General features: G+C 44.1%; 3 protein-coding genes across 4 annotated transcripts in view; 1 reads left to right on the forward strand and 2 right to left on the reverse strand.

Annotated features, from left to right (window-relative positions):
• Positions 1-509, forward strand: part of SPX (spexin hormone) — a gene marked incomplete at both ends in the record, with an annotated part of 2,897 nt that extends 2,388 nt beyond the window's left edge. Inside the window, one exon of the mRNA XM_080705046.1 lies at positions 283-509. Within this exon, the coding sequence (XP_080561172.1) occupies positions 283-509 (227 nt within the window). The remainder of the gene's footprint in view (positions 1-282) is intronic.
• Positions 510-7,494: 6,985 nt separating this feature from the next.
• Positions 7,495-41,505, reverse strand: GYS2 (glycogen synthase 2; the record flags this gene model as incomplete). The annotated part of the gene is made up of 16 exons (XM_080706323.1): positions 7,495-7,716; positions 9,777-9,857; positions 11,140-11,303; positions 12,218-12,313; positions 13,372-13,498; positions 16,569-16,682; positions 17,376-17,454; positions 18,354-18,413; positions 19,058-19,164; positions 21,534-21,654; positions 22,095-22,212; positions 24,641-24,785; positions 28,167-28,349; positions 28,979-29,170; positions 33,545-33,726; positions 41,385-41,505. The coding sequence occupies 16 exons, from the start codon at positions 41,503-41,505 to the stop codon at positions 7,495-7,497; spliced, it is 2,112 nt and encodes a 703-aa protein (XP_080562449.1).
• An 11,876-nt stretch (positions 41,506-53,381) lies between these two features.
• The window catches only part of LDHB (lactate dehydrogenase B), a gene marked incomplete at both ends in the record, with an annotated part of 19,177 nt that continues 469 nt past the window's right edge, over positions 53,382-72,089 (reverse strand). The window contains 6 exons of one of the 2 annotated variants that reach the window (XM_080706446.1): positions 53,382-53,549; positions 55,011-55,134; positions 57,059-57,176; positions 59,324-59,497; positions 62,576-62,749; positions 65,009-65,126. In XM_080706446.1, the coding sequence (XP_080562572.1) occupies positions 53,382-53,549; positions 55,011-55,134; positions 57,059-57,176; positions 59,324-59,497; positions 62,576-62,749; positions 65,009-65,126 (876 nt within the window). The remainder of the gene's footprint in view (positions 53,550-55,010; positions 55,135-57,058; positions 57,177-59,323; positions 59,498-62,575; positions 62,750-65,008; positions 65,127-72,089) is intronic. The other variant, XM_080706447.1, reaches the window with a different exon arrangement.

Consider the following 72,089-nt stretch of genomic DNA (forward strand, 5'->3'; position numbering starts at 1 on the left):
GTCTCAACTTGTAAAAATTTACATCCTGGGGCTGTAGCTCAGCTGTATTGCTTGCCTAGGGTGAGGTGAGGAGGCCCTGGGTTCCATTCCCAAAACACACACACACACACACACACACACACACACACACACACACTCACACCAATGTTCTGTGCACTCTGCTTAGGAACCAAAAAAAACTATTTTATAGACGTTTTTCTAGTATTACAGCACGGAGGATAGGCTTTATTTGTATGAACACTGCAATGTTAATAGAATCTTTATACATTTCTGTTCCTCCAGAAAGACAAAGCCTGAATCCCCAGCGACTGACTCTTGCAGAGGCCACAGCCCGGCTCCTGGTCTCCTTACAGAAAGCACGCAAAGGTGCGGCGTGCCGGGCTCTTTCTACTGCAGGACGGGGCAGCTCTGCTCTCCGTGGGGCTTCTGGGTTGAGTGAAGCCCCCTCTCTCCAAAATCTTACAGACATGGAGAAGGCGCGGGCTCAGGGTGGCCATGACAGGCAGTGAAGACAGGCGCCCAAGCCGGTGGTCTTGGCCAGCCCTGGGTGCATCGCTGAAGAGCTTACTGGCGCACGCACGGTCTTCTTGGCCTGCGGCCCAGGGCTCCTGATTCTGTATTCCTTGAGTGAGGCTTCCTAAAGGAAACCCCCGCCATTGTCCTAATAGTGGCTCAGGTTCAGGAACATCTGGAAACCCAGAGGCAGTTAAGAAAGGCTAGATCATAGAACGCCTGTCCCCCGAGGGGCTTAGATTCCAGGGAGCACAGCAGCTAAAAAAGTCTGACCTTGGAAAACACTAAAAATCAAGAAATAAAACTCGTACAGAGAGAGGGAGCGTAAAAGGAGGAGGCAGAGATGTAAGAGGAGACTGAGAATCACCGAGTGTTCCAGAAGTCAAGGCGGAAGTGCGGACTCCCAATACAAGCATCCCATCTGGCGGGAAGTCAGGTCAGCCCAGGAAGGCAAGTCGGGGCCAGGGACGGACGCAGGGCATCCTGCTCAGCTCCTGGCCAGAGGCACAGTGTCCTGCTGCCGGACCCCACGAGGGACCTTTTTAGAGGGGTTCCGTGTAAGGAAAAGTATTTGACACAAGATAGTAAACTGCAGGAAATCAAACGCTCGGGATTGGAGAGCTGCCTGGGCTCAGTGTTCTTGGATCGGGAAAGTGGGGCGTGGTCAGAAGGGGAGAGAGGACACTGTGTCCCAGGTGATTTTTTTTCCAGTACTGAGGATGGAACCCAGGGGCGCTGTATCTTCGAGCTACACCCCCAGCCCTATTTTTTAGTCCTTTTATTTTTGAAAGGGTCTCACTGAGTTGCAAAGAGCCTCAGCTACTTAGCAAGTCTGTCCGCAAACCACAATCCTCCAGTCTCAGCCTCCCGAATGCTGGGATTACGAGCATGCGCCACCGCGATTGGCTTGAAGTCATTTTTGTTTTGGTTGTGTGTGTGTGTGTGTGCGTGTGTGCGTGTGTGCGTGTGTGTGTGTGTTTTCTTTCCTTTTAAATAGCAGCGCATAATCTGTGATATTTCAAAATGTAATAGCAACTTGGGGTAGGATGTATCCTGGAGACTGAAATTGGGTTGTATCTCACTTAGGAAATATGGCTTTATCTAGAGTTGATGCTAAGCGTATTAGAAGATGCATATGCCGCTGCTCACGCCTTCCTGCCCCACACCAGCTCATCCGTTTGCCTAGTCTCAGAGTCTCGGGAGCTGGCTACTCTCTGTGTCTTAGGTATCCCTGCCCGAGATGGGACCCTTGTGCTCCAAAGTTTTGCAACCCCATCTGGCTAACGTGTCCTGACCTTTTATCTCATCTTCTCCCCAGAAGGAAATGATTCCTCTATTCCGTGAATAAAGGAATATTTGAAAATGTATCCCAATGTCATCTTTCCCAAGTAAGATACTTTCAAACAGGAAACACAAAAACAATGGAGAGACAGTACTTTGGCTCAAGGAATGGTTGTAAAGATGGATATTTTAGAAAGGAGACACATTCATCAAGGAAGACGTGGTCCTTTGAGATTTCTACCAAACCTTCCATGTTGTAGTTTCATTTGTTAGAGATCCAAATGGAAAATATATACTCCCGAGTATGTTCCAAGCTGAATGGGAGATTTTAATATCAAATATCATTAAAAAACGTTTTTTCAGCTGGGCGTGGTGGCGCATGCTCGTAATCCCAGCATTTGGGAGGTTGAGACAGGAGGATCACAGTTCAAGAACAGCCTCAGCTACGGAAGGCCCTTTGCAACCCAGTGAGACTCTGTTTCAAAAATAAAGAATAAAAAATAGGACTGGGAGTGTAGCTCAGAGGTAGAATGTCCCTGGGTTTCATCCCCGGTACCGCAAAAAAAAAAAAAAAAGTAAGCTGCAGAGTGTAATAGTTGATATAATTTCAGATTTCAGAGGCCGAGAGCTTATTTCCCGAGGTTCTCTTCATTTACTCTGTTTCCTTTAAAAAATACAGAATGAATGTTTAACTTAGGTTTGTTTTCTTCTTATAGGTAGAGAGGAAAACTTTGATCAAAGCAGATTCCTGGGAGAAAACCTGCTAAATTGGTAAAAAAAAAATTTATATATATATATATATATATATATATATATATATATATATACCAGATTACATTGAAGGATAGTTCTGTTTTTGTTGAAAACATGAGTCATGTGAAGAAGGCCCTTGGCCCCTTCTGCCCCATTTGTAATATTAGAATCATGCTCCCTTGGCTGATTTTCAGAAGCAAAAGGCAGGTAGAACTAACTCTCAGCTGAGGCCCCTTAATCTGCCTTCATCGCTGCAAAACCTGCTTGGTTTCCTCGTGCAATTTTGGGGTCTGTGGAATGGTGAGGCTGCGCACCTGACGCCCCGCCAGTTTTGCTGTGGGTCCTCTCATCCTTTACCCACTTGGATTTTTCCGCGGCTCAGCAGTGACTCTCCCTGTCTCCCTTGTGTCATCCCCAAGGTGGGGCTCTGGCACGGCAGGATGGGAAGACGAGGGTCGGACTCTCCGTAGTGTATCCCGAGGAGGCGAGTTGTTACGAAGAGAACAGGACAGGGGGAGAAATTCTGTGCAAACGCTTCAGGGTGATGGTGAGAGGTGACCATGGGTGAGGCTGGAGTCCTTCAAAGGTTCTCTGAAGACCCACAGCCAAGGGCTTCCTCTGCTCTTAAGGATTTCCCTGAGTTTCTTATAGAAACTTGGATCTGAAAACGGCCAGGAAATAAGCAGATGGTGGCGCCCTCTGCTCGTGTCTCTTTCCTACCAACGAGTCATGTAGAGCTAATCATTTCTCCATGGCTAAGAAACTCAGCGGAGTCCGATGCAATGCTGCTCTAATAGCCCAGAGCTCCGGGCTTCACTGCACAGCACCACATGGGCACCTGACCACAAGCTCGTGTGGTATGCCTAACTCACTCCTGTCCAGAGTCAGCTTGGGTCCAGTCTCCTCTGTACACACACGCACGCGCACTCCCACCTCAAGCATAATTTCCTGGGAATTGCCACATGACCATCATGTTGATGTTTTAGCCTAGTTAATTCAGAGTTGTTACCGATGCATGTTGTAAGTGGAGACGTATTGTTCACTCTTGCCTGTCATCCATATGGAGCTGTATTTGAGTAGCCAAAGAAGAGCTGCACGTGAAAGTCTCCCAAGCTTGAAATGACAACTTCACTGTGCCCAAAAATAAAAACCATGCTTGTAAGATTTTTTTTCTGCATAATTCTTAGCTGAATGTATTCACAACTGAATAGGGAAACTATATTGAAGATAATGTGACATTTATCTCTGCCCAAAATTAATATGCAAGCATTAAAATTCTATGTGGCACTTTAACAGATACTTGTCATCAATTGTGATTAGATTTTATAGTGTATTTCAGAGGCAGTGCGCACATCCAATTTGTTGAGAAATATTCACTCATTGGGCATAACCTTGCACATATTGCCTACTTAAAGAGTATGCTCAATCCACCAACACTTTCAACATCTATTTCATGATGTAATTCTTCTTACTTTTTTTTTTTTTTTGCAATCCCAGGGATGGAACCCAGGGACATTCTACCTCCCAACTACACCCCAGTCCTATTTTTAGTCTTTTTTATTTTTTATTTTTATTTATATTTATTTATTTATTTATTGGTGGTACTGGGGTTTCTGGAAGCCCTTCTACCTCTGGGCTACACCCCCAGACCTATTTTATATTTTTGAAACAGGGTCTCTTACGCCAGCGCGGCTGGCTTCGGACCTGCGCGATCCTCCTGTCTCCGCCTCCCAAGCGCGGGGATTACAAGTGTGCGCCACCATGCCCGGCATCTTTTTTTATTTTTGAGACAGGGTCTCACTGAGTTGCGAAGGGCCTCGCTAAGTAGCTGAGGCTGTCCTCAAACCACAATCCTCCGGTCTCAGCCTCTCGATTGCTGGGATTACAAGTGTGTGCCACTGTGCCCGGCAATTCTTTTTACTTTTAACCAGAACAATCTTGATATTTTGTACTACAACAGCTTTAGAACACTTCCTAAAAATGGCTAACAGCTGTTAAAATATAACTCTAAGTACTGTCAGTACTCTGAATTCCTTGAGCGTTTTGGTATATAAATGTACAGATTAGTTACAAAGGTCTCTCTTCTCACTTTGCTAAAACTTTTTCTCAGGGGTGACTTATTCCTCTTTTTATTGCTACAGCAAAATATATGAAGCTGGATAATTTGTCTAAAAAAAAAAGGAGGCTTATGTTGGCTCACAATCTGTGGGCGGGGTGGTCCAAGATCATTGGTCCAGCATCTTCCTGGTTTCTGTTCCCCTTCACAGCACAGAAATCACGTGCTGAGGAGGCAGATCAGGGGCCTGCCTTGTTTCATAACAACATGTTCTTGTAGTAATTAATTCCATCCCCAGAGAAAATCATATGAATCGCTTTTGCCAAGCTACTCACCTTTGTAGCAGGGTGCTGGGAACTGAAGCCAGGACTGTGAGCATGCTGTGAACACACGTTCTACCAACAAGCTACACTCTCAACTCCCCCTCCCTGTGACCCCTAAAAGGCTCCACCTCCCAAAAACACCACTATACCCAAGAGCAAATTTCAACGTGAAAGGCAAATTTCAATATGGATCGAACCGTATTCAAGCCATAGCAAGGTATCTTTGCAATCCTTTTTACTTCCATCCTTTATAAACTGAAACGAACAAAAGTAATAATAGAGCAAAACCTTTAACATCATATGGTGTGTATTTGGGATTGGGGAATCACTGCCTTCCACACAGAGACATGCACTAGAGCATCTTGATGGGACTTTCATCCTCTCTGAGCACAGTCTCAAGGCCCCTGTCTTTGTCTCTGTGTCCTACCTCCAATCTAGGCTCTTAATTATTCCTTATTTCCCTGGATTTCCCAGCAGGTACCTCCTCCTCCCTCTACACCACCAGTGTAGTCCTGAGAGGGGACAGAAAAAGGCAAAAGGGCCCTGGCTTATTCAGATCAGGCTCCAGCTCTCCTTTCTTCTACAATAAGTAAAGATGTGCATGCTATCAACCTTGTGTTACTCTCTCTCTCTCTCTCTCTCTCTCTCTCTCTCTCTCTCTCTCTCTCTCTCTCTCTCCCTCCCCCCTCCCTTCCTTTCTTTCTTTTCTTTCTTTGTGGTACTGGGGATGGGAACCAGGGGCACTCCTCCACCAAGATATACCCCTAGTCCTCTTTTATTTTGTTTTGTTTTTTATTTTGAAACAGGGCATCACTAAGATGCAGAGGGCCTCACTGGGTACCTGAGACTAGCTTCGAGCCTGCGATCCTCCTATTTCAGCCTCCCAAGAACTGGGATTACAGGCACACACGAGTCACATTATTTTCTCTTGGCCTCAGGAGACAGGGAAGTTGGGGATGCAGCTTTACTGAGTTCCATCTCTTCTTGGTGACTACAGATTCCTTTAGGAAGAATCCATTTCTAATTAGATTGGACCCTCACGGCTGCCATGCAGGCAGTTACCACCCACATTCCTTCATGGACAGAGGGAAGACCACTCATCTCATTCAGAGCACCCTGCCCTCAAGGCTTAATCACTCCTGAGAGGCCCCACTTTCAGTGTCATAGTATTGGGGTACTAGTGTCATAGTCAGGGTCTCAACATAGAAATCTGGGGGGAGCACCAACATCTGGACCTTAGCAGGCGATTCCATGCATTTAGAGAAATCCATCAACCGATCGAGCAGCATACAGCGCTTTCCGCAGTTTCTGTCCTCCGGCCTATGAATGCATACATTCCTTCAAAGCATCAACTTTTGTGTCTCTTTCCCTTCCAATGGGGCCATTTACAGTCCTTGTGCGCACGCATTTTACTAGACGCAGCGTGAACGAGCCCAGCCGCTTCTGCTCACAAGCTTCGTCAATATTTGGAAAGTGTAAGTAAACGACTGAAGCTTTTAGTAACCATAGACCAACCAATTACTAGCCAAGAGGACCATTTAAATACACGCACCCCGTTGCTTCAGGAGCCTCTCTTCATGATCGTCCCCTCAGCGAGCCTCCCACTTTGACCCTGAGATCTTCCTGGCAATTCAGGATACAAGTCTAGGGCACAACTCCAGATCATATCCAGTGTGGAGTTTTTCAAAGTGCTCTGCAGAACCCTGTTTAACTGGCATCCAAAGAGCATTTTTTTCAAGAATTAAACTTTAGGTAATCGATTCTCCCTCTTCCTGGGCCTCTCTAAAAGATGCATTTGTAATCGCCTTCCACTTGGTCTTGGCGTGTTGCTCACAGCCATTCTTTCTCTTTTTATTTCCTAGCCAGTGGGGAAAGGGAAGAGCTGGATTACAGTTTCCTATTGTTTCTGAGCATCAGACACGCGTCTCTATGACTCTTCCATTATTGACCACCAGCGGCCCAGCACTGGTGAGACCAACACTTCCTTGAGAACCTCTACCAGACCAAGGTCACGTGATATATCTGTCCAGGTGTTCATTGCGCACTTGGTGGAGCTCAACACACACTACCCAGTTAGGAAAAGAGGATCCAGGAAGGAATGTGCTTTGCTTCCAGTGTTGACCATCTTAGATTTAATTACATTTTAAAACAGAAAGCTTAATTACAGTTACTCAGTGATACCTTTAGCACATCACAGAATATGGTAGAGATACTGTCCTTATTAGAGTTAAGTATCTACTCTATTTTTTTACTAATTTTTTAAAGATGGTTTTAAATATTATTATTAGACATTATTTATGACAGGTATTTTACATATGTTATTTTAGTGTCTAAAAGATTTTTTTTTTTTGCAGTACTGGGGATTGAACCCAGAGCAGAGAATAAATTCTACAGCAATTCAAAGAAGAAGAGGAAGGAGAAGGAGAAGGAGGAGGAGAAGGAGAAGAAGGAGAAGAGGAGAAGGAGGAGGAGGAGGAGGAGGAAGAGGTGACTTTTTTTCTTCTTTTCGAGAATAAGAAACTCTTGCCTTTCTCTTCCTACATCAGCTGTGCTCAGCAAGTGTGCAAATCAGTTCTTATATTCACCATGCAATTTTTTCTTCCCATGAGGAACGTGGCCCAGGGAAAATGGCGACTTAATATTCAGCCGGTCCCTTTCCGCCTCCTCATCCTCGTCATACCGCTCGTCCTCATCCTCGTCTTCCACGTCGCTGCTCTGAGGACTGGGGGTCTGAGACGCAGACGGAGACGGTGGTACCGAGGAAGGCCTGGGGTATTTAAATCCTTCTGTCTGCCAAAGGGAAAAATAAGGCACAGACAGTGCATGACTTCTTGGCTTCTAAGGGCATAAACATTAGGCATTCACATTTAAGTTTTTTTTTTTAATTAGCTCTCTTTGGTGAGGAATGTAGAAATTTCTACCTTACTGCACTTTGATTCTAGTACCACCAAACTCAAGAGAAATTCATTAACTATACCTATTCTTTATTAAGCATTACCACGTGCCACATGCATGTAATCTTATTTGTTTCTTTATTTGTGGTACTGGGGGTGGAATCCAGGGGCATTCTGCTTCCAAGCTACACCCCCTGCCCTATTTTTTATTCTTTATTTTGAAACAGGGTCTCACTGAGTTGCAGAGGGCCTCACTAAGTAGCTGAGGCTGTCCACGAACTGCAATCCTCCTGACTCAGCCTCCCAACTGCTGGAATTACAACTGTGTGCCGCCACGCCTGGCTTCCTTTAATTATTTTAACAATGCTCTGGTAGATTTGTTCTCCTTAACAAAAGAAGTTTGAGGTCAAAAGCCTTGCCCTAGGCCACACAGCACAGTCTGTGGTACAAGCAAGGCTGGGCACCAAGTCTGTGAGCAGTCTGCAGCATTTTGTCTCCACTGCGGATGCCGACAGTCTCTTTCACCTTCAGGATGTGGGCAACTGGACCTACGATGGGGAGCCGCCACCAGAAGCAATCCTGGAAGCCAGGCCACGGAGGCAACCCTGGAACTCCACCAGTGGCTGTCATTTTAGTTAAGGAGCAAATGTCCCCGGGATTTTATCTCGGTACCTAAGATTCCCTAAGAATACACATTCCATAAACAGGCACACATGTGTGTCAGGTGCACACTGGGTACCAGGATGCTACCAAGGCAATGAGCTAAAGCAGGATGCCCACCCCCGTAAGAGCTCACACTTGAGCCAGGAGGGAAGAGCATGGAAGTGTGGCCCTGCTCCTCACGCTGGACGGCAACTGCTTTGCACATTATCAAGTCATGAGCACAGGCTCATTTCAAGGCTCAGATATTTTTTTCCCCTAAAATTCATACCAAAAATAAATTAAAAAAATAAAAAGAGCTGCCAGTTCCTAAAGCTAAATTGAATCTTTTTATTTTGGGGGGAGGAGGAATGAGAAATGAATCTAGTAGTGCTCTACTATTGAGCTAATCTTTTTTATTTTATTTTATTTATTTAGAGACAGGATTTTACTAAGTTGCTTGGGCTGGCCTTAAACTTGCTATCCTCCTGCCTCAGCTTCCTGAGAAGCTGGTAATACAGGCATATGCCACCCTCCCTCACCAAGGTGGATGTTATATCTGCCACCTGGGGGACAGCGCCCTAAAGACAGCTAGTTCTCATATTACTGCGTAGATTTCTGCAAGGTCTAATGTCACTACAGAGAGATGCCTGCTTCAGACTGTTTCTTGTCCTGTCCCCTCCCTGTCTAAGTGAGGCTGGTGGGGGATGTGGCCCGAGGAAGTTCTTAGAATATAAATGTCTAATTGGTCTTTAGAAGAAGACTTCCTGGTGGGCACCACTGAATGGAAGAAAAAATGTTTATCTGGTCCAATTTCTCCTGACAAGCTTGAATTCACTCTTTTCATTCTTGCCAAGTGGTTACTCTACATTTAAATATCTCCTTGGACAGAAAACCCTGGTGAAGCCGCCCAGCTTATTCTTGAACAACTCCCAAGAGAATGGATGCCCTACAGAACCACTTCAAGCTTTAAGGCAGGGACAGGGCCTTACTAAGGGCATGAATTATGTGTCTACTCATTCCACGCACAAGGGTAACTCTGAATCAAGGGCTTTGAGATAGTCTGGTTTCTGAGTTCCTGGACTCTTTGCTCTAGCTCAGCACTTTGATATAATATATGATATGATATAATATCTATAATGATATGATGCATAATACTATATAATATAATGTATCAAATATATTGCATAGTATAATAGCACATGTGCTCAGCTACTTTCAAGTTAAAAAGTATGGTTAGAGCTTATCATAAGTAAAAAATTTGTCTTTCAGAACAAAACAACAACAACAACAAAACCCAATACATTAAATATTTACCGCTGGTGGTGAAGTGGGTTCCATGTGGAATTTATCTGGAAAAGCTTTGCTTAATGTCAGGTGTCTGGCATGCTGGTAATACTGTTGATAAAAAGCCGATTCATGGGTTAAGGAAAGATTGGATATATCAATTAACAACTTATTACATAAAGTCTTATTCTCCTAATTAAAAGATGCTTACACACACACACACACACACACACACTCATCATAAAGTGGCAGAATCCATGCATCCTGAGTTTGAGAATTAGGGGATAAATGACAATTTATAGTCTTATTACCTTTCAGTGCACAGACAATGGAATACTACAAACAGTTGGGGGGAAGAGCAAAGCCGGCCACACCAAGCCCCAAACTGAGCACTAAGAACACTGGCTTCATTCTATAGAGACGCACGTGGCATGGGAGAAAGATGAGGCATTAAGTTAGAAACAACTTCTGCCGGGCGTGGTGGCGCAGGCTTGCAATCCCCGCGCTGGGGAGGCTGAGACAGGAGGATTGTGCAGGTTTGAAGCCAGCCTCAGCTACTTAGTGAGGCTCTCAGCAACTTAGTGAGACCCTGTTTCCAAATAAAATATAAAATAGGTCTGGGAGTATAGCCTGGAGGTAGAAAGTCCCTGGTTCCATCCCTAGTACCACACACATACACACACACACACACACACACACACACAGAAACATAACTTCTAAGAGACTCGTCTTTCTGTTTTCATTAAAAAAAAAGATGAAAATAAAAATAAAGATAGTAAAATTAGCCTTCCACATTGAAATAAGCCTTGGTATTACAGCGTAATGCTCAGAAACTCAGTCAGTGGCAGCGCCTGTCACTTGGCTGGGAGGCTTCGGCTTCCCGGTATATTAGGCTGATACCTATGTGAAGGCAAGCCAATGTGTTTATTATTAAGTCTTTGGGCTGTAAGATAGTGAACATCTACGGTTAGACCCACTGACATTCCGAAGGAAACATTCCCGGCACTTGTTATTCTGGAAAGCGCTCTCACTTCCACCCGACTGCAGAGGAAGAAGGTACTCACACTGTGCCTTGAGGGACAGAGCGAGGGCTTCCCCTCTGTTCTGGGAACTGGTTCTGCACACTTGCGATGCATTAAGTCAATCACTGGCGATAGAATTGTCAGCTTTGTAGCTAGGCCAAGAAGACCTGCTGGTATAGATGGGCTCTAACTAATTCATGAGAAAATTGGGTTTGGAATTTTGAACATTCCCATAAAACATACAAGAGCACATTGCAATGTTAGTGATTATGATATCGAATTGACTTTCCAGATTATGACTAAAACCAGCACTTTAGTAGTCCCGTGGAATTCTTAAAGTGGCCCTCCATGTTTACCAAAAACCTGCTTACTCTGCCTAAGTATCTCCAGTCCAGAAGATCGGAGAGCCTCTCGGTGCGGTTCCTCTGGATGATTCTTTGGCGGCGTGACTGTTTGCAGAACCCGTAGAGAAACTGAGTCAGCTGATTGCAAGAATCGTCTGGAGAGCGGAACCGCCGGTCAACAATGTAAATACCTGAAGACCACAGAAGTCAAAAAACAGGTAAAAAACAAAACAAAACAGTGCTAATCTTAAAACAGTTCTCCTATTTATTATCTCTTACAGTCTACCAAAAACCTCATGTATCATCTATTTGCTGACTCCACGATTGCCTCCTTCAGGTTCCTTTACGAAGGCTCTCTTTCTTTGGTAATCGCCATAGAAAGGCTTAAAGCCATCACTGACACACAGCCAGCAGAGTGGACCTTACTGAGAAAAATACAGCCATCTAGGCAAAAGCTGGAGCACGGATTCTCCAGGGCTGCTCGCTAACCAGAACCTTGGGGTGAGACGAGTGTTTTGAGGGTTCCCTATTGTTCCCACTGTGCAGCCGTGATTGACCACTCTATCCTGGGGGAAAGCAGCCAGGTAAAGGGGGTATAAATGTGAGGACAAGAGAAGTGGCTGGGCATCTGCAGAGGACTCGCCCCATTCTAACTTTTCTTGGGGATGGGCAATACAAACAGACGATGGTACAGACTCTCCTGCTATCTTAAACAATTTAACTTCTAACTTGACATAGACCTGGAAGAACAATAGTACATGTGTTCTATGTATAATGACCATTATATGTACTCTAAGACCGTGACACTGGTAATATTCCTTCTAGGAAGAGATGGGCCAAACCCGGCTGCAGAGAAAAAACAATGACAAGCAAAAGAACGACGTCAAGTTTGTCCAGGTCTTGTTCTCCATCTGCACTTTGTTTTCTCACCCAATATATTGACCATTAATAGCGTTCTTATCTATGGACCCCATAATTAAATCAACTTTTAATTAAACGAGAAGGGTGCACATCAGGATGGCTTTAGACCTTGACTCTGTAAGACCTGGTGCCCTACGTGATTGGGGTCATTTGTCCGCACTAGGAAGATGATGAGAATCGTCACCATAAGCAGTAGGATCAGCCACGTGCTCCTGCATGAAACAACCAAAGCCAGAGAGGTTCGTTGTCACGCTGGGGATGCCCATGACGGTGCACTCAGCTGCCGGAGAAAGAGACAAAGGCCTGAGTTTCCACCAGCCCCTGCCTTCTCATATTCATGCAGAGGAGAAAAGAGCCCCAGCTGGCCTAGGAATCGCAGGGCCTGCTCCATGTCAGGGCAGTACTGAGCTCTATGCGTGCATTATTAACACACCCAGACTTCTTGCAAAACCTATGAAGAGATGCTTTCATTGTCCCCATCCTACAGGCGAAGATGTGGAAGCCCAGAGAGGCCAAGTAATCTGTCCCACTTCACAAGGGCAAAGGATGTGGGAGGGCTGGGACTCAAGCCCGGTGCCCCCTCCAGATCTCTTGCTCTGACCAGCGACCTACTGTGTCTTGGGTTCAAACTGGACCTTATCCATTGTTTTTGGGGGAGAGTTTATTGACCTTTCCATCTTGGATTGAGACTACCTTATCAGTTTTTCCTATTCTGAGACTCCAGCTCTTGGACCCCTGGACAAGCTCTCTGCATGCAGATGGCCACTTGGGACTGTACTGCTTTGGACTGTGAGCTTATTTGATAAATTCACCTTTAATATATATATTACACTACATGTTTCTTTAACCATGTTATTGTATTTCCTATTACAAATTAAATACATACATTCATTTTTAAAAAGTATTCTCCTGAAATATGTTTTAGAGAACTATGTTGTTAGAATACTGTTTTATTACTGTTTTGCTCTACTTTCAAACAATGTCTTATTTCTATTTACAGATCGGATTGGGTAGAGAAAAAACTTTTTTTCTTTGTATACAGTGATGCAATAACTCAAATACTCAATAAAATATGCCCAGTGATGTTATAATTCATGTAATCTTTGGCTTTCCTCTTAGGTTGGGATCTACAAAGCATAAAATTGACCCTTGAGAGAGATTCCAACCAAAACCCTTTCATAAAACAAACTTAAAAGAAAAGCAGCTTAGTAGAAAGCACATATGAACTTTATATATATATATATATATATATATATATATATATATATATATATGCTCATAAAATAATATACAGACACTAAAACCCAAGAGACTCCATGATCTGCGCATGTCACGTACCTGGAGTGTAACCCCAGGGCTCATAGTATGACGGGAACACTCCAAGATGGCAGCCACGGACAAACTCTCCATAATCCATGGGCAGTAAGGGACTCGTGGAAGAGAGAAATTCTGGGTGCAAAATCACCTAGAAAAGGAAAACTCCAATTTTTTTAAAAAATATGAAATATAGCAAAAATTTCCCTATGATTTGGTTATTTCAATACTATAGAACCCTATGTTCTGTATCTAATCTGTAGGCTCAGCTTTTCTTTAGGCTCCAAGTTTAGATTGCAGGACAGGGAATTTCCATGCCCAATTTTACTCTCACACCAAACTACATCTTCCAATCTGGCCTTGGTCAGCAAAGACGGTTATATTTGGTTCTGTAACAAACAACCCCTGTACTATTTATCACTTTGTTCACAGTTCAGGCAGGAAAGAGGGGAGCTATTTAGTGGACAATGGTGGCAGGACCCACACATGAATTAGCTGACTGAGATGAACTGAGAGACAGAGAGATGGTCTAAGAATTCCCTCTAGGTGAGATCATACCAGAAGACCCAACCCAAGCCACCATTCTCTCTCCTAGAGGCTACTGCCTCCTACCACATCTCCACCATTCTCTCTCTCTCCTAGAGGCTACTGCCTCCTACCACCTCTCCACCATTCTCTCTCTCTCCTACAGGCTACTGCCTCCTACCACATCTCCACCATTCTCTCTCTCTCCTACAGGCTACTGCCTCCTACCACCTCTCCACCATTCTCTCTCTCTCTCCTAGAGGCTACTGCCTCCTACCACCTCTCCACCATTCTCTCTCTCTCTCTCCTACAGGCTATTGCCTCCTACCACATCTCCACCATTCTCTCTCTCTCTCCTACAGGCTACTGCCTCCTACCACATCTCCACCATTCTCTCTCTCTCCTACAGGCTATTGCCTCCTACCACATCTCCACCATTCTCTCTCTCTCCTACAGGCTACTGCCTCCTACCACCTCTCCACCATTCTCTCTCTCTCTCTCCTACAGGCTATTGCCTCCTACCACATCTCCACCATTCTCTCTCTCTCTCCTACAGGCTACTGCCTCCTACCACATCTCCACCATTCTCTCTCTCTCCTACAGGCTATTGCCTCCTACCACATCTCCACCATTCTCTCTCTCTCCTACAGGCTACTGCCTCCTACCACATCTCCACCATTCTCTCTCTCTCCTACAGGCTACTGCCTCCTACCACCTCTCCACCATTCTCTCTCTCTCCTACAGGCTACTGCCTCCTACCACCTCTCTACCATTCTCTCTCCTAGAGGCTACTGCCTCCTACCACATCTCCACCATTCTCTCTCTCTCCTACAGGCTATTGCCTCCTACCACCTCTCCCTGCTTCCAGGCCATGAGTCTCTACTCAACACAGCAATGGCAGTGACCCATAAAAACGTCAGCCACTCCCCTGCTCAAAATCCTTTCCACTCAGAGTAAGAGGCAGCACATTTACCATGGCCAGTTGCCATGATGTGCTAGTGTTTTAAAACAGTATAAATAGCTATTTATAAATACAAATATCTCTTTCTATATATTTATTATAACTTCTTTTGCAGAACAGAGGATTGAACCCGGGGGCATTCTACCTTGGAGCCACACCCCAAGCTCTATTTTTTTTTAATTCTTTATTTTGAAACAGGGTCCCACTAAGTTGCAGAGGGCCTCACTAAGTAGCTGAGGCTGTCCGCAAACTTGGGATCCTCCTGTCTCAGTCTCCCAAGTGCTGGGATTACAAATGTGTACCACCATGTCCTGCTTATTATACCTTGTAATCACATCAGTGATATGCAAAATACAATTTCCAAATAAGAAAAGGTGTACATGAAAAACCAGCATACAGATGCTTATGTCAGCTTTATTCATAATTGCCAAAATTTAGATGCAACCAAAATGTCCTTCAGTAGGTGAATAGATAAATAAATCCCAGTACACACAAACAATGGACTATTGTGCTAAAATAAATAAGTTAGCAGGCTATGAAGAGGGGTAGGGGAGGCTTCGAGAGAGGGGGGGAGAGAAGAAGAAGAAGAAGAAGAAGAAGAAGAAGAAGAAGAAGGAGGAGGAGGAGGAGGAGGAGGAGGAGGAGGAGGAGGAGGAGGAGGAGGAGGAGGGAGAAGAAGGAGGAGGAGGAAGGAGGAGGAAGAGGATGGAGAAGAAGGAGGATGGTGAAGAAGGAGGATGAGGAGGATGGAGAAGAAGGAGGATGAGGAGGATGGAGAAGAAGGAGGATGGAGAAGGAGGATGAGGAAAGAGGAGGAAGAGGAGGAGGAGGAGGAGGAGGAGGAGGAGGAGGAGGAGGAGGAGGAGGGAGGGAGAAGGAAAGGAGGAAAGAAAAGCTTCCTAGGAATGGCAGGAACAAGAGCCCATACCAGTCTGCAGAGCCTAAAGGTAAACAGCAATCTCTATGTTCCAGGACAGCACAGAGGGTCAAAGAAGAAGTTCCTAACACGCTGAACTCCCAAGGAAGTCATCTGCTAAAAAGTGAGAGGAAAGAAAGGGGGACTGCGGAAGGTTGATAACAGCTGGGGATGATGGATTTCGGGCGCGGAGGGATGGAGCTGGGAGGAGTTAAGCAATTGTGTGTTCATCTCTGCGCTCTACACCCAGCCTAGACCCAGCAGACTCAGCAAACATCTCCAGGCTAAGCCCCACAGAACCAGAAAACAGGCCTTCTTGACATAAATACCCTCAGCAAGTCATCCCGTACCTGGTCATGGGAGCCACTCAAAGATCAAGGAAGGGTCTATAGAAGACTCCATAAGCATACATTTTCTAAAACCAAGAGCTTCTCAGATTTTACCCCTTGATATTAAACTTTATCAGGAATAAACACAATTCATGTTAATATTGGACTCCTCCATTCAAGTAATTCCTAGACTATATTTGCATCATTAAGATTAGATAATTTCTTACGCTTGTTGGTAGCGCTGTGCAATAAATTAGATGCTAGAATTGTAACTCCAAAGCGTGAGTGCGCTTCAGTTTTCAAGAATGGTGCCCAAATAGTTATCATTCTCTGCCAAAATGCTCCTCAAAGCGAGAAGCAGAACTGGTTTTCTTTCGGAAAGCTTAAGATATTTGTGATAGATGTTAACCTAAGAGACGTTTCCGGTCAAGGCTGCAAAATGGATTCTGTGACCGGGGCGGCCACAGAGCCCAGGCGGTGGGCAGAATACCTTGACTCTGTCTGTTCGGCTGTTGAAAAGCCCAATCCGTCGGATGGTGCTGAGGATAGGGTCCGTGGAGTCATCGATCATGTTGTGGGTGGTCACGGGAGGCAGAGATTGTCGCTGTGGTGACAGGGACCAAAGTCAGTTGAGGGAGGAAGTGGTACATGTGTGAGTGACTGAGCAATAGGCGCTGCTCCTGGACCTTTGAGGGGACACTGATGACGGCATTCTGTGAGTGCTTGGAGGACGAGAATGGGCCCAACAACTCTTTTCCCAGACTGGGAAGGACGGGGCCACTCACTGTACGAAAAGGTCTAGGCGTTGTGACTGCTTTGGGGACATGGTTGAAACCTGAGGGTGTCCGGGAATTTTAATTAAGACCAATCACTCTGGGATCTTCTGGCAGAGCTGGCTTCCTCTACCCAGCACCTGTTTGACAAGGGTTCAGGTGCATGCCCAGCACATCTGTTTTACCATTCTTGTGAAAATTCCATTCAACTAAGAAATGGCCACTTTTTTCTCTTCTGTGATGCAAATCTTATGCTTTTGGAAAATTTTAAGTTTTCTTTTTCCTTAGAGTAGTACACACAATTTTTAAACTGGATATATTAGTTCTAAATGGATTCTACAGGTAGATACAAAGATAAAAGAAGCCCTCAAAACTATTAAAAAATGAACATTTAAGTGATTGTGCAAGAATATCTTTTCTCTCAGATCTAAATATTTCCCCAGTCAGAACATCCCAACAAATTAAAACATTTGCCTAGATTGATTCAATAATTATAAAAATGGTGGGCAGTTTTTCCTTTTTACCTGAGTTGAAAAGATGGCTCTCTTCATAATTGTTAGGTCATCTCGGTCCAAAATATTATTCATGTCAGGAATTTCTCCTCTGTGAGAAAAGCAGTGTTAATAATAAAAGTAAAAACAGCTGCCAGGCATGGTGGCACACATCTGCAATCCCAGTTCTTGGGAAGCTGAGACAGGAGAATTACAGGTCTTAGGACGGCCTCAGCAAATAGTCAGACTCTCACCAACCTATGGAGACCCTGTTTCCGAATAAGAAATAGAACCAGGCTGGGGGTATAACTTGAAGGTAGAAGCCTGTGAGGTTCAGTCCCCAGAACCACACACAGCAAAAGAAATCTGGCACTAATTAAGTACTGTCTAAGTGTCAGGCATATACATCTATATTATATGTTTCATTTATATCACTATTTATTAAGTAAAGATGTTAACCTGGATTTAACCTATAAGTAAATGCGTGTGTGTGTGTGTGTGTGTGTGTGTGTGTGTGTGTGTGTATAGTATGGGGGATTAAACCCAGAGCAGTTCTATTTCTCAGACATACCTCCAGTCCTGTTTTATTTTGAGACAGGTCTCAGTAGGTTTCTGAGGCTGACTTTGAACCTGCTCTCCTTCTGTCTCAGCCTCTAAAGTACTGAAATCCAGGCGTGTGCCACCATGCCTGGCTAGTAAATGAGTACTGAATACAGAAGTTAAGTCAGTCTTTATTTTGACTTGACATCTCCCTCAGCCAGATTGAATATTAACTTGTAACGTGTCCCGCTGGTTTGAACCCAACCACATCAACGACAGACAGTGTTCTCACGAAAACAAACTGTGTTCTGCTGTTTGCAAGTGAAGGTAAAACACTGCTCGCCAGACATAACACATTTTCAAAGCCTATTAATTGCTTTATTTTTGGAAGAAAACCCATACATTAGAGTGTCTACACTGTTAAGTTTAAATAGTGAATCTCTAAATATGTGACATATTCCCAGCACCTACCTTAATAATCCATCATAGAGTTTCCTTCCAAACTTTTCCTTCATCGAATGGACAGTGTCCCTGTTTGAAATACAAGAGTCTCAACTTTAGACGGTGGCAGGGCTCTTGATCTCTGAGCGTCATGCTGATGCTGTGGTTTCAACAACGTTCTTTGAAATTACAGATCTCTTTTGGAGAGCCTCTTATTTGCCTATGTTCTAGCTGAGCTTGAATGAAAAACTTCCAGCTCTGGGACAACACAGCACCCCAACCAGCCCAGAAACTTTCAAATTCTCTGCCTGGTGATAGCCCGGGGCGACCGAGAGTCAGGAGGAGCACCGATGGAGGTAGAGCCAGAATGATTGGGGGAATCGATTGATAATCTGGGCTGAGGATGGAGGAAGGTATCACATGGATCTTACTACATTGATATATGCTCTCAAATTTCCCCAATAAAAAGTTAAGACATATTCAACCCATCTCTAAAGATTCCTGCAGGGGCCAGCTCCTCCCTCGGCTACTGGTTCCGGAGTTTCTAACAAGGCCTACGATGTTACGGGCGTCACGTAATCTAACACAGTAGCGCAAAGAGAAGAGAACCAAGCAACACGTATGCAGAGCGAGCCCAAGGAGGAAATGGCGATGGAGGAGCGCTCTCAGACACCACGCACAGGACGATTCCCTTTCCATTGATTGCTGGAGAATGTTCACAAGACGGAGATTACCAGAGCTGTTTTCTCACCGCCTGGCCTTTCAGTGTCTCCACATTGAAGTTGTTTGTCTTGGCAGGCATAATGAAAAACGCCACCACGGTGACGTGGCTTTTGTGCATCTGATGAGGGTTGGAAAACACAACGAAGTCAGCTCCCAAAGATAAAAGTCAACACACGTGACGGGCGTACCTTAAACCTTGAAGAAGACTGATTTTTTTAAATGCCACTAGACCAAAGAGAATATTTATTTATGATTCTCAAAGAAATTATTTTCATCCTCTGGAGACTGACTCAGAAGTTTCCATTTAAAGCTGGCTTGCAGTCGATATCTGCCGATTAAGAGTTTGAAGACTCATATTTTCATGACACTTGTCATCTAGAATAGGCAACAATTGCTATTGATAGCACTGTGATTTTCTAAGGCTAAAATATAACTTTACTGAAAACTAGTATGGCAAAGTAAAAATCGATTCTTTATAATGTTGGATTAGAAATATAATGAGAAAGCGGGGCGTGGTGGCACAGGCATATAAGCCCAGTTCTTCAGAGGCTGAGACCGGAGGATTGGAGTTCTCAGACAGCCTCAGCTACTTAGTGAGGCCCTCTGCAACTTAGTGAGACCCTGTTTTAAATTAAAGAATTAAAAAAAAAATAGGGCAGGGTTATAGCTCAGAGGTCGAATGCCCCTGGGTTCAATCCCAAGCAACAAAAAATAAAAGAACTATAATGAGGATTTTATTCTAGCTTGTCCTTTGTATTTTTTAGTGTGTCCATGTCAATTTATACACATAGATTATTTATATTTTTCCTGTTAACTTTCTTGATTGTTACCATGTGACATTTTGGTTGGGGGGGGGCCTTAAGTAAAGGAGCACGCGCAGGCTCAGCACTGTGTGAATCAGCGCTCTACTAGGACTGAGACCTTGTTTCAAAATAAGATAATATCAGGCAGCGGTGTAGCTTGGAGGTAGAATGCCCCTGGGTTCAATCCCTAGTACTACAAAAAATAGAAATAAAAAAGTAAGAAAATAATCATGTGCAATAGACATTCTCCTTGTTAATGCCAGAAGAAAGCTATGAGGGTTTAATGTTTTATCTAAGCTCCTATAACAGGTGTAGTAGTAAATATCAAACTAAAGCTGGTGTTTTTGTAACGTAAAGTCTATGCTTCCTTTTTCTCTTCCCACAAATATGATGATTGTCCTCACACCTCTGGCAGTTTTGGGCCTAGAAGCACCAACTTGAACTGTGAACACAAGTACACATGTACGTCCATATACGCCGGAGTGACTGTCTCCTGAGTGTGGGGCACTTTGCCATCAAGCATGTGACCTCTAGGGCCTGACACTCTGTTTAGAAACTCTACGAGACCCATGGGATAAGGAACTCACCCCTGGAGCAGCCAGTACACTCCCAAAGAATAAATGTGCTCCATGAAAAAAGAATGCCCCTTTTCACTTCTTCAAGTACTCTAATTACCTTATTGCCTAGTTTAATAGTAATAAGTTTTTATTGTCACATCTAAAAATAAATGGAGATTTAGTAATTGTCTAGAAAGATTCATTTTTTTTTAATTTTTGCAATACTGGGGATTGAATCCAGGGGCATTCTACCTCTGAGGTACACCTTTATCCCTATTTTATTTTTCTTTATTTTGAAACAGGGTCTCACTGAGTTGCAGAGGGCCTCACTAAGTAGCTGAGGCTGTCCATGAACGTGCGATCCTCCTGTCTCAGCCTCCCAAGTACTGGGATGACAAGTGTGCGCCACCACGCCCGGCTTTGGAACTTCTTCCAGTGCTCACTTCCCTGCATCTAAAACGATTCACATTGTTGGAAGTGAGAACTTCCTCCTCCCTCCTTAATGTTTCTGGGTGGTAGGATGCCTGCTGGATTAGCTTGAACATGGGGAGGAGGTGGGCCGGGAGGAGCCGAGTTGGCCTCTGTCTGTGCTGTTCTACTGAGTGTTCCTGTCTGTCCGTGTCACTCTGAAGGCTGCTTCAGTGGGGGAGGGGGCGGTGCCTGTGGTGAGATGGCTGGGGCCCGCCAAGGCTCAGTGTTAGGATCCCTGTGGTCGTAGGCTCAAGCCATATCTCTGTTGCTACGGAGACCTATCCAAGCCACATGTTCATGGAGCTAAAAAGAAAGAGTGATATTTTGCTTTTGATTTGCTTGACTTCTTCACACATCTTTCAAATGATTGCAAATTCCTGTGAGGGAAAAGGGATGTTCTAGGGATGGCTTAAACACAGCACGTACTACCTGAGGGTCTACGATACGGACTTGATAACACAGAGGTAAGTGTACAAGTGAGCAATGTGGTATCTCTAGTGTGTGAATTAAAGGGTGGAGCTGTCCTCAGAATAAGGGTCTCCCTTGAATTCCCCAGAAGCAGATAGCCTCTTGGAAACGAATGAGCCAGAGAGCCTGTGTCCTCTCACAGAAGGAAGCCCTCCCTACGAGGAGGTGCCGTGCTCAGAGCTCCTTACCCTCAGCAGGAAATTTAGCCTGGACAAGGATTCTAGGAAGATGTCCGCGCCCTTGTTTGAAAACTCATACCTCCCAGCGATGAAAAAAAATAGAGTCTTCTCTAGATCAAAGTCCAGATGACTAAAAGCAAAACAAAACAAAACAAATTTCCAATGAAGTAAAGCAACTGCAACAGAATATACTACGCGCGGATTCTGTTAAAACACATGGGGCTGGGAGCGAGACACCGATTGCGGCAACCCTGTTTTCTCCCTACTAAAGATCTGGAAAATCATATCCTACTGTATATATACACACACACATACATATATATTTACATATGTATATATACATGTATATATACATACATATATACATATATGTATGTATATGATTATATGTATATATAAAATATATATAAATAATATACAAAATATGTAAAAGCATATGCTACTGTATATATCCATATCTATCCCTAAATATTTCTCTATAGATATCTATCTATATAGAGAGATAGACACAGATAGAGATAGATATCTAGAGATAGATAGATGGAGAGATATAAAAGAAGGAATGCATACCCGTAGAAGTGACCTCGAACGAAATCTTGGATCCTGGCCTTGTACATGGCATGCAGATTTTGGAACTCATGCACCGCTGAGAACTTCTTAACACTCAAGCCGTTGGGAGTGATTACGTCTGGAAAAGCCAAACACAGTAATGAAATTCTCCATCGAGAGGCGGCACCATGACAGGAAAGAAGGTTTCAGCCCGTGCTCCTGCCTCGTGGGTAGATGTGGAATTGCAAAGCGCTCTTACTCGCCGACAGAGGTAAAAGTGTAGCGTTTGCTCTGCAGTAAGAATATTAAGATAGAATTTCACCACCCCACAGTGTTTAAGAGGATGCTCTTCAAGGGTACTATCCCAGCAAGGGCACCTTTCATGTGTGAATAGTCCCCCTCTCAATTTTGTTTCATCCTGTAGATTAACTGATTAAACTGTCACGAGTGTAGAGAATCAGTCAAGTGATGGCTTTGTTACTAGAAGCCGTTCGCTCACATCACTGGTCTTGGGACGGTTTATATGTTTAATGATCTACTCACACTGCACTGACTTCTTGCACCACAACACATCGGCAGGTTTCACAATTCCCATGAACGCCACCACGTGAGCCCAGCCCTCGTGGGAAAGGAGCTCGATCGAAGTGTTTATAGTTCTGTTGGAACTTCCAGGCAAAGCCAGCCCGTGGGCGGCCAGGAATACCAGCGAGAACACGGGAAATCCTAGACTGCAATCTGTACGGAAGAGTAACTGGGAACTCTTCCGAGCCTTACAATGAGCCAGGCACAAAAGCTGGGTTCCTCCTATGTACTAATTCTTTAAATTATTGCAGTGATTCTACATAAGAGGTGGGATTGCCATCCACAGTGTGCAGACAGGGCGCCAGGGCACGAAGTAGCTTTTAGAGTGTCGCACAGTATTGCATCCAGAGAACTTGGCACTAAGCCCTTGCTTTTCCTCACTACTCCGTAGCTGTTCCCCTAAGAAAATAAAACTTTAACCGCCAATTGAGTAAGCAAGACCAGAATAATCTTGGGGAATACCTATTTTTATAAGACAGAAGACAGTAGAAAAGCTCTTAGAGGCCCCGGAAAGGGCCATCCTGGAGATAAGTTACAACGCGTGGCCCCTGAAATCGAAGGCAAGACGGGGGTGCTCATCACTTTTGATACCAAGGGATGTTGCTGTTTTTTTTTATGAAAAGCAATTTTAAGTCAGTGTTGAAATTTAAAATCCAGAATTCTAGGGGCCAATAAAAATGAGCGGCAACTACAGTTTTATTCTTTAGATATCCCTGGCCGCAGGAGAAAGGAGGGGATTGTGTAAATTTTTGACAGGGTCATGACCTCAATAAAAATAATTTCATTTTAGAATAGAAAGAAAAAAAATACATTCTTGTAAGCTCACAAAGAAGATAGTGTCGAGAGAAAAAAATGGGGAGAGAGATGAGTATATTATTGGAATAAAATCCTGTAAAAAGCACAAGAGTGAGAATCCAAGAAAATCTTTGAAAAGAAAAATAATACCATCAATGATTATGCTGCTGCTATTGATTACGGGAATCCCTGGGGTCCTGTTGCTGTTGTATCCACTAACACCTAAAAAGCCCTCTTCTGGTTACTCAAGGGGATTTGAAAGTGAGACGGTGAGAGGGGAGACCAAAGGAATCGGGCGAGGGGAGTCCACTGTAAAGACCACCTGGTTGCAGAAAACAGAAACCTACTAACAACGGCTCAAGGGCAAAACGGGGAATTAATTCATAGGATGCTGGTGTGTCTCGTGGTGAGGATTCAGCTGGATTACGAGAATGCCTTCAAACCATACTGTGAAGCACTGTGCAGAAGCTAAGAAGGCCCTCTCCCTGTGTCTGCTTCTGCTTCATAAAGCATTTTGTTGTGTTTTATCTTCCTTTGTATCTGGCAGAACCAAATACAGAAATGGACACTCCCAACAAACAGACGATAAGCCATGCCGCAGTGGTGCACTCAAACCAAGGCATGTCCGTTCAGATTCCGGCCCCGGGGAGCATCCTGATCAGCCCTGCTGAAGCCAGGTGTCTACGCTGGGCCCAATCAGCTGTGGCCAGGAGTTAGGACCATGCGTCTTGAAAATGCTTCTCTGCAATGCACTCTGGGTGGGTTTCAAAATCGCTTCCAGAAAAAACTTTGCAAGGAGATCTGGAGGGACGTAAAATAGCAAGTTTCTACCCAACGGTACCAAGGAGGCAATATTATAAGAGGAGGGCTGAGATGATTACATAAATTTCTACGTTCCTTGCTTTCGTTTTCTTAAAAGAGCGATGTCCAGTCAGTTCCTTACAGGTACCGAGTCATTATGACAGCTTCATTCATACTGGAGCATAGCTCATTCATTCAATAAACACCTACTGGCCTCTTGCTACTCCCTATGCACCTACTGAAATCAAGAATTAAAATATGTATGAAGGTTTGATCATAGTGCATGCAGGGGTTTTTTTTCTGTTGTTATATGCTAGAGAAACAAAAATCCTCATTCTCCAGCGCCCTTTGGAACCGAAGGCACTGGCAGGCCAAGGCGTGGCCATTACCTGGCTTCCTCTTCAGCATGTGCTCCGCCTCGATGGCCGTTATCTCCGACACAGTGGTGAACACGTGTGCGCAGTGGACCGCGGCCCTCTCCATGCAGTAACGGTGGTAGATCTGCCTCTCCCCCGCCTCCTTGTCGATGTCGAACTGTGAAGACAAGCGAATAAAGCAGAACCTCAGATTTCACCAAGTGTTTTTTCCTTGAGGTTGCATGAAATGGTAAGGTCACCACCACCACCAAAAAAAAGTACCAATAAATTTTGGTTAAACCCACTGCAAAGCTGGACGTGGTAGGGTATGCTTGTAAGGCCAGCACTTGGGACGCTTAGATAGACAGGAGGATCCTAGATTCAAGAGCACCTTCTGCAATGAGTGAGACTCTCATAAAACTAGCAAGACCCTGTCTCAAAATAAAGAATAAAAAAGAGGGCTGGCATGTATCTCAGAGATAGAATGTCCCTGGGTTCAATCCCAGTACCCAAAACCAAACAAGCAAAAACCAGAGCTAAAAAAAAATGAGTAACTATTAATGTTTTAAAAATCACTTTTCGCCAGCTGTGGTGGTACACACCTATAATGCCAGTACTTGGGAGGCTGAGACAAGAGGATCACAGGTTGAAGGCCAGCTTCAGCTACTCACGGAGACCCTGCTGACCTCATAACAGGTCCTCATAAAGCCAGGAATGTACGCTGCTTCTGCCTCCCCCAGCCATGGGGATCCCTTATCTGGGGGATCTCCAGAGTCCTGAATGGCCACACCTCTGACCTTAGACCTCGGTCACCCATGTCTATTCCCCGCCATACATAGCCTGCAGAGTGAAATCTCTGGTCATTCCAACATCTAATACCTCTCTGGACCTGGATCTTCTGTCAGTGAGTCTTACTTTCTTGAGTTTTCATGTGTGCCCACAACAACTTTTTATTCAACCCTGGACAATATGTACAAAAGAGCAAAAGTCCATCAAACCGGTCCAGCAAAAGAGGAGGGTCACCCTGTAACCTGAAGCTAACTCAGAGGAAGGCGTTAAGAATCCATCAAACAATGTCCGAAGGCTTCCTCTTCATTTTCTAATCCCAAACAGAACTGTCCTCAGATTTCCATCCAGGAAATACTGTCAGTATTAAACAAAAAGAGTCCAAAATATAAGAAAATTAAAGATCTTTGCACGTTCTAGTCGGGGAGTAACTGATCACTGACTGGCCTTAATGCGAGTGAGTTTGGAAACAACTTCTTGAAAGTTCTCAAAAAATTAATAAGCTGATTGAAAGTAATTGCAAGACTTTTAGCTAATAAATTGTGCTTAAAAAAAAAACCCTGTAAGCCAAGCAGACTTAATATTAACAAAAAGTGCTTCCAGTCAGCAATTATTAGTTGAGTACAATAGTTTGAATCTTTCTGCTTTTGCAAGAATTGGATTTTTTTTTCTTGGTGGTCTGGTTTTCCCATGTTAATGTGCCTGAGTCAGAATTTGCTGAACCTGATCCTGAACTGATGCACAATTTCCCTCAAAGACTCAACCAGGATTTTTCCTTATGGTGAACTTCTAAAAATATTTCATGTGTATAAGTTGGTGTTTTCCTATATCACCCACATCTAACCTCCTTGTGAGTCTGGGGCCTTCTGTCGTGGAAGTAGATTTAGCTCAGAAGCTAACTGCTAACTTGTTATCTACTAGTTGCCGGACAGAAGAGTTCACTATGGAGATGCTCTAGGGTTTGCCTAAGCTTATGTACTCCAACCACATGGGCTCTATATTGTGTAGATATCTATGAATATAAGATATCTAATATACTTGAAGACAGTATGCTTCATAAAGACATAGGCTATATATTGTATACATATATATGTGTTATCTAATCATACTTGAAGACAATCTGCTATAAATACTAGCCTTTATATTAAAAATAAACTTATATAACTATGTACCATGATGCATTTGTTCCCTAAAAATAAAACTAGCTCAGTGTGCTGGCTCACACCTGGAATCAACAGGCTGAGACAGGAGGGTCACAGGTTCAAGGACAGGCTTGGCAATTTATCAAGGCCCTCAGCAACTTAGTGAGACCTTGTTTCAGAATAAAAAGTAAATGAAAAAGGCTCAGATTCAGAACATCCCTGGGTTCAGAATATAAATAAGTAAATAAGTAAATGAATAAATATATAAACCATTAATGTATGTTGCTAGTTGTTAGTTGATTCCTACTCTATAATATTCCTGAGCAATTCTGGCATTCAGTATCCCTCTCTTTCATACACTGTGAAGCATCTGCTCTTTATTATTTTTATTTTTTGGTGGTATTGGGGATAGAACCCAGAGGCTTTCTACCTCTGGGCTATACTCCCAGACCTTTTTTATAATTATTTGGAAACAGGGTCTCACTAAGTTTCTGAAAGCCTCACTAAGTAGCTGAGGCTGGCCTCGAACCTGTGCGATCCTCCTGTCTCAGCCTCCCGAGCGCGGGGATTACAAGCGTGCGCCGCCATGCATGGCCGCATCTTCTCTTTAATAATGATCCCAGTCTGCTTTGCTTCGCCACAGGATGGTGGTTGCCTGGCTCATCACAGACCCCGGGATTAGTCTGCAGTTCCCCTGCACAGTGAGACAATTCCTTGACCTCCTGGCTTTCTGCATTCCCTGGCAACTTGATTTTGAATGTCCTTCTGAGGCAGGTAAGTTGGCCTTATGTTTAGGGTAGCCTTTTATAGGGCACTTCTCACTAGGACCACTCACCCGCTGCTTTGCAAATGTTAGGGTTTTTTTTAAAAAGAACCTTCTCATTCTTCATCTCTTGTGTTTTAAATAGTATTATAAATTTCCAGTACCATAATTTGAGTATTATTCATGTAATACACACTGGTATGGATTCATGCATGCGCGTACACATGCATACACACACACACACACACACACACACACACACACTTTGTTTTACACAATATTAGAACCTTTCAAACTGGGAGAATATTTTATTTATTGTACTAGGGACTGAACTCAAGAGGGTTGTACTACCCTCAGGTCTATTTTATTCTTTTTGTAAATTCTGTCTCACTTGATCCCCATCCACTGCACGCAGCTCATAGTCACAGGAAAACCCAGACCTACCAACCTAGAATGTGCTTCCCAGAAGCCGCTCACTGGGAGGAGGATGTTGGGTTCAGAGTGTGCATCTATATGCTCAGAATCCCCACTCCCCACCTGAGCTCAGAGTTGGCTGTGGACCCAGGGTCTTCCCAGCAAGCTAGGGGTTTGGGGACGGTAGCCCAGCCTTGGGTCCACTGTCTCCTCTCACACCCCTCTGTGTACAATGGAAGGGAATCCACGCCACCAGCCTATAGGCTCCTTTGTATTCTGGGCACAGTTAGGCCACATCAGCTGCCTGACACCCCAGAGGAGCCTTTCATGAATATTCATGAGCTAAAAGGCCATGCCTGCCATCGGGTTGGCAGATAAAACGTGAAGATCCATACGTCATCCTTCAGCTTCCCGGATCTTCAGGGAAGGTGTGGCTGGGCGGGGCGCTATTTACCTTATCGAGATGGTTGTAGAAGTCAATATTCGCTGCACACAGATACCTCCCGAGCAGGGTGGCGTGGGTAGTAAATATCGTGGCGATGGGGAGTTTCCGGGCTCGAGAAAGGATGAGCCCGGTTCCGGCCTGCCACTCGTGGAAATGGGCAATGATCTGCTTGCCGTCGCTGTGATCTGTCACCTACAGGAGGGAATTTAGAGAAGTTACGGGTGCAGTCAGACTGTGATGGACCCTCAGCTGAGGGGGCGTGATAATGTCTTACATGTTATCAGGACTTAAAGGGGCCGAAAAATGAGGCTGGCAGACTTAGCAAGGGTGTTTTACAGGACATGTTTAAAGAGTCTCTATATTTCTATGTCTTAGTCCCCCCCTTTCAGTGATGGGTTAGATTTATTTTTGTATCCACAGAAGAATAAATACTAATGTTAATAATAAGTAATGCATCTTAGTGCTAGCATGAATAGCTTGGATAAATTCCCAGGAGCACTCAATAAATATTCATCGAGAGGATGAATTGAAGATGCGTACCCACTGAGTGCCATCTGAATAGCAGGCAATAGAGCTGGATATTTTATCCTATTACATTGAAATCTTGCACGAGATAAGTATTAATAAATATTATTATTACTCTGTTCCGAAGGCTGGCATTTAGTTGAGGAATGCTGGATATTTCCTTGGATTCCTTTAAATGTACTGTGATAATCAATCATAGACTTAGCTCAAAAATTGGCTTAGTTTCTGGGACCTTTGCTGGGCCCCGAATACAGTCAAGCCTTCCCTCTGTCAGACCACTGTACAGATGACCATACCTCCTTTAAGAACCAGGCAGTCAAGGATCCAAATATGAGCATGTCGTTGGCCTCTCGGTCTTGGTGTGGGATGCCCACGTTGCAGGCTTCCCAGAAGTCGCCCTTCCATCGGTCCAGATTCCACGCCGAGTAGCCGATGTCAAAGAGCACCACGTAGGGACTCCCTTCTATCAGCCACCTCCCGAAGTGCACCTGGCACGGAGAGAACACGCAGTGCTGGAGTCACAGTAGCGCAAGAGGGGGAAACACATCTGACAGGGAATGGGAACCTTAGACTCCAGCAGCGGATGATGGAAACAACCGAGAAAAGAAGGAGCGAGACCCCGTGAGGTTAGAGCCCGAGGCGGGCGGGGTCTCACGGCCATCGTTCTGCGGCCTCCACATTCTGCCCTCCTTCCATTTGGTCGTTTAAAAACAAAGCACTGGGTCACGTGACCTGAGTCCTTCTGCCCCTGTGCCATGAGCTCACACGCAGGGGACTTAACATCATAGTCCTTGTCTGATAGGCATAAAGTGAAAGGCTCTTCATCTTTAACAACCTGTAGCTGGATAGAACATTCACCGTTTCACTTATTTTCCTTTATACAACAAGATTTACCATGTTTCCTGCTATAAAAGAGGTTGTTTGTGTATACAAATGAGTGGGAATTATCTTCCGACTCCTATTTGAAAAGATGTGACCCAAAATGTTTTCTAATATGGCTGCTGCCAGAGATCTTAACCAAATATGTTGTCCAAGATGCTGTCTCCCATTAGTCTAGCATCTCAGGATAATCTTGCAATGTTCTTCTTCTTGATTTTATTTGGTTCCTCAATATTTTATCTCATGCGGGTTCTAATACCCTCATCATCTCAACTTTTCCCACTGTATCTATAAAGCCACGTGCATATCCGAATTTTAACCTCCTTCTCCATAGCTCCATTTCTACAGTGACTGGCTTTTTCTTTTGCCCCAATTTTTAATTCTATGTTTATTATTATATTACATTATATGCAACCTCATAAACTGCTTCAAATCCTTTCCAGAACTCAGAAAAGGCTGAGTCTCCTTGCATACACAAGTCTCTCTAGAAAGCTGAGTGTGCCCGCCTTGCTTTCACTTGATGCAGTGGGCTCCAGGCCAGGCTGAGTTTTGCAGAGCCCGGGTGCCCAACTTGATGGTCATGTTCTCGTACAGAACTCAGACCCGAGTGGTGACTTTTCTTCCCCAACCGAGCCTTGGCCAACCTTCAAAGACTCTCATCATCCTGCATTTGAGTATTTATCATGCCACGCTTTCCCTTGGAGATGGAAGTTTTAACAGTTTGGCTCTAGGATATTCACTGATTTGTGTATTTATTCAACAGATACCAATTGACTGCTTGGTACGTGACATTTGACACAGGGAGCTATGGCCATAGGGAGCTGTTGAAAATACAAACAGAAAATGTACTGGCTTCAGGCCAGTTCTTGACTGCAACGTGGAAATCCTGACACTAGAAATCTGAAAAAAAGAACTAAAGTGAGCACTGAACATTCTGACCTCTTGAGTAGCGTTCCAAGGGGCTGTCCATCTCTCCCAAGGCAAGAAAATGTATGATTTGATGTGTTTCTCTCTCTCTCTCTCTCTCTCTCTCTCTCTCTCTCTCTCTCTTCTCTTCTCTTCTCTTCTCTTCTCTTCTCTTTGCTGTATTGGGGATGGAACCCAGGGGCATTCGACCTCCAAGCTACACCCCAACCCTATTTTTTATTCTTTATTTTGAAACAGCATCTCACTGAGTTGCAAAGGGCCTCACTAAGTAGCTGAGGCTGGCCGTGAACCGTGAGCCTCTGGTCTCAGCCTCCCGAATGCTGGGATTACAAGTGTGCACCACCATGCCCAGCTGACTTGATGCTTTTTTAAGTGCTATTAAGAACAAAGATGGAAAATTGGCTGAGCCCAGAGTCTGAGGCATCTAAAACCTCTGGCCAAGTGACTGGGGGAAATACCTCCTGTATTTAGAGCCTTGAAATCCTTGAGCTTTATGATATCCAAATATATTAACTTTCTTTTTTAACTAATCACATTTTTTTGCCACATCTAAGCAACTTCTTGGGTGTTTTACATTAATAACATACCACATCAAAGAATTTTATGTCCACCTCATGACAGCCACCCAAGCTCATAACTACACTCTTAACCTTGACAAAACCTCAACTGTTCCTCTTCTAAAGTTCCACGTTAGGATTCACCTCCATGCCACAATTTCTACATTTGAGTTCTTTACACACACACACACACACACACACACACACACACACTAATATATATATATATATATATATATATATATATATATATATATTAGTACTGGGGGTGGAACCCAGAGGCTTTCTACCTCTGGGCTATACTCCCAGACCTTTTTAATATTTTATTTGGAAACAACTTAGTGAGGGTCTCACTAAGTTGCTGGAAGCCTCACTGAGTAGCTGAGGCTGGCTTTGAACCCGTGCAATCCTCCTGTCTCAGCCTCCCAAGCGCGGGGATTACAAGCGTGCGCCACCACGCCCGGCTGACCTTTAACTTCTACTTCCATGAAACCCTCAAAAATACAGGGAGCCAGGTGTGGTGTCACACTCCTGTAATCTCAGTACTTGAGAGGTTGAGACAGGAGAATCACAGATTTAAGGCCAGCCTCAGCAACTTAGCCTTTCAGCAACCTAGGGAGACACTGTTTCAAAATAAAAAATAAAAAGAGATTGAAACCAGGGATTTTGAAACCACCGAGAAACAAACAAACAGAAAACACACTGAGAGAGGCCATCTTGACTGAACTCTCTGCACTTGCTTGCGTGTCTGTTTCCTGTTGGAGTGGAAAGGCCGGAGAGTGATCCTTTTAATATTGCTCTAGATCTTGTTCCCTCTCTCATTCTCAGGGCCTCTCTGCAATCATGTGTTTCTTCTGAGCTTTCAACCGCTCCCTATCTGCTAGATCCTGCATTTCCATTTGGCATATACATATAACAAGAGATCAACTCAAAACCACATCACCTGAACCTACTTTATTATCTTTCCTTCTTAATAAAAAAATACCTTCTATCCACAATTTCTATATCCTTTCCTCGCTACTTGTTCATGTCTTAACCACTACCTGATTCGACCTCTCCTCCTCTAAAATTGTTCTCAGCAATGCAACCAGTAATCTAAACATCACACAGAGTGATTGACCCCGGTTCAGTCCTTTGCTAGCTTAATCCTTCCTTCAGACTTAGAACTTTCTCCTCTCTTTACCTGACACCATATTCCTTTTGTGGCTGCAACAGAGTGCCACAAACATTGTGGCTCAAAATAGCACAAAGTTATTATCTTTCAGGCACGGGGGTCAGTAGTCCACGATGGGTCTTCTGGACTGAGTAAACAGTTTGGCAGAGCCGCGTTTTCATCTGCAGTCTCTAGGAAAGGACCTGTTCTCTTCCTGGTTTTAAGGGCCACATGCATACATCATGGCCCCTCCCTCTACATCCAAGGGCATCCCACCCTCTGCTGCCAGGTCAGCTCCCTCTCGATGCTAATTCTGCCACCTCCCTCTCGCGAGGACCTCGAGTTTACACTGGGCTCAGCCAAATGATTCATCCCTTTTGCTCATCTAACTGCACAGTCCCTTTTGCTGTGACTATTTTTTGCTTTAACTACTCAGAGGTCCCAAGGATTCGGACACCCTTCATCCCAGCTTTGTTTCTCCATTTGAAATCTCTGGCTCATGGTATAGTATGTTTGAACATGCTAACATTTGCCAAAGTTTGGCTCATTGGTTTTTCTCTTAATCTATAAACATCCACTGAATAATTTGATCAACCTCTCTGACCTCAACTACAGTTTATATACAAACTACTTCTTCAAAAACATCTTGAAGCCGGGCGTGGTGGCGCACGCTCGTAATTCCAGCATTTGGGAGGCTGAGACAGGAGGATCACGGTTTATGGACAGCTTCAGATCCTACTTAGTGAGGCCCTTTGCAAGTCAGTGAGACCCTGTTTCAAAATAAAGAATAAAAAATAGGGATGGGGGTGTCGCTCAGAGGTACAATGCCCCTGGGTTCCATCTCCAGTACCACAAAAAAGCAAGAAAGCAAGAAAGCAAGAAAGAAAGGAAGGAAGGAAGGAATAAAGAGAAAGAAAGAAAGAAAGAAAGAAGGAAAGAAAGAAAGAAAGAAAGAAAGAAAGAAAGGGAAGGAAGGAAAAGAAGGAAGGAAGGAAAGGAAGGAAGGAAGGAAAAAAGGAAGGAAGAAAGAAAGAAAGAAAGAAAGAAGGAAGGAAAAAAGGAAGGAAGGAAAGAGAGAAAGAGAGCAAGCAAGCATAAACATCTCTACCCTGAGCCCTGTAACAGCGCTCTGATCCCATCAGACGGTTCCCCTTGGTTTCAATGAGATGCCCCAGCTGTGAGCCACGACATTCAGGCCATGTTCCCCATGTCCATCGTCTTCCTCACAAACCTGCTCTTTTTCCCGAGCAGGTGGGTGGTCTCCTCTGGCGAGCTGCTCTGAATGTCCGCCTGCTTCTCGCCACACTCACTGCCAGCTGCGGGCTGCGTGCCGTCCGTTTTCTTACCTGGCAGCCGTGCTGGTTCATGACCTCCATGGCTTTCCTGACGGCGCGGTTCCCAGGCTCACACTGCTCAACCTGCGTCTTCATGTTATGCTCGAAGTACGGGCCGATCAGAAAGTAATTCTCCCCCCACTCGTCTGCTGTTGATTTGGCCTTCGTCTGAATCACAGTGTAGATGCCGCCAACTGTAAAAGCGATAAAGGGTCTGTCAGCGTCCAGTTAGTCGTTCATAAGCAACCAGAAGGCAGGGATGGGAATGGCCTCTCGTTTTGAAGGTAGCATTTGGGATGCTCCAGCATGAGGGCACATGTGTGGATCTAGTAGAACAAGATCTCACTTGCTGTTGAGGGACACCAGCCGAGCGCTGCTCCGGCTCAGTTCTGTGCCCGCATTTCAGGGAATCTGAAGGAGGCTGAGGACGGCTGTACTAAAGAGTCCAAATAGGGACAGACGGCCATTGTCCGGTTGTCTGTCCTCGGTGGTAGTCGCCTCTCATGACAGAAGTCCAAGGGGGTCTCAGATGTATCCGGGTCATAGCCACTGTCGCTTGCAATTAGCTAATCTCCCAAGCTCAGGAGAGCTATTTCTCTCTCTCTCTCTCTCTCTCTCTCTCTCTCTCTCTCTCTGGAATATTTTGTATTTTCAAAGTGTTTACGAATATTTTAATTAGAAAAATAAAGCCAAAGGGATTATCTATCAGGTTTGAAAGTACCCATGAATTTAATCACTTATATCTTCCACTTAAAAAACAAACAAAATAAAATCTTTTTGTGGTACTGGGGATGAAATCCAGGGGCCTTTTCCCTCCAGATACACCCCCAGAACTATTTTATATTTTATTTGTAAACAGGGTCTCACAAAGTTCCTCACTAAGTAGCTGAGGCTGGCTTCGAACCTGCGTGATCCTCCCGTCTCAGCCTCCCAAGTACTGGGATTACAAGCATGTGCCACCATGCCTGGCTAAAGTCACAAAATTTAAAAACCAAATTTTACCCCAGATTGTCTGAGACCTGAACACACTTTCTTTTGCACGCCGCGCTCCGCGGTCTCGGTGGGGTGGGCATCCTCTTCCTCCTGTTTCAGACCCTGGACATGAGCTTGGTCACTCCCTGTCCCCTCCATAGTCATCTGCCCATGTGTTCCCCTCTGGTTTTAACCTATTTACCACACTTTGCCCCAAGGTTCTCCTTGCATGACGGCATATATGTGAGGGCCACGGAACAGGACTGGCATCCTCCTCAGCCCAGACTTTGGGTGTCGGCGCAAGGGGCTCACCAGTGCAAACCTCCTCACACTCTGAGGCCAGGTGCAGTTTTATTTTCCCAGAAGCACATTTGCCCCTCTGAGTGAATCCTCCTGTCACCGCAGTAGAGACGGCTACACCTGAACTTAACTTCACTTCCAAACAAGTACTTTGTATTTTATTGATTTACACCCCCCCAAACAACATGGGCGTTATCTTTAGTGTGAGGACAAAGTATCAGGCTTTTCATGCACAAGAAAATATGGACTACCAGTGGCTGCCGGTCAAGCAGTAAGTAGTTAAGACCCTAAGCGCTCACATGGAACACGGCTAACTTTACTAAGAAATCATGATTGCAAAGCAGTATAGAACAGGCACCGCCAAAATAATGATATAGCTCTACCTTTCTGTCTCCTTAAATATGTATATATACATATATATAATATATATATACATATTATATAATATATATGTAATATACATAAGTACCTAGACATAACTATCTCTACATATATTTTTGTGTATTTTATATATATATAATCATATATATGCATATATAAGCAATATATATTACTAGACACCTATGTAAGTATATATATATGCAAATATATACAAGCTTATATATTACCATTTATATTTAGTATATGTGTTTGCATATAAGTGGGGAAGTCTCCACTGTTTTTAAAGTACTCAAGTTACAGAGTACTCGAAATTAATTAATTAACTTATTTTGTGGTACTAGGATAGAACTCAGGGGCATTTTACCTCCAAGCTACATCCCCAGCCCTATATTTTATTCTTTAATTTTTGAAACAAGGTCTCACTAACTTATGGAAGGCCTCGCCTCACTAAGCAGCCAAGACTGGCCGCCAAACTGCAGTCCTCTGGTCTCAGTTTCCAAGTACTGAGATTACAGGCTTGTGCCCCCACACCCAGCTCTCAAAATTTTAAAGTACTAAAATGACTAAAGTACTCAAGATACACAATACAAGCACATGCACACACACACACACACACGCATATGTATTTACATTTATATTCATTATATGAATCTACATATAATTTGGATAACCTTCACTGTTTTGAAAGTGCTCAAAGCCAGACATGTCGGTGCACGCTTGTAAGGCCAGCACTTGGGAGGCTGAGACAGGAGGATCTCAGGCTCGAGGACAACCTCAAGCAAGTAGCGATACTTTATCAATGTAATGAGACTCTGTTAACAAAAAAAAAAAAAAGGGCTGGGGGTGTAGCTTGGAGGTAGAGTGTCCCTGGGTTCAATTCCTAGTACCATAAAAATAAATAAAGTACTCAAGTTAGAGAATATTCAAAGTTTTAAAGTACTCAAGTTACTAAAATACTCAAGTTTCAGAATCTAAGCATATATACACATATATACACACATATGTATACACAAGCACATATTTATACACACATATATGCACATGTATGCAAGCATATGTATTTACACTTATAGTCATTCTATGTGTTTCTATATACTGGGGAAGCCCTCAGTGTCTTAGAGACTCACGTTCCAGACCCTGGAAGCGGTTGGCCGCTGTAGGATGCTTGCGTGGTTACGAACCAGACCCTCCTGCCGGGGCCACAGCTCTGGAGCAGTCGGTCCCTGTGCAGGGATCACACTGTTCTCTAAAAAAGTCTCTCCAGGTCTGATAGGAAGTGGTTGAGGGTCCCTGTGAGGGTGGAGACACATTTGTGTGTTCCCAGCGCGTGGCTGGGTCTACGGCTGAAACCAAGACAGCCATGGTCTCAGCCCTGGGAGGAGGCTCACGCCCTGAGCAGGGCATGCGGCCATGATGAGACAGAAGCGGGAGGCTGATGCTCGCCTTGGGGCCACGCGTGTGCCGTGCACAGTCTGGATGTGACTCGTGTGACCTGGGGGGCCACTAGTTTAGCCACGGCTTCTCTGCACCAGACACAGAAACCTGCACCCCAACTACGGTATCGCCCACAGCTGAACTAACCCTAACCTATTATCTTTTTTTTTCTTTATTTTATTTTTTTATTTTCTTTATTTTTGCGGTACTGGGAATGGAACCCAGGGGCATTTTACCTCTAAGCTACACTCCAGCCCTATTTTTAACTCTTTATTTTGAAACAGGGTCTCACTGAGTTTCAAAGGACCTCACTTAGCTGAGGCTGGCCATGAACCATGATCCTCCTAGAGTCTCAGCCTCCCAAATGCTGGGATTACAAGCGTGCGCCACCATGCCTGGCTCTTTTTCTTCTTTCTGACCTTGTATGTGAAATAAATAATGGAATCACTCGGAGTGAAAGTCAGTGTAATACGTGATCTAACATCCTCATTTAGGAATAAATTTGCTGAAAGTTTATAGTGAGTCAATCATGGCAGAGTGTGCCTAAATGCTGGGCACTGTAGTAAGTCACGTATAATTAGTATTTCTTTTCATTTTTACGAACGCACTGCAAGTGGATACCATCATGATCTTTAAAAGCTTCAAGTGAGCGGGCGTGGTGGCGCACGCTTGTAAGCCCAGCACTTGGGAGGCTGAGACAGGAGAATCTTGCGCATGTTCAAAGCCAGACTCAGCTGCTTAGTGAGGCTCTCGGCAACTTAGTGAGACCCTGTTTCTGAATAATATATAAAAATATGTCTGGGAGTGTAGCCAGGAGGTGGAAAGTACCTAGTTTCCATCCCCAGTACAACAAAAATTTTAAAAATAAAAACGTTCCAAGTGAATTCAAAAGAGAAACTACAGTGGCCACGTATTGTCAGGGACAGAGACATCAAGTATCCATCAATCCGAAAATCTCTAAAAGGAAGATATGCCTCTCCCTCTCTCTCTCTCTCTCTCTCTCTCTCTCTCTCTCTCTCTCTCTCTCGCTTGCTCTCTCTCGCTCTCTCTCTCTCCCTCCCTCCCTCCCTCCCTCCCTCCCTCTGGTACTAGGGTTTGAACCCAGGAGCATTCTATCTTCGAGCTACACTCTCAGCCCTAATTTTAGTTTTCTTTTAAAACAAAGTCTTACCAGATGGATGAGGTTCTCACAGTATTGCTGAAGCTGGCCTTCAACCTGCGATCCTTCTTTTCTGGCCTCCCAAGTACTGGGCATGCAGGTGCACACTACCTCACCTGGCCTACTGAACATTTCCTGTGTATCTGGTTCTGACACATACATCATCAGCATGTAAGACCCACGGGGTGAGATTCTTCTCCAGTGTGTTCCCATCACTCTTCATCGGTGTTTGTTAAATGCAAAAGGAAAGAGAAAGGATTTTGCTAAAGCATAGGGATTTGGGTGGAGGTTCTCTGGACAAACTCCTGGTGCTAAAGATTACCCCCCAGACACACACACACACACACACACACACACACACACACACACACACACACACCTTTTTCCACCTACAAGCTATGTCCTTGAGCTCTGCCTACTCAAAAAAAAAAGGAGCTTTTATTTCAAGGCACATTCTGGGACTCGTGTGTAGCGAAGGTGGCTCTGTTCGCAGGAAATTTGGTTATATTTAAAACTGGACAGAAAAAAATTAACGACTAGGAAAAGGCCTTTGGAAAGAGCTACTTTGTAAAACACGTTCCTTCTCTACACCAAAGTCCCCATTCTTGTTGCCCGTCCTTGCTGAGCCCCGAGATCCCTCGGGCTCTGTTCACCCGCCTGCTTCCTGTGGACTTCAGCATGGGCAGAACTGGTTGCTAGTGCTGATTTGGGGGACTTTATTATGTCATCTGGAGAACGTCACGCTAAGTGAGATTAGCCAGTCACAGGAAGTAAGGGGTCCGATGTTTCTTCTCGTATGCAGAAGCTGGGGAGTAATCAGGATACTACGGGGACTCCAGAGATCGGAGGAGGAAGCTCAGCGGAGCCGGGGAGGTGGGCAGAGGGAGAGGATCAGGAAGGAGTCACTTCCATTGATAATATGCACATATGTGATAATATGAAGGCCAATCTCAATACCCTATATGGGGAAGGGGGCGTGGGGAGGAGCCGGGGAGCCCGCCAAGAGCTGGGCGCATAGGTCATGGTCACTGTGAACTGCCTTATGACGTGAGACTACAAGGCACCGATAAAAGTACGAAACTAAAAAAAAGATGAAAATCAGAACAGAAACCAACCATAATTTCAATTTGGAGATGTGTCTGGCTCTAATTAGTCACAAGGAGAAAGCAACGTATCACACCCTTGGCGCCACGTGTGTGTGATTCGTTGCTTTCTCCTTGTGAAATCACAGTTGGAAACAGGGTCTCTCAAGCCAGCGAGGCTGGCTTTGAGCCAGGCCCAGAGACTACACAGGTTATTGGCACCTTTCCCATCAGTCTCTGGGCCGGGCCTTCTGGAGGAACTCAGTCTTCAAAGACGTTGTTTTTTCCTTGATTTTATTCCCTTTATAGTCTCATTTTCTCATAAGGTTGCAGATATTTTTATTATTAAAATCATTTAGAGCCGGGCGTGGTGGCGCAGGCTTGTAATCCCCGCGCTTGGGAGGCGGAGACAGGAGGATCGCGCAGGTTCAAAGCCAGCCTCGCTGGCTTAAGAGACCCTGTTTCCAAATAAAAATATTTAAAAAATAGGTCTGGGAGTGTAGCCTGGAGGTAGAAGGGTTTCCAGGAACCCCAGTACCACAAAAACATGATCATTTAGATTGCCTTCTCCAGTCTAGCATGAACAAGTTTATTCCTTATTGGGAAAATTATTTACTTTGACCAATTTGATTCTCTTCCTTCCTTCCTTCCTTCCTTCCTTCCTTTCTTTCTTAATACTGGGGATGAAACTCAGGGGCATTCTACCTCCAAGTCACACCCCTATCCCTATTTTTTATTCTTTATTTTGAAACAGAAATTCTTTAATTTTATTTTGGTATGGGCAATTGAACCCAGGATCATTCAACCTCTGAGCTACACTCAGCCCTGTTTAATATTTTATCTTGAAACAGGGTCTCACCAACTTGCTGATAATCTCCCCAAATTACTGAGGCTGACCTTGAACCTGCTGTGATCCTCCTGTCTCATTTGCCCAAGTACTAGGATTACAGGTTTGCAACACTGCACCCAGTATGCTTCCTCATTTCTATGCATACATTATCACTGCAGAGAAAATACTTTTATTCTTTTGAATAGGAGAAAATTAGTATGCCTCTGAATGGCCTTTACACTTCAACTTTAATTCCAAGGTAATCTTAAATTATTAGAAACATCATTACATGTTTCTTTCATATAATTGCTAATAGCACGTGGAATTAAAGTTCCTAATTGGTCTTGATGATATACAGTTCTTTTAAATTAATTATATGTTTTTCTGAAAGCAATCAGTGTTAAGTAAACTTTTCATTCCAATTTTATCATACCATGGATTTAGCATTTTAATTAATTATTTATTTTGTGGTACCAAGGATGGAACCCAGGGGCATTCTACTTCTGAGCAACACCTCCAGCCCTATTTTTTATTTTTAGTTTATTTATTTATTTACTTACTTATTTATTTGGCAGTCCCGGGGATGGAACCCAGGGGCATTCTACTTCTGAGCAACACCTCCAGCCCTATTTTTTATTTTTAGTTTATTTATTTACTTACTTATTTATTTGGCAGTCCCGGGGATGGAACCCAGGGGCATTCTACCTCTGAGATACATTCTCAGCCTTATTTTTTATTCTGTATTTTGAAACAGGGTCTCACTGACTTGCAAAGGGCCTCACTACATAGCTGAGGCTGTCCTCAAACTGCAGTCCTCCTGTCTGAGCCTTCCAAATGCTGGGATTACAAGTGTGCGCCACCACGCCTGGGTTTTGGCCTTTAACATTTTAATTGAAATTCACATGAGTCTTCGTTTCACTGCCCATTGAAGCACACAAGGTCAAAAGCAAGCTTTACCCCCAAGAGCACAGCGCCTGTGCCACTCTGATCTGGCTCTTGGGCAGCCTGGGGAGCAGCCCATGCCTTTTTTTACCTTGGGTGCACTGATTTCACATCACATGAGGGTACCGAGTATTAGAAACATGCACACAGGTGCTGCCCTGCCTACGGGCCCCTCCTCCTTCACTCTCACCCTGCAAGCCTTTGAGATGAGGATGGGAGGAAATCGGAACCCTGCTATGCTGTTGGTGGGACTGCAAACTAGTACAGTTGCTTTGGAAATGGGGATTTCGCAGTCGATTGGGAACAGAACTACCAAATGAGCCAGCAATAGCGCTTCTGGGCAACTTCCCAAGGGAAACGAAATCAAACCATTACAACCAGTCTTGCGTATCTATGTTCACAGCAGCACAATTTGCAATAGCCAAAAGGTGGACTCAGCCCAGCTAGCCAGCGAAGGACCAAGGGCTCAACAAAACTTGGGTATATACAGACAATGGACTTTTCCTCAGCCATAAAGAACAAAATTACACCATTTTCAGGAAAATGGATGAAACTCAAGAATTTTTGGAGCAATACAGCCAGTCTCCCAAACGAGTGGACGTATGTTCTCTCTTCTATGTGGATGCTAGAGAAAGATTTGGAAGTAAGGGTAACGGCAGATCGGTGAGCAGAGACTCCAGGGGAGTGGCCGAGGAGGACCAGAGAAGGGAGGGGACAAAGTCATAAGAACGCCAGAGTAGAGACAGCACACACCTTTGTTTGCCACCTCCCAAGAGGCTTCGAAGAGCAGCAGGTCCTCCACGGGCAGCCTCTCCTCTTCCCATTGCGGGAGGCCGCTCAGGGACGTCACAGATAAGGACCGGCCTCGGAGCATCCTCCCGGTCCTCTGAAACCTTGTTGAATCCCTGTTTCAATGAATTATGATTCCAGGAGAGACGCACTCAGAGACGCAGGTGCTTAGAGCCGGGAGGTATCAGGCTTTGGCAGCTTCTTTTGTGAATTAGCCACAGGAATGAAATCTCTGACTTCCCAGAGGACTCCCCGCTGAAGGGGGACTCAGCTCCTTCTGCCCAAGTCCAGTGATCCCAATTACTACTACCCAAACCACCCAGAGAAATCACCAATCACGTCCTGGCGGTCAGGGCCTGTGCAGGTGCCTGCTGGTGTACGCTGAGCGTGACTCTAGCCGACCCTTTAGCCCTTGTCCTTTGACCAAGCTCCTAGACACACATGGTCGCCAAAGCGTATTTCATCATCTCCAGAACAATCCAGCATTAGCAAGCAACTCCAGTGAAGGCTTGCATGCAGCATGCAGAACTCTGAAATATATTTCTACTTTTAAATCTCTTAGGTTTCCCGTCTTTTTTTTCTTTCTTTATGTCTCTTTCTAGAGTTTTGACATCCTCTTCCTTCAGTTCATTAACTTATTCCTTCTATATTTAACAAATTGAATGTGGATGATAGGTATAGATTTTGATTCCCCTTTTCAAAATAACTTTTTAAAAAATCTTTTTTATTTAAAAAAGTAGAAGTGTCAGGTGTATCTTTGAGTAGAAAGAATATAATTTTTTACTGGTCAGTTACCCACAGTCCACACTTTAATGGAATGGTAGGAATTAATGCTAGTCACATTTGTACATTTATATCAAACAGTGTCAGGTTAATAAAGAATAATTCAGTGAAGTGAACGTATTCAAACAGGGGAAGAAAACTGCAAAAGAAATTTGGTTCTAGCCCGACGTGGTGGCACCCGCTTGTAATCCCGGCACTTGGGAGGCTGAGACAGGAGGATTGTGTAGGTTCGAAGCCAGCCTCAGCTACTTAGTGAGGCTCTCAGCAACTTAGTGAGACCCTGTTTCCAAATAAAATTTAAAATAGGTCTGGGAGTGTATCCCAGAGGTAGAAGACCCAGGGTTCCACCCCAGGACCACAAAAAAGAAAAGAAAAGAAAAATTCGGTTCTGAAATGTTATCAGGATAACATTGCCAATAAATACCATACATTTGCTTCTCCCTGTGTTTGCGTACACGTATCGGTGTATTTATACACAAACACAACACACACACACCTTATTATTGTTACTTACTTTTGAATCATCTTACCTTACATACTGAGCCTACAGTCAGTGTTTTTGCATTATTATAGAGCAGAGCAGCAGATTTGAAGTTCATGCAAATTAAAATTCACATTAGAGTCAGGCGTGGTGGCGCATGCTTGTAATCCCCGCGCTTGGGAGGTGGAGACAGGAGGATCGCGCAGGTTCGAAGCCAGCCTCACTGGCTTAAGAGACCCTGTTTCCAAATAAAAATATAAAATAGGTCTGGGAGTGTAGCTCAGAGGTAGAAGGGTACTACCCCCAAAAAATTCACATTAGAATTACAAGCAGAATTGTCCTAGAGTTAATTTTTACTTGTTACGTGCGTGCTGACTTAACTTCTGTGGGCTCTGCAAACACAAGCTTCAGCAACGCCAGACGCAGGGCGTGAGTGAGAAGTGAGAACAGGGTGTCAGGGAGGTGACTGAGCTTCCAGCCGACGCAGGGCAGCCCAGCGAGGCCCGTGGGTCCAAGAACAAACACGCTGGCCATGCTGCAGCCCGGGAGACTCCCGACTCACGCAAGACGGTGGTTTCTCATCCGTCACAGGTGTCAGAGAGCAAGCGTTTGGTCTGGAACCAGGACCCATCGGACATCAATCAGCTACGGCACTGCGGGCTGATGTTTTAATTAAACTTTAGTTTTCCTATTAAAATGTGAATGAAATCATTCATATGAGATTTAATGCTGTTCTTGGCACTATGCCCAACCCTTTTGATAATGCTCCGTCTTAAAGGCACATGGTGGCCCCTTAAATCTTCTCCACTGAAGAGGAAGCCAATGAAAAGGACACTTGACTTTTTTTTTTCATACTGGGGATGGAAACCAGGGACATTTTACCTCTGAGCTAGAACCCCAGCCCTGTTTTTTATCCTTTATTTTGAAACAGGGTCTCACTAAGTTGCAAAGGGCCTCACTAAGTAGCCGAGGCTGGCCATGATCCTCCAATCCTCCTGTCTCAGTCTCCCGAGTATTGGGATTACAAGTGTGCGCCACCATGCCCGGCTGAGGCTCACTTTTCTTAATTTTTTTTTTGCATATGGTATCACACACGTTCATTTCCTGTTTGAATGCTTAGCTCATAAAACATATTTGGAGAAAATAAATGTTTTTAAGCATATACTAAAAGAAGATGAGTAAGATATAAAATAGAATTAATAATATGTCTGAACCAATTTTGCGAGTATATATATATACGTATCTGCACATACTTCTACTCCTGAAGTATATGTGAACAGGAGATTAGAACAGACACAAAAAAAGGATCTAAAACTCTTAGAATGATTGTCACTTAGCAATCATGATTATGACTTGTGTGGCTTTTTTCGGTTCAATTGTGTCCCTCAACATTTCTGTAATAACCAGGTTAGGAAAGCAGTTTTTAAAAGCTTAATCATATGTCTTCAAGATTGTTTCACACATTAACACTTTCCTCATTTTGATTTTTTTTTAAATTCCTATTCCTTGGTTCCCTTTTGGCCGCGCGTGCACCTGTGTGTGTGTGTGTGTGTGTGTGTGTGTGTGTGCATGTGTGTGTAAGTACCAGTATTTTCAGCAACACATCATCACCTGAGGACCGTTTTTAGCAGACTTCTCTTATTCTGTTGATCCTGTTACTACTGTTCCCATCAATTCTTTGCCTTTTAGTGGTGCAAGTTATTTTCAAAATTGCCTTCCAGTCAAGAGTGCTAAATTAAACAGAACTCTAGGAATTGTGTCTGTTTTCACCTATTCATGCTTTCTGGATGAAGTCTCTTCTTTCAGATGTTTGTGCAGGGGAAGGCGGCCACTTTTGCAATAAGATATGGAGGAGGATCAGGGAAAAGGTCTGTGCTTCCTCGAGTTCCCCAGGATTCTCCACTAAAGTCTACGCTAAAAGCACAAACTGATGCACTGGCCGCAGAGAGAGGGCAACTGCTCAGGCAGAAAGGGAGATCGGGTTTCTCCAAGGTAGGAGAAAGATGCTTAAAGGACCCTGACTCCTAATTTCACACCCACACTGACATTTTATCATTCACTGGAAAGATGCAAGAGGGTCATTAGGAAATGAATGAAGGCTTGTATTTGGTGTCCTGGGGTGAACTTCCCAGCAGGGGTCACTAGATACACTTAGAAGATCACGTATTGACTTGGACATTTTGATATTTTCTTGGAAGTCTTTAGAACTCCCAAGACCTGATTAGCCTATGCCTGCATACCCAGAAAGACTACGTTGATGTATTTATGAAGCACCTACTATGTGCTGCTATTCAAGTTGCTAAGGACATTTCAAGAAACAATAAGAAAGCCACTGCCTTCATGTAGACACATAAACAATCACCTTAATCAGCTGGCAAGCTGTGTTTTATCCAGTGTCTGAAGAAGACTGCGAAATGGTAGACAGCGCCATTGGATAGAAATGGGTGCTTTGGCTGGAGAGGTCAGGAAAGATCCCTCTAAGGAATGGATTTTGTTTTGCTTTGCTTTTGCAGTACTGGCGATGGAACCCAGGGGCATTCTACCTCTGAGCTCCACCCCCAGCCCTATTTTTTATTCTTTATTTTGAAACAGAGTCTTACTGAGTTGCAAAGGGCCTCACTAAGTAGCTGAGGCTGTCTGTGACCCACGATCCTCCTGTCTCAGCCTCCTAAGTACTGGGATTACAAGAGTGTGCCACCACGCCCAGCTGAAGTGGATTTTGAATTAAGACGTAAATGGTGAGGATCTGGCAACACCAGAAGATCTGAGAGAAGCAAAGCCTTTAACTCTCTTGAGGCAGAAAAAATGTGTCAGGAACTTAAACAGAGGTGGGTGGACACTGACACAGAGACGTGGACAGGAGCAGGTACAGAATTAGGCAGCAAGTCAAGTCAGACACGTGACAATGGCACACTACTTTTTGTCCAAAATGTTGTCATGAAATTAATCGATGCAATATTTACTCATTTTTAAGTACATACAGAAAGAAACTCTATTGTTAGCCCAGCTGTGCACTACGTTGGTTTCTGTCGGGGGAATGCTGAGGGTAATCCACATCAAAGGTCAGGGTAGTTAGGCAAACCACAGAATTAGTCCCACTCACCTTGATGATGCCTGCCATCCATGGGACCCCAGATAGCTCCACTACCATGGGTATTCATCAAACATCTTCTTGAAGCCGGGCGTGGTGGCGCATGCTTGTGATCCCAGCATTCAGGAGACTGAGACCAGAGGATCGTGGTTCGCAGACAGCCTCAGCTACTTAGTGAGGCCCTTTGTAACTAGGTGAGACCTGGTTTCAAAATAAAGAATAAAAAATAGGGCAGGGGATGTAGCTCAGAGGTAGAATGCCCCTGGGTTCCATCCCCAGACCCGCAAAAAGAAAAAAAAAATATTCTTGAGAAAATACCTATTTTTGAAACTAGGAGTTTCTATCGACCTAACGAATCTCCATTGGTGTATACAAAAGGCATAAAAGCATGACCTCATTAAGCATTCATTCAGGAAGTCGTGGTGTCAGACCCAAAGGAGAAGCACTAAGAGTCACAGATACTAGTCTGCCCAATTATAATCGCAACTCTACAGGGAAGTTAAATGTTAAGATTTCATGGTAAACTGTATTTGCATGTACAGCCATTTTTAGATCATGTCTTTCACAAGGTCAGTCCTGGATTATTTCTTTATCCCTAGATGTGGGAGGAAAAAGTCCCACTTTATTGGCAATCCCACATACTTTGATTAGAAAAAAAAGTTCACCTGCTTTAGTTCCTGGGCAATACGGTGGCATCACTTTCCCAGTTGGTGATTATAAAAGCTTTTGGTTTAAAAGCTGAAGAGAGAGAGAGAAGAAAAAGGAGAAGGAGGAGAAGAAAAAGAAGGAGAAAGAGGAGGAGGAGGTAGAAGAGGAGGAGGAAGAGAAAGAGGAGGAGGAGGAGGAGGAGGAGGAGATGACAATATCTAGGGGCTGTTCTGTAAGTTTCCGTGCTAGCCCACAGACAGCACATGGGCTGTTATTTGCTTTAGAGTCTCCCTGGCAGAGGGTGATAAACGTAGGACAGACGCAAGTAGCTGCTTCCGTATTTCCATATCTTAGTGATTAAGAGTGTACGTTTTATTCTGAGAGTTGCCCGTTTTTAGATGTGTGATCTCTAGCAACTTCCTTTAAACAAGGTCAGTGCTCCACCAGATATGTACGTAAATTACGCCTTGTTAAAACCACAAATGAATGAATGAATCCACAGTGAATAAATGAAGGAATGTTAAGGGTAACTCTGCTCTCGTATCCACAGGGGGCATCGACATTATCACAGTAAAAAGTGTTGTTCTTTAATTCTTTGGTAGACATGGTATTTAGATACTTTAGCTTTGCTAGAAAAACCAAAAGTCCATTTCGCGAGTGAAAGTAACCCTAAAGAGCGCTTACCTTTCCACCGTGGTCGTCTGGCTGGGGAGCACGGGTGTCCGGTTCCTGGAGAGCAGGCGTGGACAGCAGCGCATCTCACCAAAACCACATGACCAGGGTCGCTTCGTGAACGTGCCTTCGGTTTTACCCCAATCCTGTAACTCATAACAAAAGCTTTCTTCCTGGAAATACGTTACAGAATGTCGCGATTAGCTAAAAAGGAATTCCTAGAGCAGGAGTAACATACTCTAAAAGCTAAACTAGTTGGAAAACAGAAGTGTGTTACTGCTCAGGTAGAAACCTCTCGAGTAGCGAAGAGTCAGGATGCAAAGCCTAGGGTCTCTTCCAAGATAACAAGAAGGAGCGCAAATTAAAATCGGTTCACCATCTATTTGGCGATTAGCCTAACAGTTCTTACCTTCAGGGGGAAGAATGAAAAACACATGCAGGCCCCTGGTTAGAGAGATAGGATTTAAAAACGAATATACCAGGCCAAATTAACTTCTGGATTAAGTTATACAAGATACTTTCTTTTAATTGGTGCATTGTAATCGTACATTTCAATGAACTCAGCATGAGAGAGGCATACACACACACAGCTGTCATTAGCTCTGAGTTCCCACGCCACTCCAGCTCCCTCCCCTCCCCTCCCCTGGCCAGCACTGATTGGCTTTGGGAAGCTCGTGTGTGCATCATGCCCATTGAGGTATTTCCTTCTTCAAGGAAAAATAAATTTAAATAAATTAAATACATTTTAAAATTATTTTGTTTCAAACCATATAAATCTGAATTAGAAATTGAAAAATATCTGAATAGTTTATGAGAGAAAAATCAATGTTGAAACTAAAGTGAACAAATAACCAAGAATAGCTTTGTTAAAATGACTACAAGCCAGGCGTGGTGGCGCACGCTTGTTATCCCTGCATTCGGGAGGCTGAGACTGGAGGTTCGTGGTTTGCGGACGGCCTCAGCTACTTAGTGAGGCCCTCTGCAACTCAGTGAGACCCCGTAGCTCGGAGCTCGAATGCCCCTGGGTTCCATCGCCAGACCTGCAAAAGAAAAATGACTATGAATTCTTAGTTTAGTACCGGTCATAGTGTATCACACCACAGTTTGGGCAGTACCTGGGACATGTATATCAGTCTGTGAACATGTAGATAAAACTTGGACTCTTAATTATGTAAATTATTATAAACTCACCTCAAGCAAAATAGGTCATTTACAAAAAACGTTTTGTCTCACTTAGGAACAGTCGGTAGAATAACAGAAAAAGAGTTATTATCTGTTCTAAACAGCTGTTTCTTGTTCTTTTTAATTTTTCCAGTTTTCAGAAGACTGTAATGGCTAACCTTTTACTCTTCTTAGTGATGGTAATTACTTACAAAATGACATTATGGAAAATCTTCCTGATGGAGAAGTAAGGCCTGTCAGCCCTCTGGAGAGGACCCAGTGTTGGCGCTCACCCATTGTCCAGGGTCCGCTGGTCCATAGAGATTGTTGAAGTAAGGTCCTCTGAGGGGCGCTGCGCACCCAGCTCCCTAGTGAGAGCTCCGGCCAGCAGGAGCGGGGTGCGGTTCAGGGGACATTCGCCCAGCTGATGTGGCTAGTTTAGGATTTTATGAAGACCACAGGGTGCCAGGTGACGAGATCTAAACTCATAGCCCACCATAAATGCCAAGGACAATTTAGGCACGATTTTAATAGCCACCTGCAAACAACTATTGTGTTATTCATTTCTAGTTTCTTCCATGCAAGAAACTGCCGAGAGCCCTCATCCAGGACTGACAGAAAGAAAGCCCTCCTGGAGACTTCTGGAAGCCCTTCTCTTTGAGGTGCGCAGGGCTGCGTTTGTTTTGTGCGTGTGTTTGGTGCTGAGGTATTGCGGCTGCCTGCCCTCGACAGCAAGCTTGGTGATGGTGTCTTTCATCTTTGAACCTAGCCCAACCCTCGAACATTCCACTCTCAGTAAGTCTGCAAGCTCATGGCTAAGACTTTTTGTGTGGGTTCACTTAGTACAGTCTACATTTTTATGATATACTTTATTGTAATTCTACATGGTAATAAAGTTCAGAGGATAGGAATGTACACACGCGCCATACGTACATACACACGGCACTTGATGTGTTTCTCTGGCTCCACTCAACTCTCTCTACTTCTATGTGAATGTAATGATAGTGGTATTGAAAATTTAGGGCGTGGTGGGCACACTTGTCATCCCAGCATTTGGGAGGCTGAGACAGGAGGATTGCGGTTCTTGGACAGCCTCAGCTACTTAGTGAGGCCCTCCGCAACTCAGTGAGACCCCGTTCCAAAATAAAGAACTTTCTTTCCCCCTACTTTCTTCCCCAAACTACCTTCCGTGGCTCCTCTGGAGTCTCTCCTTTATCTGAATCTATTGTTTTCCAATCAGGATTAATAGTCAGTTTGCATCTTTAAGACAACACTTCTGACTGCTTACAATGATCCATGGGATGGGGAGAAGGAAGGGTTAAAAAGAATCTGTTTTCTCTAATATGACCAAACTAGGGATTATTAGGGTACCAGAAGGACTCCAGATAATGGAGGGGAAATCTCAGCAAAGCTGAAATGGAAGGGTAGGAGAGGAAGAAGGCTGAGGTTGATTAATGGAGGCGCTACATTCGGATATGTGTATACATGTGAATGTAGCATGGTCAACCTGGACACTCGGTGTTGGGAGTGGAGGAGGGGAAGCCAAGGGACACCAACAGCTGCATGAATGTAGGCCATTGCCAATATTTTTGTCTGCTGTTAAAAATATCCTACGTGCTATTCTTAGAATGGCAGAGCTGACTAGAAAGGACCCTGTCCTATCCTCAGCGTGAACTGAAAGCTCCGGCCATCTGCACCAGGTGGAAGGCTCCCCTCCCAGGCGGCCTCTGGTTCCAGGACCTGCCTGGCAACCTTCAGTGTTTTGTGATGTGGGTGGCCAAATACAAGAGAAAACCCAGGAAGCCAGCTGTCCTCACCTCCCTGCGCTGATTTAGTCCCTCTGGGAGAAACTTCTCTGTCTTGTTTAACCCTTCCCCGACCCCTGGGTTTTTTACCTTTCCTAGAAAGTTGATTTTACTCAAAGCCAGATTCAGCTCAGAATAATCTCGCCATCTATGTCTGTTCTTCTGATTCCTAGTAATGAGATTTCATGGTGTATCAAAATACTTTTAATTTAATGTGCCTCAGGGGTGCAAACATGTGTCTTTCCTACATAGCACACAGTTAAATCTCTTAGTATTGACATTGGGAAGCCTGACCTTTATTATCTGAGCATAGATAAATAAAACAGGATTTTTTTTTTTTGTACCGGAAATAGAACCCAGGGGCATTGTATCTCTGTGCTACAGCCCCAGCCCTAGTTTTAGTTTTTTTTATTTTTGAAACAGGGTCTCACTGAGTTGCAAAGGGCCTTGCTAAGTAGCTGAGGCTGTCTGCAAACCACAATCCTCCGGTCTTTGCCTCCCAAATGTTGGGATTACGAGTGTGTGACGCCACGCCCAGCCTAATACAGGATATTTAAAGATACTGATTGATTCTCCCATTATTAACTTCTATGGGTTTCAAGCTACTAATCTAGCAATAAGGAGACCTAAGGCTCAGGGGTATGTTAGTTTGCCTTGGTACGTAGCATCTATTCAAATACAATCTGTTCTGTGGGCTTGAAAAGAACAGAATTATATACTTATAACTAATGTTATCACCAGTCATACAATGAAAACACCCAAATACAGGGTAACATAATAGAATCTCAAACTTTCCCAAAGAGAAACTTACTCAACCTTGTGGGTGTTAAGTAAGCAATAGCTCTAGGAATCCAGTACCCTGATTGTCGTGGTTGCTTTGCTCTGTGATCTAGACAAGAATGGGAGGGAAACAATCATTTCTACAACATTCAGAATGTTTGCAAAGAAATCATCATGATTTTTTTTTTATTTTTCTAGTATTAAAGGCTGAAGAAGACAGGCATGGTGGCACACGCTTGAAATCCCAGCATTTGGGAGGCTGAGACAGGAGGATCAGTTCGTGGACAGCCTCAGAAACTCCTTGAGGCCCTTTGCTACTCAGTGAGACCCTGTTTAAATATAAAGAATAAAAAATAGGGCTAAGTATATAGCTCGGAGGTAGAATGCCCCGGGGTTCCATCCCCAGTCCTGCAAAAATAAATAAAACAAACATGAGGACGGACTATATGGTGCTGTTCTTGTGCTAGTACGTAGGTAAATTCCCCTGGATAGACCTGAGTAAGAAGACATGCTTTTGCATCGCGATAGCTCTTGCTAAACTGCCCTCCGTAAGGGTTAGGTCTACGCTTTTCCCAGCAATTTCTGAGTTCCATTTCCTCGTAGATAATAGAGCGTGTTATCAAATAGTTGACACTTCTGATGAAGTTAATCTCTCCGACATATTTAATAGCAGTTAGATGTAATGACTTGTCTATTCAGTTTTTGGATTGTTTTCTATGGCCTTTGCAAAATCAATCTAAGAATTCCTTACATGGTAGGGCGGATCACCCTCTGCCTGAAATATGAGATATTTTCTCCTGGTTGGATGTTTTCTTTTGGCTTTACTTATGTTGTTTCTCAAGGAAGGAAACTCTTTTTTTTTTGGGGGGGGGGGGGTTCCTGGAAACCCTTCTACCTCCGGGCTACACTCCCAGGCCCATTTTTTTATTAAATATTTTTATTTGGAAACAGGGTCTCTTAAGCCAGCATGGCTGGCTTCGAACCAGCATGATCCTCCTGTCTCCGCCTCCCAAGAGCGGGGATGACAAGCGTGCGCCGCCACGCCCGGCTGGAAACTGTTTTTTGTTGGTGTAATTGAACCAGTCTTATCCTTAATGACTTGAGATTTTTTAAACTTTAAAAAGTTCATCTAAACTTCAAGGTAATGAAAATATGTGTCATATATCATATTTTTATTAGAAATATACATATTTCTAATAAATGTATATTAGAATATAATATACATTTTAATAATATATATTAGAATATGATACATATTAGAATATATTTTTAAATATTTATTATTCTAATCTATAAAGTAGTATATATTAGAATGTAATATATATTAGAATATACATATATACGTATCTATATTCTGCATTTAAAGACTTTATCCATGTAGCTTTGGGACCCATCCCTTCCACCAAGTTACCAGCCGATGGGATCACGACTTCCCCCAAGCAAGACAGAACTCCAAGACCTGCATTTTATTCAGTAATGCCAGTATGGTGTATGAATAAGAGGTTTTCTGGAGTTCTGTGAAAGGCAAAACAGTACAGCTTTCTGTGAGTCCTAAGCAAGTGAGGATACTTTCTAGGATAGTTGGAATGACTTCACCGCGGTGTATGGTTATCCACAGAGCCTTCTGTTGGAACAGGAGCGCTAGCATTACGACACAGCTTTGCGGCAAGAGCTTTATGTGATTGTGACTTACGCACCTCGTATTGAGGAGGTAGCATTATAACCATTGTTTCATAGCTGAAGAAGCTGATGGTTAGCAACCGTTAAGTACAGCGGTTTAAGGTACCGAAGTTCACTTAACCACTGATGTGACGGGACCTCAAACCCTGGTTCATGCTGGTTCATGCGAGGCCAAAGCCCGTGTGTTTAACACTCCCTAAGCTGAGCCCTAGGCACACTCGTGAACTGGAAACTCCCTTAAAGGCACTCTGCTTTCTCCAAATTCCCGTGTTCTGGTGTCTTGCAGCAGCCTGGACCTCCGTTTTCCTTCACTATCAAAGAGAACTAACTCTTAACACTAGTGTTAGTTTGGAGGCTCTTCCTTCAAGAGAATTAAAACAGAGTTCCCTTAAAAGTTATACACACTGACACCCCCCTGTTACTTCTCTAGCTGTAACCTGAAAATGGTATCCACATTCTCAGGACAGGAACGAAATCCTACTACGTGCCATGACAGAATCTGGAGGGAAGATTCTGGAAAATTCTGGAAGATTTCCTGGAGAGAAGTAAAAGTGCAGGGGCTGTGGTGTAGACGGCACTGGGCTGTGGCCACCTTTATGAAGCATGAAGAAGGATCGTTTGAAAAGACCGATGGAAATCATTGAAGGAAGAAGCCCAGAAATGGAAGCACACTACGTTTAATTTTTATTTGTTCAAGAGCTCATATTGCAAGCAGGAAGGCTTGGGCTTTGACCCTGTGAGCCATATCGCATATTAAGGAGGAAGCGGACTGGGGCCCGCGCGCGTGGATGGAGACTAAAGGCTCAGGGCTTATCGCATCGTGGCGTTGTTTCCCCTTTCTACAGCCTGGGACGCAGCAGTCACAGGTCTTTTAAGTCCTTCTGGATGTCCCACAGGGTATCCGCGCTCTTCTTGAGCTGGGCCACCTCGTCATCCTTCAGTTTCTGGTTGATGACGCTGGTCAGCCCCCGGGCGTTGAGCACACAGGGCAGGCTCAGGAACACCTCGTTCTCGATGCCGTACATGCCCTGGGAAGCAAGCAGAGCACTAGAGAAGACGGAGCCACGAGGGAGCAGGGCCAGGGGACCGGGGTGAGAACAGAGGGGCCTAGACAGCTGGAGAAGCACAAGCTCGTCCTCTCACCTAAGTGTCATCAGCGGTACGGCCATGTTCCCCTTACACTTGTGTTTTGAAGTGAGTTTTATACAAAGAGCATGCACACATGTACTATGGTGAGCCAGGCGTGGCGGTGCACGCTTGTCATCCCAGCATTTGGAAGGCTGAGACAGGAGGATCGTGGTTGGAGGACAGCCTCAGCTACTTAGGGATGCCCTTTGCAACTCATGGAGACCCTGTTTCAAAATAAAGAATAAAAAATAGGGCTAGGGCATAGCTCAGAGGTAGAATGCCCCTGGGTTCCATCCCCAGGACTGAAAAAAAAAAATACTATGGTGAAACCAGTTATCAGAAAGTGGTAAGCACTTTACTGAACTTTATTAAACAAGATTTGACATAAGAATCTTCAAATTAAACTGCTTTCACTTTGTCCCTGAAACCTTAAGTTTCTTGAAGATATTAAGGAGGGAATTTAATCGTTGGCAATATTTCATAACTGGAGAGAAACAGGTGACGGTCAACCTAAGGTCTTCGGTAACAGTTGGAGGCCACTAAATACGAGATTCCTAAAACACCCAACAGTTGCTGAGAAAGCAGTACAACTCCCAAAGCACCTTACAGTTTATATAGGGCTCTACTCAAAAGGCCAGCTTAACTATATGAATAAGCGGATTATTTAATTGTATTAGTTTGATACAACTTTAGGCTTTCAATTTAAAAAAACTATATACAAAAGCAGAATATGTGCCCTAAAATTCAGCAGTTATCCAATTTTTGACATATTTGCTTTTTAAAGTTTCTTTGGTATTTTAAAGCAAACAGTTGACATGTTTTTTAACCCCTAAACACTTTTCTTTTCATCTACTGCATTCTCTACTTACTTTTTTACCCATAATTTGTGAAAAATGAATGGCTTTACACAATATTTTGACACAATTTTACTTCTGCATAAGCAACTTCTTAACTGAGTTGTGGGTTTGCTCCATAGCTTCTGAATTAAACTAAATTTTGCTAAGGTATCCAGTGCTACATGAAAGGCAATCTGCAGCCAATAACATCAACTTACCGAATTAAATTCTATTATACTAATTCACATGGACATATGTCAACAAGATGTGCTGAATACTTAATTTGCTATACCACTCAGGGAAGAGTTGTAAACATTTATTGGCTGTCTCAGCGGCTTCTACTGAGGCATGAGTACTGTTGCCCTAAGACTTCTGTTGGAACAAGAAAAAAGTTCACATAAAAAACATAAAAGTTTGAGATACAGAAATAATCGTGGAGTGTAACTTTATCCCTGTCTGTTTTAAAATGAGTCCCCTGATAGGATACAGTGCTCGAAATCATATACTTTGCACACGTTGTCTTACCTTCACCATCGTTGATACTGGGTGGATCCTGGATAGATTTTTGAACATGGACTCAATGAGGTCGGCCACACTTAAGCCGATAGCCCAGTTGGTGTATCCCTTCAGCTTGATAACTTCATAGGCACTAGGGACAGCCAACCAAGAAAGAGAGCACTGAGACCAGACCCTGGGGGTTCACTCCTGCTCAGTCTCCTACCACCTGTCAACTTGGGCAAATTGTTTAACCTTTCTCACCTCTGTCCTCTTCTTTAAAACAGAGATAATGCCTAATGTCATACTTTAAAAATAAAACCCTTTACATTATTTAAAAGAAAACAGAGATAACAAAGACTGAGGCAAGAGGATTGCTGGACAACTTAGGGAGACCCTGTCTCAAAGCAAAACAAAATGGACTGGGGATGTAGAATTGTGGCAGAATGCCTCTGAGTTCAGTCCTCGTACAACAACAAGATGATGATGATGATAAAACGAGAGAAGGAAATAAAAAGAAAAGGGAGAGGCCAATGTTACCTATTTCATTATTTTCCTGAGTGTTATATGAATATACATGAAAGTTGCATAAGTCCTGCATAGGAGGCAGTATATACATGCTTTGATAAATTCTAAGGATCTTTTCAACCTCAGGGTTGGTTTTTTCTATATACAGGTAGAGAATTCCTCAAAAAACCACTATAATTGAACTATATAAAATTGTCTCACATTTGAGACATGAGTCAGTCTTTTCGTTGTTGTTGTTGTTACTGGGGAAGGAACCCAGGGACAGTCTACTTTCAGTCTTTTTTCTTTTTTAAACTGGTCTCATTAAGTGGCTCAAGGCCTTAATAAATTGTTGAGGTTGACCTTGAGCTCGGGTTCCTCCTGTTTCAACCTCCCACATACTGACATTACAGGTATCCATCTCCATGCCTGGCCTCAGTTAGTCTTACGGTAAAAGCTCTTTGCAGATAATAACACACTACTGAATGTTTATCAGTAATAAATGTGTGCATATGTATGTATTCTCTTATTTATTTTAATAAGTACGTGACCATGTGACTCTACAGAGAAAAAGACTCTACAGTTAAGGCCAGGATTTGAATCCAACCCCACATTATCCTATTTTGAAATGACACCTCATCTTATGATATGAAAATGTCACAGGAAGAGGGTGGTTAGTGCCAGGAGTGGTGGCACAGCTTGTAATCCCCGTGCTTGGGAGGTGGAGACAGGAGGTTCGAAGCCAGCCGCACTGGCTTAGGAGACCCTGTTTGCAAATAAAAAATATAAAAAATAGGTGTCTGGGAGTGTAGTCCGGAGGTAGAAGGGTTTTCAGGAACCCCAGTACCACCAAAAAAAAAAAAAAAAGAGGGTGGTTAGTAACAAAAGAAACAGTTTTATGGAAATTAAAAAAGGGTGAAGGAGCACCTTAGTTAAGTGTGGAGCACCTACATACTTTCAGCAATCCATCTTGAGTACATTTTTAGGCACATAGACTATATCGTCTCTGTTTCCATTTCCAGGTAAACCAAGCTTACTTGTTGTTAGAAGGCAATGTGTCAGCCTCCTCACCCATCAGTACCATGCTGGGACTGGGTTACCGCTATATAGATACATAGACTTTCTTTTGACTTTTCTTTTTATTTATTTATTTATTTTTATTTTATTTTATTTTTACCATGGATAGAACCCAGGGGCATTCTACCTTCAAGCTACACTCCCAGCCCTACATTTTATTCTTTATTTTGAAACAGGATCCCACTGAGTTGCAGAGGGCCTAAGTAGCTGAGGCTGTCCCCAAACCATGATCTTTGTTTCAGCCTTCCAAATGTGGGATTATAAGCGTGTGCCACCACGCTCGGCTAGCACAGAATTTCTCTAGAGAGAAAAGACTCGCTTTCCTTGGGGAACGGCATGGCAAGTCTGAGCAGTCTAAACCTGTCTCGCCTGCTTCCCAAGATAAGAACTCCCACTGACTGTACTGAGGATGCCCTGACAGGCGCCCGGGAGCACGGAGCACGGCTCCGGTCCTATCTGGGTGAGCATTGGAGGGCACTCTCCCGCCCGCTCACCTCTCCACCACCATCTTGTGCACTTCTTTCCAGTTTTCGCTGTCATCATCCGTTCCCATTTCTGGGTTCAGTTCCTGGAGAGAAACACCTGCAACGTTCACTCCGCTCCACACGGCCACTGTTAAAATGTAAGCAGCATTTTAGATGTTTATATTTTAATACCTTTCTTTAGATTTCACCTATGATGCAAGTCACTAAATGCCCCTGGCGCTGCTCCAGTGACAACCAACTCTAGGATTGTCCCTGTCGTGGGGGGACGTTGGCCTGGCTTCTGGCTTCAGTAGCAGCATATTGGACCTTTGAACTTTTAAAGGAGTCGGTACAAAATAATCATTGTGTCAGAGTAACAGAAAATACAACAATCCTTCAATCCTTTGCATCTCTCTAGGTCTGTCCGATCACAGGGATCCTTGTTTGAGACCATCTTAGACTTTTGACCTGAGGAATTTTAAACTTTATTCTTGCTTATCTAAAAGAAAAATCTAGGATGAGATTAAGAATTTAATTGTATCCTAATACAGTTATGAAATAGACTTAAGAAATATAATTATGAAATATAAATAGTTAAGAATATTATTATGTCAAATACAACTATAAAAGTAAAATAAAGTATAAATAAGGTCTGTTTAATTTAGGAAATAGGAATGACCGCGTGGCTAGAAAAGCAGGCTCGTGAGCTGGACTTGGAAACCCAAGTGCGGCGTTCCCCAGGGCCCTTTGGAGGACAACAGACAGACCCAGGAGGAACATGGGTAAAGTTGGGACAGCCCAAAGAGCCACGAAGCCAAGGCGGCTCAGAGCTCTACCAGGTCAGGCTAACTGGGCATTTTCATGGCCTTTGAGGAAAACCACAAATTCTGAAAAACCATGCCTACAGGAAGATGTTTTTAATTCTCTTTCAGGTAGAAAATAGAGATGGAAGCCGGGCGTGGTGGCGCACACTTGTAATCCCCGCGCTTGGGATGTGGAGACAGGAGGATCCGAATAAAATATAAAAAATAGGTCTGGGAGTGTAGCCCAGAGGTAGAAGGGTTTCCAGGAACCCCAGTACCACAAAGAAAGAAAGGAAGAAAGGAAGAAAGGAAGAAAGGAAGAAAGGAAGAAAGGAAGAAAGGAAGAAAGAAAGAAAGAAAGAAAGAGAAAAATAGAGATCGACATGTAAAAAGATTTTTTTTTGGGGGGGGGTAAATGGTTTATTGGAAACAGAAGGGAATAAGGAAAGATGGCTGAACACCCCAAAGGGGCTGTCAGAACCCTGGGGCCCAGCAGCTGTCTTCAGGACAATACTTGGGAGTAGCCCAAGCCGAATGCCTTCAATTACAGGCTGCTTTCTTCCAGAGTCCACGCGATCTGCCAGAAAGGAGGTGCAGGTCACCCCTAGGGGCCCTGGTCAGCCTTGATGTCTAGCAGAGGCCTTCAGGTCACTACCCGACAGCAGCCCGGGCCAAATGCCTTCATTGCACTCCGCCTTCTCTCAAGGCTAACACGACCTGTGAGAGAAAGAAAAGCTCCCCAAAGGGGAGGGGGCCCCCGCGAGGGAAAAACCCCTAAAAAGAATTTTAAAAGAGTGTTTTAGAGAAAACAACAGCAAGGAGAGGACACTGGGTGGAGTCATGAGCTTTCTGAGAAGATGCTTAGGGCGGCCGCAGGATCCTTCCTGGGACACTGGTCCAAAAGCAACATGGGCAACCTGATCACAGGAAACAATCCGACCTATGGATGGACATTCCACCTGACTTTTAGAAAAGGTCAAAAGCACACAAAAAATAAGGATTGGAGTACCATTCTAGACAAAAGGCGAGTGGGCAGACAGAAATGGATGTAAAGTGTAATGTTAGAACCAATCCTGACCTGGGAATAAAGGGTTAGAGGACATTGCTAGACAGGTGGGGTCATGAGAACATGGGTTGTAGATTAGACAATATGGTCTCAATTTTACATTTCTTGATTTTGACAAATGCACTGCGGTTACCAAACCCCCCAAAAAAAAAAAATGCTTATTTTTAGGAAAGAAATTTAAAAGATTTTTAGAAAGCAGGATGACTGTGATTTACACTTAATGAACTAGAGGAGAGGTAGATAGGGAGACAGGATAGAGGTAGAGAGAAAAAGGGTAAACAATAAACCAATCCAAAATGGGACATGAGAATTAGCTAGACTAATTTTTAAACCCTTCTGAAGTTCAAAAAAATAAACTTTGATTCGCAGGTTTAGAGCAGCAAGACCCCTGTCATAAGCACATAGCAACTATTTCTCTGTCTTTACCACTGGAGTCTCCATGTTCTCCCAGGATCCATCCGTGGCAGCTGCTGGGGTGGATGCCAAGTTTTTCCGCCATAAGATAGCGAAATCTAGCCGAATCCAGATTACAGCCACTTCCAATCACACGGTGCTTGGGTAGCCCGCTGAGTTTCCAGGTAACGTACGTGAGAATGTCCACTGAATAGTTTAGGAAACAAAAACATAGGTAAATAAACTGAAACTGACTTCAACTGTTACGCCACCTATGAGCTGGTGCCCTGGCTACCAACTCCCCACTCCCTTGTCCCCCCTAATAGGATGCGGTCGGAACGATTAAGAGCTTCATCTTTTCATAGAGATGTTACGAGAGAGACTAACTTGGAAGCCTTATGAAAGAGAGCATGTGCTTTATATCACTATCTGACACAAGAATACAGGGGACTTTGTAGATGAATGAATTTTAAGTTGAAAAAAAAAAGAAAAAGAAATCAGGTCCACACTTCAGTTCCCACCAATGCTAACATTCCATAACTGTAAAAACTGCCATTATTAATCAAAAAGCTATTGATGACTAAATTACCAAGACACACTACCATAAGTTTTTCTGGGCATGAGACACTGTTCAGTTAACTTTTTATTTCTATTTTTTTTTTTTCCAGTACTGGGGATTGAATGGAAGTCCTTATACGTCCTAGGCAAGCACCCTACCACTGAGACACACCCTAGCCCTTTTAAAAGTTTTATTTTGAGACAAAGTCTCTCTAAATTGCCCAGCTGGCTTCCCATTTTCCATCCTCCTGCCTCAGCCTCCCAAGTTGCTGGGATGACAGGCATCTGGCACCATGTCCGCCCCTCAGTAAGCTGTTGTGACAATATGTGGTACTAAATTTTTCCACCATTTTTATGAGAAGGCATTGGTACATAAGCTTTGCTTCAGGGAGACACGGCATCACAAGTGCACAGAGGGAACAATTTTGCTAGTCCAAAAGTGGGTCAGCACATACAGACTATATCCAGCCAAAAAAAAATGTAGCCAGGCTTGCATGCCTGTAATCCCAGTCCTTGGGAGGCTGAGACAGGAGGACTGAAGGTTAAAAGCCAGCCTCAGCCACTTAGTGAGCCCCTGCTTCAAGATATAATAGGACTGGGGCTGTAGCTTGGAGGTACAATACCACTGAGTACCAAACAAACAACAAAAAAAGGACATAACAATGCTCACACACAGCAGGCGCGAAGCTGGGAAGGAGTTCTGCAGCCTCCGCCTCCGAGCTCAGCACTATTTTAAGAATGTTTGTGACTGAATGATTCGTCTCCCTTGACATCTCTGAGCCTCTGTGGGGGTGGGGGGACCCCTGGAGGCACCGGGCCCTGCAGCCACACCTGGGAGGTCGTGCGACCAAGGACACGGGGTGCAGCTGCTGTCCACGGTTCCTGCTCCGTGTCTTCCGCCACATGTGAAGACCTGTCACACAGACACTCGGATGTCAGACCGGACTCTTCAGCAGGCCCCAATCCAGGTTTGCAGAGAATACTACTGATACTCTTTCTGTCTTTGCTGGGCTCCTACTCCCAATCTTCCAGGATTCCCCTGGCTCTAACTTACAATGCGTTCTCGGTATTGGAATATCAGAGACAATCGGTTTTATCATGTTATCAATGTGTCATGACACTCAGGAAGCTTGATGACGGACTATACACAAAAGAGGTGTGAGACGGACTGAATATTGGCCATTGAGGCTGCCGAAGGACGAAGTTATGATTTAGTTCCAAGATCTTAACTGGCTTTATTTGACTCTAGAACAGGGCAATACTGCGTCCCATAAGAGAGTAAATTCCTTTGGACTGTACAGCAGAGCTTGAAGAAAGCATGATTAATAATAAAAGAAAAACAGCGGAGTGGTCTCTTCAAAGTTACTTATTCATAAGGCGGGGACGTGAGGATAACTGAGTTGCTAATGTAGGGTTGTTTCAGATTACTTCTTTTGTGCAAAGAATAAAGCATCCTGCCCATTCCAACTGGCTCACTGGGGCGCTGAGCTATGATCTCTCTATCCTGATTTAGTGGGTCAGATCGATGGCTCGGTTTCAGCCTGGTGACGTAGAACTGGGGCCCGAGTGACTCCATCTTGACAATCAGCAGGGTCCACTGGGCCTAGTTCCAAACAATGCCCTCCTGTGATTTCTATTCAATCAGGCTCTAAAAAGCTACCCTCTTTTCTGTCAGAGGCTTTTTGTTCTTGTTATTTTTTTATTTTTTATTTTTGCAGTACTGGGGATGGAACCCAGGGGCATTCTACCTCCAAGCTATACCCCCAGGCCTATTTTTTTTATTTTGAAACAGGGTCTCACTGAGTTGTAAAGAGCCTCACTAAGTAGCTGAGGCTGTCCTCGAACCACAATCCTCCTGTCTCAGCCTCCCGAATGCTGGGATTACAAGAACGCGCCACCATGCCCGGCTCTGCCAGAAGTTTTAATGTTTATTCAACAGATGTACTTAGCAAAGAGAGCAATTTTTACATTTGGTGTTAGCAAATATTTACCCATCAATACAGGCTATTGCTGTTTTTTAAAAAACGGAAATGATTAGTTTTTTTCTTTCCTTTTGTTTTTCTTTTCTTTTGGGTTTTTTTGTTTTTGTTTTTGGTACTGGGGATGGAACCCAGGGGCATTCTACTTTGAGCTACATCCAAGCCCTGTTTTACTTTTCTTTTTTTGGAACAGGGTCTCCCTAGGTTGCTGAGAATCTCTATTGGTGAGGCTGTTCTTGAACCTGTGATCCTTCTGCCTTGATCTTGCAAGTACTGGGATTAGGCATATACCACCAAGCTGGGCTCACTTTCTTAAATTCTTTTCAAATTCAATCTAATTGAAGTCTATAGAATGCTCAAGATATGGACCCTTCGATGGGGTTTCCAGAAAAGAGGTCAAATAGATCGAAATATTTCCTACAAATTGAAGCCAAGTTCAAACGTCTCATTCCCCATTCTATTCTTGGCTCCCAGGATAACCTTTAAAACAATTTTTTTAGAGCATTTGGATTTTATAGCAAACCCACATGAAAATAAAGGATGAAACTGCATTATATAACACTCCTCCGTTGGGAACATTTGGCCTGGAAGGGGGCCATTTATTTTGCAAACACCATCGTTTTCCAGACAGTACCAGCAGACAGACACACGCGCCAATTCTGTCAACGAACGCTAGGACGGATTCCGAGTCCAAAATAGCAAGGAAAGTCTGAAAACATGGACCCGAACAGGGCGGAGCCGAGCTCACCTGGGTTGGAGACCACGATGATGATGCAGTCGGGGCTGTACTTGACGATCTGCGGGATGATGAACTTGAAGACGTTGACGTTCCTCTGTACCAGGTTGAGCCGACTCTCCCCCTCCTGCTGGCGCACACCGGCGGTCACCACCACGATCTTGGAGTTGGCGGTCACAGAGTAATCTTGGGGACAAAGAGGGAAGAACAGATTCCTTAAGGACCACCGTTCATTAAGCACGGGACCTATGATACGTTCTGGAAACTCCTAGAAGGTAGAGAATTCTGCCGATACGTTCTAGAAGCTTCTAGGAGGCAGAGGAGAATTCTGCCGATACGTTCTAGAAACTTCTAGAAGGCAGAGGAGAATTCTGCTTTGCCACAACTGGGTAGGAAATCAATCAGGGAAAAGACAGTGAAGCTGAATTATGTTCCTGGCTAAGAAATGTGTTGGATTTTCGGTAACAAACGAAAGCCTGAACACTGAATCCAAAATCAAATAGGCTGACTTCGGTCAACGGAAGACTCATATGATCCAGCCGCATTGCAATGTAACACGAGGCAACTACCCACAGTCCTCTTCCCTGAAACGGAGGTAACAACAAAGGTCTCGGCAGCTCACAAAGCGCCGTTAAGATGAGGTAAGACAAGACATCTGTGCAAGGTGCTTCACACAGCGCCCGGGATGTCTCCACAAACAAAAGCTATTATGTAGTTTTTCCAAAGAACTCAAATTACTGGAACCTGAGGAAAGACGGGAGCCACCAACACTCTTCACCAGGGCGGGAGGCCTGGCTTCCCATCAGGAAGAGGAGGAACCGAGCCCATGGTGTTCACATTGTGAGTCTCCACACAGGCCTTGCTAGAGGTCTCAGAATGTGGGCAAGGGTCTACACCCCACAGACACTCTTAAAGAAAGGGATACACCCACATTCCCAATTCAGGGAAAGCATCTATCTGGCAATAAAGAGAACTTGCAGGGCGACGTGGAGTATGGAATACGGGGTCATTTTGTACATATACTTTTAGGGTGAAAATGTCCATTTGCTACGAGCACCTTTTAGCAGAAACCTAGAAAGATGGGTTCCTAAAACTGATGACAGAAAACTGGGCCAGAGGGGTCAAGTCCGAGCAGTGCTTTGCCATGATCAGTCTTGGCCAACACACTCATTTCTAATGATTACTCATTAACAAGGGAATATAAAATGAACACTCTTCGTAAAAGAAGAAATTCAATTGGCCAATAAATGTATGAAAAAATGTTCAATATGATCAGAAATCGGAGATATGCAAGTCAAAACTACCCTGAGATTTTCACCTAACTCCAACTGGAATGGCCATCATTCAAAACACAAACAACAAATGCTGGCAAGAATGTGGGGAAATGGGAACTCTACTACATTTTTCGTGGGATTGCAAATTAGTGCAACCACTTTGAAAAACTATACTGAGAATCCTCAGAAGAATGGGAATGAACTTACCATTTGATCCAGCAATACCGCTTCTGGGTATCTACCCAAAAGAAAGGAAACCAAACTACCAAACCGATGCATGTGTATCTATGTTCATGGCTGCACCATTCACCATAGCCAAACTACGGAACCAGCCAAGACGTCCATCAACAGATGAATGGATTACAAAACTGTGGGATAGGTACACCATGGAACTGTACTCAGCCATCAAAATGAATAAAATTATGTCATTTGCGGGAAAATGGATTGAACTAGAGAACATTATGCTGAGATTAGCCAGTCACAAAAAGTAACATGTGACTCCTTAATATGAGGAAGCTAGAGAGAAAAAGAGTTACCGGAGGAACTCTAGATGAGGAAGGAGAAAGCAGAGATGAGAAAATAAGGTGACCTAACTGAGGGGGCTGGGGGGAGAGGGAAACTCCATAATGTACATGATGTACACTCACAAACATCAAAGTCCATCACTAAGCCAAACATGGGAAGGAGAGGAGAGGGCATGGGGCGGAAATTGAGGAAGGGCTAATTGGGCGATGTGTGCCTGTATGCCTCCACCAATCTGTACCCCACTGAGAGGTATGACCACAATGCACTAATAAAATATAAAATGAATAAAAAGTAGAATATAATACCAAAATAAGAACTTTTTAAAAAAGGAAAAAATTTTACAATTAGATGAAAATTTTGCAGTATTTAAAGAAATTACTAAAACACATCATGAACATTTTATTATTAAGTCACTAAAATAATTGCTCCAAAATTTCAACTTTTCCTGATTAAAATATGAGTTGGGGTGGGCGTGTAGTTCAGTGGTAAATCACTTTCCCACCATGCACAAGGCTCTGGGTCCAATCAATCCCTAGCACGACAAAATAAAATAAGTTTACTATGCTGTAAGGTGCATCCCAAGCACATTTTTCTGTCATAGAAATCAGCTTAATATTAGGTAACATTGAACATGCAATGAAACTACCTTTATCCGCCACGATCTTAGGCGTCTGAAGAAATAAGCTTCCATGCTGCAAATCCATCATTTCTCCTTTGAGTTTATCCTCCAAGACATCCACAAGGGCCAGTTCATCAGCCAGAGACTAAAACACAAAGTCAGTGTTACTGCATGAGCCCCAGGACGCCGCAGCTCACAGCCGCCCCAGACAGACCTTGCAAGTGGCTACAGTTCTCTGGAGCGTTACCTTGGAGTGAGGTACTCAGCCAGGAGCTCAGATTCCATAGTACAACAGTGCTTTAAAAAAACAGGTAGGCTGGAGCCAGGCACGGTGGTGCACACTTGTAATCCCAGCATTTGGGAGGCTGAGACAGGAAGACTCCAGTTCACAGACAGCCTCAGCTACTTAATGAGGCCCTGTGCAACTCGGTGAGACTCTGTTTCAAATTAAAGAGTAAACATTTATTCTTTATTTTGAATAAAGGGTATAGCTCAGAGCTCAGTGAGGGTGTAGCTTGAAGGTAGAATGCCCCTGGGTTCCATCCCCAGTACCGCAAAACAACAAAGGTAGGTTTAAAATCCCTCAGGAAGCCAATCTGATTAAACAGTAGGCAGAGACATCTAGGGCAGCGTGTGGTGAAAGAGAAGAATGCACCCAGCCCTGGCAGTGTGTCCTAGAGTGGTGTGTCCATCCCCAAGGTCACCTTGGCTCACAGGGTGTCTGAGAGGGCAGATCTGGCGCTGGCAGAATTTTCCACACCTGACCCACCCCAATTCATGTACCAGAATCTTGCTTTTCCTCTTGTTTCTTATCCCAAATGTCATTCGCTGACCCCATCCAAAAATAAACTCTAAATCAATACTTAATCTCCATCTAATATTAGAATTACATAGGTTCTCTGAGTGTTTACATGAATTTGGAGAAGGAAAAGGCAAAGCAAAGGGTTTTTCCTTTTAGAAAGCAAAGGTGCTAGCTGGGCACCGTGCTACCCACCCGCGAGACCCTACTGCAAAATAAAAAAAGTTAAAAGGCTTTGGAGCATGGCTCAGAGGAAGAATGGTACTGCGTTCAGACCCCCAGTACAAAAAGAAAAAAAAAAGGAAGAAGGAAAGAAGGAAAGAAGGAAGGAAAGGAAGGAAGGAAAAAATAAACCAAGTATGCTCTTCAGTAAGTTCGTGGTCTTTAACTCTTATACAAACAAGAGAAAGAAGTAATCAATCTAGATTTTTTTTTTGATGTACTGGGTATTATACCTAGGAGCATTCTACCACTGAGCTACACTCCCATTCCTATTCTTATTCTTTATGTTATTTTTGCAGTACTGGGGATGGAACCCAGGGGCATTCTACTTCCAAGGACACTCTAAGTCAAATTATTTATTCTTTATTTTGAAATAGGGTCTCGCTAAGTTGTAGAAGGCCTCACTAAGTAGCTGAGGCTGGCCTCAAACCTGCAATCTTCCTGTCTCGGCCTCCCAAATACTGGGATTACAAGTGTGCGCCACCATGCCCAACAATTTAGATGTTATTAAATAAACTTTCAGCTTTAAAGTTCCTTTCTCTTATAAAAATCCACAATTTACAAATTATTTTTTTTTAAATGGCTATCCTTTAACCCAAGCATGGTGGCACATTCTTGTAATCCCAGCATTTGGGAGGCTGAGACAGGAGGATGGGGCAGGTTCAAAGCCAGCCTCAGCTATTTAATGAAGCCTTTGCAACTCAGTGAGACCCTGTTTCGAAATAAAAAAATAAAAAACGGGGCTGAGGGTGTTGCTTGGAGGTAGAATGCCCCTGGGTTCCATCCCCAGAACCGCAAAATAAATTTAAAAAGGCTATCCTTTATATGGAAACATTACTAAAGCCGTCGTCTCTACTGTCTTGAGAGTTGCTAGTAAAATAATAATGGGATATATCAACACGGAGCCTACTTAAAGGTGCAAATCCCTCCTCTTGGGGCAAGCGTGTGCTCAGGGAGGCGGGTGAGGGTGTGGGTGGGGTCAGGAGCACCTTGATCAGGCTGGTGGCCTGGGAGACGCAGAGGTATCAGGTGTCTCACAGGCCAGCAGAGGGAGCCGGCCAGTAAGAAAACCTGACCTCCTTTAGCTGTCTGGATGAAGCCAGTCCTGCTGCCTGCAGTGGGCAGGGCGGGCTGCGGGCCAGCTGTGGAGGGGCCTCTGCCACTGGAGCCTGCTTGGACTTGATGTGATCTCGCCAGCTTTTCGAACAACCAGCTCATGAGGTGGAGAGGACTTAAAAACGGGCTCTTCTTTTCCTGGTACGCTGGCCTCCTTCTGGGACTCCTCATTCACTAAGCCAACCGACCTCAGATGGAAAATATTTTTAAAAACTGGACCCTGGAGTGAAGCCTGCAGACTTTCCTCTTGTGGTCACTCCCTGGACAGCGCGGCAAGCATTTATACTGCATTAGGTCATCGTAGGTGATCTAGAGACAGTGCACAGTGCCCAGCACCAAGGTCATGCAGAGGTTTTACCCAACTACTCCCCCATCTTATATGAGAGCTCCACACATCCTCAGAGTGCACCATCCACAGGAGTCCTGCAACCAAACTCCCCAAGAATACTAAGGATTATGGCTAGCTGTATGGCAAACTCTGGCATTAATTTTGTATGTGTTTTTTTTTTTCAACTTATATGCATACTCTGACATTGTAAAAACCTTTGCGGCCTCTGACAAGATCACAGGAAATCCTCATTTGCGTTTAAGACCCAGACCAACACAGCGTCCCTCGGCCTTGGCGCTCTGCGGGGACGCTGCACGCCAGGAATACCAGTGTTATTTTAGGAGCGTCACATGCAGGCTGCGGCAGTCAAGAGGCAAACACAATCAGGGGCTTAGGCAGGAAAGGAAGTCACAGGACCAAAGAGCTTCAGTGGGCGTAGAGAACGGGCTGGCGAGGAAGGAAGAGCTCCAACACTTAAAAGAGGCAACAGCAGTGCCAAATTTAGCCGGATCTGCAGGGCACATCCCCCAAGGGCACAGGAAGCCCACGTGTCCTAAGGGCTGCTGCTGCCGCAGGGCTGAAATCAACCTGCCCCCGCGCGCTCGCACGGGTCTACAGCGACACATCTACCCACCTATATTTCACTTAAGCGGCGAAGTCTCTTGACAGCTGTTTGAAACAGCAAGGTTCAGGTTAGCTGCCAACATAAACTTATTAAGGAAGACAGTCGGGAGAAGGCAAGAAAGTCAATGTTGAAGTGTTAAGTGTGCCACGAAAATGTCCCTTGACCTCAAGCCCCCTGTGGGCTGGTCAGGGACGTAGGATCTGCTCTGGGTTCTCTTTGCTGATAAATTTCTGCCACCAAGCTTTAACACTGGAGGGCTGCATCGGTACATTCAAGCGTTTAGTATGCATGAGGTTTTGTAGGAGGAGAAGGCATAGCTTTGCCCAAATAGCTAACCAAATGAACAAGGATTATTTATTCGGTAATTTGGTTTTTTTTCCTCTCTGAAATGCCACCTCTCCCTGATCATCAAACACAGCCTGCGGTCTAATGCAGGCTTCCAGTGTGCTCCATTAATCTGCCTATCCTTGCACAAATGCAAGTTCTAACTATGCACTACTGTTTAGACCAACCCTATGCTCTAAAGAGGGCTTTGCAGATGGGTGCAGTGGTGCATTCCTATAATCCCAGCTGACAGAGAGACTGAGGCAGGGGGATTGCAAGTTCGAGACCACCCTGGGCAACTTAGTAAGATGCTGTCATGAAATTATATATTAAATACACACACACACACACACACACACACACACACGTATGTATATATGGGTGCTAGAGATGACATTCTACCACTGAGCTACACCCCTAGCCCCTCTTTTTTTTAACTTGCTCTTAGCTTACTTTAGTGTGTGTATGTGTGTATTTATTTATTTATTTATTTACTATTTATTTATTGCCTTTTCTTCTCTCTAAATTGCTGAGGCCATCCTCAAACCTTCTATCTCAGCTTCTCAAGCACTGGGATCTTAAGCATGTGCCACTACCCTGGCTGCACAATAAAGATTTTAAAGAGGTTGGGAATGTCGCTCAGTGGTAGGCCACTACAATAAGTAAATCAAAGAAAATAGAGTCAAGAATAAACCCAGTAGTCTTTGCTCTCGTGGGATGTACAGGAAGGGAACAGGAATCTCACTATTAAGGTTATTCTGGGGACGGAGGCGGCAGGGTGGAGTTATGAAGCTGGGGTAGTACTGGAGGTGGAACCCTGAGGCATTCTACCTCTGCCTGGGAGGCTGAGACAGGAGGATCGGTTCAAGGTCAGCCTCAGCTACTTAGTGAGGCCCTTTGCAACTCAGTGAGACCCTGTTTCAAAATAAAGAATAAAAGCCGGGCGTGGTGGCGCAGGCTTGTAATCCCAATGCTTGGGAGGCGGAGACAGGAGGATCATGCAGGTTTGAAGCCTTTCCAAATAAAAAAGTATAAAAATGGGTCTGGGAGTGTAGCCCGGAGGTAGAAGGGTTTCCAGGAACCCCAGTACCACCAAAATGAAAGAAAGAAAGAAAGAAAGAAAGAAAGAAAGAAAGAAAGAAAGAAAGAAAGAAAGAAAGAAAAGGCAAGGCAGGGGGTGTAGCTTGGAGGTAGAATGCCTCTGGGTTCCACCTCCAGTACAAATAATAATAATAATAATAATAATAATAATAATAATAACAACAACAACAACAACAACAACAACAACAACTTGTTAATAAGTGGTCTCTTTACAAGGTAATCATTTGTTCTGATTTTGAGTTTATCCTTTCAAAGATGTCTTTTATATACCAGTCCTGGTGGTCCACACCTGTAACCCTCGTACTCAGGAGGCTGACACAGGAGGATCACAGGATTGAGGACAGCTTCAGCAAGCACTGGGATTCTCGTCAAATCAGCAAGACCCTGTTTCAAAATAAAAATATAATAGGGCTGGGAGTGTAGATCGGAGATAGAATGCCCTGGGACTTGATCCTCAGTAACACACACACACACACACACACACACACACACACACACACACACACACTGCCCTTTATTAGCTGGTCTCCCTATAACTTCTAAAGTGTGGCCTTCACTTTGTAAAGGACTAAAGCAAAGGCCCGCAGACCAAAGAACAGGGGCTCTCCAGTCTGCACTTGGTGACTTCAACAGCAGTTCTCGCAGGCCTTTGGGCTGGGCCAAGGTATTTGGTAACTCCGGGTCCCTCTACCTGAAGATCATTTTACATGTGATTGAAACCATCGCAGACATACTTTTAGAATCATGAGCTCAGATATTATTTCCTGAAAAGTACAAATTCTGAGGTTAGCAGTAGGAAGGGAAACTCTCTTTGGCTAGGATCTCACTGATACGTTTGTTTTTAACTGGCACTGGAGAATGAGAAACCGGAGTCGCTACTGAAAGATGTGAGAGTTGCTGGTTCAAAACACAGCCGGCTTTCAAGTGTTCTGACTTTCCAATGGTTCGCGTTTCCTGCACGGCGCTCAGTAGGAAACACACTTTGAATGTTGCTTTTTTGTGTGGTACTGGGGATGGAACCCAGAGACCATCTACCTCCAAGCTACACCCCCAGCCCTATTTTTTATTCTTTATTTTGCAACTCACTAAGTTGCAGAGGGATTCACTAAGTGCTGAGGCTGGCCTCGAGCCTGGATCCTCCTGTCTCGACCTCCCAAGCACTAGGATTACAAGTGTGCACCATCACGGCTGGCTTGAATGTCCCATTTTGATCTTCCTCTGGCTCAGTGATGCACAGTCTCCGGTGGCCCTGGGTAGTAGCAGAGAGCTGCAGCTCGCAGCCACAGGATCCCACGAAGCCTCAGGGCACTCTGAGGCTAAGCTGTGATATTCAGTGGGTTCAGTGCAGTGAGCGTATCTTCTGTTTCTTGATTTTCACCTTCTGGGGTGGTCGGGGTGTCAGTCCAGGTGTGGGAGTCTGCAAAAGCCCCATCGATTCTCCATTTCCATTCACCATATCTGAATGCTTTCCATTTCAAGGTTATTTAAAATGAAACATTGATTCACAACACTTGAGCACGGTCCATGCTCCATCCAGATGTGTTTTTAGAAAAGAAATGTAAGCTGGAGTATTGTGTTGTGACTGGAAGGAAAAGTAAGTACCAAGCTGTACCTAGTTTCCTGTGACGTGGGCAGCGGCCCTCCCTGAAATCACAGGCGCCTTGTCCATTGAAGCTAGACAGAAAATCACGCAAGGGCATGAACACTGCCATCCGCGCGCCCTCCCTACTTCAAGATGATTTCTGCAATAACTTTCCCAGTAAAGATTCAGAATTTGTTCTTTTAGAATTTAAACTTTGAGGAGCGAGGACTGTAGCTCTTATCTAGCATGTGCGAGGCCTGAATTTGATCTCCAGAACCACACACACACACACACACAGAATTGAAACTTTGCAAACAGAATTGTGCTTGGCTAGTAATTATTCAGGAGGCCTTCGCACACGACACAAAGAAGACAGTGTGTTCAACTGAAGACAAGGCGGAGCTTTCTTTCCTTTTCTTCTCTCTCTCTCTCTCTCTCTCTCTCTCTCTCTCTCTCTCTCCTCTCCTCTCCTCTCCTCTCCTCTCCTCTCCTCTCCCTAGATTTAAAGCAGCCATCCAAGCAAACAAGGACTGATTCAGCGAGATAAATAAGGAAAAGCTGCCTTTTCTCCAAAGTCCTTAGGGACTAAAGTTCGAGTCTGTGGAAGTCCACGGAGGAAACCTGAGTCCTGAGAGGTAGACTGGGGTAGCAGCATGGCAGGAATGTTAGGAAAGGTGTTGGGAATTGCACCGCACGCATAAGAGTGTGCACTTTTTCGCAAACAGACCTGAGGACCTCAGACACCAGAGTGTGACATCTGCAACTTTTTCTCAAGAGCTTTAGAAAAAACGACCACACACATATATTCACAGCTATGCGAGTGACATAGATTATCACCGCGACGGGGCTCAGGGGTAGCTCGTAGGAGAGCATGCACCCAACATGCATAGAGCCCTGGGTTCCAATCACACAAATTCTTAAAATAAAGGCTGAGTAACGATTCTGAATTAAAGAAGAATAACAAGGTGTGATAAATATATATATTTGGATTAAGGTAAAGAAGTAATGTTG

Source organism: Muscardinus avellanarius (genome assembly GCF_963383645.1).
Source record: "Muscardinus avellanarius genome assembly, chromosome: 11".
NCBI classification, from domain to species: domain Eukaryota; kingdom Metazoa; phylum Chordata; class Mammalia; order Rodentia; family Gliridae; genus Muscardinus; species Muscardinus avellanarius.